Source organism: Haliotis asinina, chromosome 13, assembly GCF_037392515.1.
Source record: "Haliotis asinina isolate JCU_RB_2024 chromosome 13, JCU_Hal_asi_v2, whole genome shotgun sequence".
Lineage (NCBI taxonomy): Eukaryota > Metazoa > Mollusca > Gastropoda > Lepetellida > Haliotidae > Haliotis > Haliotis asinina.
Window position 1 is genome coordinate 14,954,211 of NC_090292.1, and position 72,089 is coordinate 15,026,299.

A 72,089-nucleotide genomic window follows, 5' to 3' on the forward strand; every position below is an offset into this window, starting at 1 on the left:
GTAAACTTTCCTCATTATGTTCTGCTAATGGTCAAGTCCCATATCGTGGATAACTAGTATAAGGGTCGCATTATAAAAGTTACCATTACCAGTCAGGTAAATTATTGTTTCTCTGTGTAAACTTTCCTCGTTATGTTCTGCTAATGGTCAAGTCCCATATCGTGGATAACTAGTATAAGGGTCGCATTATAAAAGTTACCATTACCAGTCAGGTAAATTATTGTTTCTCTGGGTAAACTTTCCTCGTTATGTTCTGCTAATGGTCAAGTCCCATATCGTGGATAACTAGTATAAGGGTCGCATTATAAAAGTTACCATTACCAGTCAGGTAAATTATTGTTTCTCTGTGTAAACTTTCCTCATTATGTTCTGCTAATGGTCAAGTCCCATATCGTGGATAACTAGTATAAGGGTCGCATTATAAAAGTTACCATTACCAGTCAGGTAAATTATTGTTTCTCTGTGTAAACTTTCCTCGTTATGTTCTGCTAATGGTCAAGTCCCATATCGTGGATAACTAGTATAAGGGTCGCGTTATAAAAGTTACCATTACCAGTCAGGTAAATTATTGTTTCTCTGTGTAAACTTTCCTCGTTATGTTCTGCTAATGGTCAAGTCCCATATCGTGGATAACTAGTATAAGGGTCGCGTTATAAAAGTTACCATTACCAGTGAGTTATGAAGTTATGAAGGTAGGCATTATTTTGCCATAAATTGGTATTTAAAAACTGTAAACAATAATGCCGGAGTTTAATTTCTTTTCAGTTGCATTGTTCCGACAAGTAAAGAACGTATAAAAACCTTCCATAGTCATGTAAAACAAACTACAAACAACAGTGTACGAGAACATGACAACTGATTGTAAATGTATACCAGTGTTTAATTCTTCTCAGTTACACTACTTCTCCGAGTAGCACAAACATTAATGAACGCATAAAAGCCTTCCATATTCATATTAAACAATGCACTATAAACAACAGTGTACGAGAACGCGACAACTCATTGCAAACGTGTTAAAAACAAATTGTGAGACATGGCAGTGTAGACAGATAGATACCATACAGATGTATTCATGCATCACGGCATGTGCATGTGCGGGAAATCTGGGAGTAATTCTTGATTCTACAATGTAAATCTCAGACAGGGTCATTTATGTATTGCCCATTGTTTTTCTTTTTTCAAAATAACAAAACGCGTCACTACTCAACACAAACGGCTCTGTGTTAAGCTAAGCGGAGTTACGCCCCTTTCTTTGTGCTTCTCTGTCGTCTTTGAGAACTTAGGTGAAAACTCGCTTTCTGCCACCTATTCAAGATCTTTTTCCCTTCGAATACCAAAGCTTTGTTTCGCAGTGTGAGTGAATGAGTGAGTGATTTATTTGTTGAACATGAGGTCTGTCTACAGTATTACTTATATCTTTTATGCGATGCAGGTGAGTGAGTATGGTTTTACACAGCTTTTAGCAATAGTCCAGCAATATCACGGCAGGGGACACCAGAGATGGACTTCACACATTGTACCCATGTGGGGAATCGAACCCGGGTCTTGTGCACCACGAGCAAACGCTTTAACCATTTGGCTACCCTACCGCCCCAATTCAAGCGATGCCCTGTGGCCAGTGAGTAACCTTTTATCTACACCAAGGAGTAACCATTTCACGATCCCCTGCAATTAAATCTAGCTTTTGACAAACCAGCCGTTAATGAGTGTCCACTCATTAAGGGTTCTATCTTCTGTACGGTTTGTATTTCTCCATAGCAACCTGTGTCAGTTAGTGACCTAGAACCTATATCACAGCATAATGCTATGGGTAACACAATCTAGCTTCGACAAACCAGTGGTTGATAGTGTCAGCGAGTAAGTGACTTGTTCACTTCTTGACATGCTCATCTATATTTGGTCAGCTTTATGTTTTATCTATGATATCCCGAAGTTAATAAGTGGCCTCTAATCTCCCCAAAACTGCACTTGTATTCGTCATTAAATCTAGCTTCGACAAACCAGTGGTTGATAGAGTAAGCGAGTGAGTAAGAATTTGACTTTAGTAAGGTTTATGTGTCATCTGTGATGCCCTGGCCTTTTTTAGGTTTTTCTATTAATGGCGTAGTCCTCTAATCGCGGGAAGATGGTATATAATTGCCGCAATACCTAAGTCTGTGAGTTATGAAGTAAGGTATCATTTCAACATAAATGAATACTTGCAGCCGTTTTTATTTAGTGTAATATGTAAATAGGATATTAGTTTATTTTCAATTGCAATAGTTCGCTTTACACACATGCAGTATTTAAAAAGATTATATTCACATATCAGTGTAAACGCATCAAGCATTTAGTTCCATATTCAGGTGTAAGCATAACAGTGACAACAGATAGGTAGATAGATAGATAGATAGATAGATAGATAGATAGATAGATAGATAGATAGATAGATAGATAGATTTGAAGAATCATTTATAAAGTCTGTCTGACCAGTATGTGCAGGTTGTTCAGGACAATATGCGCAAAGCATTTCATTGGTGTGTGAATCATACATTCGACAGCGATGAGTGTAATGTGTGGGGTAATGGGTTAAGCTGTCGTCCATGAAGACCGTCCGCTGTCCGTCAGATTTCACTGTTACTTCTCCAGAAATAACTGTATATAAACATGGCATATGTTGTCAAACTCTGTGCACTGCATTATTCAAACCTGAATCCACATATCAATGTAAGGAGCTATAAGATATTCATTGACACAGATGAAGAGTGCGGATAAACGAGATGCAAAATATTCCCGAAGCACACCTCCTGTCAGGTTACAGCTGAGTAATTATAATCAAGTAGTTTTTGTACCACTGGTTGAACCACTGGAACAAATGCGTAAACAGCCGGTAAATTGGCTGTCACCACTGTGTCTGGACCTTGTATATACATAACATAGTAATAACATCACATTCAGTAAGTGGCCTTCTATCAACATCAAGGAGTAACAATATCATCATCTTCTGCAATAAAATCTTGCTTTCACAAACCTGTTGTTGATAGCGTGAAAGATATGTCAGTTATTAAGGGTTTTATCTTCATTTAGGTTGATGTTCATTCATGATACCCCGTGTCAGTAAGTGGACTTGTACTTTTATCAAAGTGTAATAATTTAGGTAATGCAATCTAGTTTCACCAAGTCAGTGGCTGATAGGGTGAGTTAGTGACTTGTTCACTTATTACAGATTCTATATTTAGTAATGTTTATGTGTTTTCCTTGATGTGTTTTTGGCAGTATGTGGCCTTGTATCTCCCTCAAACTGCACTAACATCGGTAATTAAATCTGCATTTGACAAACCAGTGGTTGATAGTGTGAGTCAGTGAATAGTTCCTTTAATAAGAGGTTTGCCTTAGATTTATGTCTAAGCGATGCTATTAGATGATAGGCTGAGAGTCTAATACCATCGAACACCAGAATGCAGACACAGTTCAGTGACTTCTGGTAGAAGAGCTAGATGCATTCGCCATGTAAAGAATTGTTCACTGAAACCTCTTTTAAATGTGAATTAACAGTCATTTTTATCCAGATTTTCTATTCTATCCTTGAAGAGTGCATACTTAAGTAGAACCCATGTCTGCCTCTTCCCTCAGAAGATACAATAGCAATTAGTACTATACTTTCAGTAAACCATAACGACTTTCCAAAACATGTAAATGCGGTTTCAGCTTAACTATTTAATGATCACAGCATCTCATGTCAATGCTAATACAGTTTGTGTGGAAACTGTCCACATGGTTGAGCTGCTTCGTTATTGTTGAGAGAAGCGTTGATAAAATGTGTTCAAAGCATCCTTAATTGTCGCCATGCAGACTCGGAAATGAGCGGAAACACAACAAGCCATTTCCCGCTGTGTTCGAAATTCGCGTGGTTAATGAAAATACTGAACTACAAATCAGTGTCTGATAGTGTGATTGAGTTTGTATAATTTAGTGGCTGATATTGTGACAGACCGTCCACAAATCAGTCGTTAATAGAATGAGCCACTACAAACCAGTGGTTGATTGTATGAGTGAGCTCGACAAAGCAGTGTTTGATAGTGTGACTGAGCTTGTATAATCTAGTGACTGATAGTGTGACAGGCCTCCCACAAATCAGTTGATAGAACGAGTGAGCTTTTACAAACCAGTGGTTGATAGTGTGAGTGAGCTTGTATAAACCAGTGGTTGATAGTGACTGAGATACGTTAAACAGTGGTTGATGCAATGACTGAACTTTACCAAACCATACTATGTTGATAGGCAACGGATAATCCAACCACAAAGACCCTTAGTATTATCATTCTGAAAACATGGACATATTCTTGAATGTGAAATATATACATTTCATATTATTATGTTATTTCGACTGGTACTGGCTGACAAGTCCTATCTGTGTGAGTGTAACGTTGAAACAAGTTGTTGTACAGTGATTGTTAGATTGTAAACATGTATTAATGGAAGAGGTAAATAAACCTCGTAGCGCACTGGCTTGGAAGGCTGAATGGCCGGTTTGCTACCAGTGACGTCACACACTGTTGCACATTATATACATGTACATTGTATTGTGGCCACTGGATACTTTCTCCCTCTCTCTGTCTGTCTGTCTCTCTCTCTCTGTGTGTGTTGTTCCTCACTTTTGATACAATACAAAACTAAAAATAGGATTTAATTTCCTGAAAATGTAGACTTAATGAGAACTTAAAACTTGCAAACGTTAAACTGACGTGATTTGTATAACATATAAAGGAAGAATTGGCTTGTCGTAAGACTCGACTAACAGGATCAGGTGGTCAGCTTCGCTGACCTGGTTGACGCATGTCACGTCCCAGTTGCGAAGATCGATGCTCATACTGTCGATCACTGGATTGTCCGGTCCAGACTCGATTATTTACAGACCACCGCCATATAACTGGAATATTGCTGAGTGCGGCGTAAAACGAAACTGACTCACTCACTTGAAACCTTGTAACAGCTAATTTAGTAAAATTGTGTTGCATGATCTATACCATGGGCTAGGACCATGCATAGATCATATTGATCGTAATAATCCTATATTAAAACACTTCCAGAAATTAATATCAGACGTCTCCAAAAACATCTGCAGTGCCTGAATTGAAAGGGAAGGTTATCAAAACAACTAGTCTGAAACAATATTTAAAATATTTCGTTGAGACTTTTAAGTACTAGTAAACGTTTTCTTTTCTTATTAAACGATTTCAGTATCATGTAATGATAGATCACCCTCCATGAATCTGTAGTCATGATGATCTGTAAGCTTATGTACAGTGAAGGTCTCATAGTGAATCCTGAACACTGCCTTCCTAAAATGTATTCTCGAATTCATGTTGTTATACCAAGTACTCCTGTAAGTTCAAGGTGACACATGTACATATGCCGGGTTACCGGTTTAGCAGTGGTCCTCATCCAGTCCGTCTCCTTGTCATATATGAGTAGTTTATGAATGTGATTATCTTGACCGACAACTGAAAATGCTTTACGTTAGTTGACCTATGTCTGTGACTGACAAAACATCTAAACCGTCTAGCTTGGCCAGGAACTTTCAGTCATTATAAACCTAAAGGGTGTTTCTCACTATGTGTTAGACATGGCTTCTTTTCCAGGTATAACCGCATTTGTGGCTTTTGTTTGCTCCCAGATTGCACTTTTTGAAAGCAAGGCCTAGAATGCACAGGTCTGTAAATTTCCTGGATTTACATTTTCCTAACGTATTATCAACATCATTTAAATGCAGGTGATATGTGAATATTTGAAAGCAATTGAAAAATATAGTCAAAGACGATCTTTAATGGATACACGTTTTCCTAGCAGTGTCCGCATCTTTGAGGTGAGAAAGCAGACGCTCTACTTCGAAGCCACCAGGCCGACAAGGATGCCGGGGTTGAATTATCTATTTAGTCAGACCTACTGTCGTTGATTTTACTAGCCCTTCAGTTACTTCGAGATTTTCGATTTTGGTTTCATTTTCCCGAAGAAAGTCAATGTTCAAATCGCCGGCAACGATAGTGTACATATTTTGACCAACGGCTTTACCAATAGTATCTTCGATGAGCTTCCAATATGCCGCACCGTTGTCTGCGCGATAGATTCAACCGACAAGATCAGGACAGGTTTTACATTTAATCGTCACCCACACCGCCTTAAGCTCGTCATATGTTTAACGTATAGATTACATTTGACATAGATGGCGACACCACCACCACGACTCGGTCTGTCTTTCCGCATTGCAAGGTGATAACCTGGCATTTCTACATCAGTATTACAGATATCGGCATGTAACCAGGTTTCTGTCAAGCATATAATATCATATAAGCGAAATTCAGCGTCAATTCAATCAATTTTGTCTTTCAAGGTTCGTACGTTTAAATGTATAATTTTGAGATCACGGAAATGACGCGGTCCTGGGTTAGGATGACCATCTCCACAACACAGACGGATAAGAGCAATTAATATAGAACGTGATGATAATAGAGGCAAAGGATCTTACATCTGTATACGTATTTCATACGATCAGCCAGTGATCTGGAGTGTAACCTCAAAGCAAAGGAACCCACTGCCTGTCTGCATTGTTCAATATCAATCAATCAAGAATCAGATTACACAAGAGTAGGGAGACAGTGGGTTCCAATAGGTAATAGGTTGGAGGTAGACACACACAAACTGAACTTGTGTAGCTGATACACAACCTGGAGTTTCTTGTAGACTGATAAGTACATGTTGTATGTTCATTTGGTACATTGAGGAATGATTTTATACAAAACACAAACAACGAGAAAAGCAAGACAAACAGGGGCAGCGTAGGTCAGCGTCATGACCTACAACCACTCAATAAAGGGGGAAAACAAATCGTAAAATACACCGTGTTCTGTGGGAGGAAGAATTAATGTTATTAGAACAAATTAACATCCACACGCATTCATAACACACGTACACGCACATGCACTGGGTGACAATCACAGGGTGCAACTTGTAGGAGGACATACTATACGACACATATTAGAGTCCACATTCATCCATACAGGCACGAAGTACAATTTGTCCTTGGGGGAGGGAAGTGGGGTGGGGATACTAAGTGGTATTAACACAAGTTAGCATCCACATACATTCGTACCACTCGTACACACACCTGCACAAAGCAACAATCACAAAGTACAACTTTGTTTCACAGGAGGAAATACTTAATGGCAATAGCACAAACTAATATTCACATTCGTTCATTCAGGTACAAAGTACGATTTGGTCTAAGGGGGGAATACTAAGTGGCATCCACTAGCATTCATATCACCCGTGCACGCACTTGCACCTAAAATACAACTGGGAGGAACTACTTGATGGCAAAAGCACAGTTTAGGATCAACGTGTGCGCGTACTGATACTACGTACGTATGCACAGGTACACACAAAGTACATGCATAGTTTCAACTTGACCCTGAAAAAGCTGCATTTTTTCTGCAGTATCTAACATGTCAGAAGCTTACACGTAGTACATGCATAGTTTCAACTTGACCCTGAAAAAGCTGCATTTTTTCTGCAGTATCTAACATGTCAGAAGCTTCTCGTTGGTGTGAATGTGTATGGATGAGTATGAGTTTTTTTTCTTTTTCTTTATTTTTTTCATTTTCTTTTCAGGGGAAGAATTGCTAACCGGACCAATACTCACTGAGCAGTCAGTGCTAACTGCCGTCAGACTGTTGTAGCTTTGCAGTCTTTCTCTCGTCGTTTTTAAACTGGCAAAATGCAAAATGGATTATAACAAGCCCCTACAGAAAGATTATGACTTAGGTATATAGTTTCCGTCATAATGTTTCTGTGTGGGGTTTCTGATAAATGACCCACGAAACTCTCTGTCGGCACAGTTCGAACATGACGTCAATGTTTCTCAGACGATATTGTTTCATTCGAACAGAAGCCATCATGCCCATCATTTGTTAAACAGTGTGTTACTGTACACAGCCTTTTTATCTTGTAAATCATTCTCAGAGATATCATCGAATTGTAGCTATTATTCTATAGTCAGTGTGTTACTGTACACGGCCTTTTTATCTTGTAAATCATTCTCAGAGACATCATCGAATTGAAGCTATTATTCTATAGTCAGTGTGTTACTGTACACAGCCTTTTTATCTTGTAAATCATTCTCAGAGACATCATAGAATTGTAGCTATTATTCTATAGTCAGTGTGTTACTGTACACAGCCTTTTTATCTTGTAAATCATTCTCAGAGATATCATCGAATTGAAGCTATTAGTCTATAGTCAGTGTGTTACTGTACACAACCTTTTTATCTTGTAAATCATTCTCAGAGATATCATCGAATTGTAGCTATTATTCTATAGTCAGTGTGTTACTGTACACAGCCTTTTTATCTTGTAAATCATTCTCAGAGACATCATAGAATTGTAGCTATTATTCTGTAGTCAGTGTGTTACTGTACACAGCCTTTTTATCTTGTAAATCATTCTCAGAGATATCATCGAATTGAAGCTATTAGTCTATAGTCAGTGTGTTACTGTACACAACCTTTTTCTCTTGTAAACCATTCTCAGAGATATCATCGAATTGTAGCTAATATTCTATAGTCAGTGTGTTACTGTACACAGCCTTTTTATCTTGTAAATCATTCTCAGAGACATCATAGAATTGTAGCTATTATTCTATAGTCAGTGTGTTACTGTACACAACCTTTTTCTCTTGTAAATCATTCTCAGAGATATCATCGAATTGTAGCTATTATTCTATAGTCAGTGTGTTACGAGGGCGTATTTTCTGTAAACTGTATGAATAATTAAGTTAAAACTGTTACAGTAGAATCCGTGACATCCGGACTCTGTGCAATGCGGTTTTCTCCAAAATCTGGACACCTCTCTGAGTCACGGCAAAATTGTTCTAAATTTATCATTAATGCTTGCTTTATATTGCGGACTCTCTCCATTACGGATTATGGACTAAACCAGCAGTCCCGACAATCAACTCGCTCTGACATTAATGCTGTGAAATCCGGAGGTAACCGACTGAAATAACAGTCCATTGTATAAACATCTCCTTGTGTTCAAATAACAGTCCATTGTATAAACATCTCCTTTACTTGTGTTCAAATAACAGTCCATTGTATAAACATCTCCCTTACTTGTGTTCACTTCGTAGTCAGGGTGTGGCTGACTGGATTAACAGTCTGTTGAATAATATTTTAAACATCTTCATTACCTCTGTTCACAATTGCTTATTTCACATTCACTGCATAGTTATGGCAGGCCAACCAGCGAAACGAAGGCGGACTGATTTGTCACTTGACGAAGTGAAACTATTAATTATTGTTCTTTATATTCATTGTAAATAGTATATTATGACAACTATGTACCTCTGACAACATTTTATGTCATTGGTACCACAATGTTGTAATTGGTTTTACTATTAAGAACATGTAATATAATACATAACCATATTTTCTTAAGTTTATTGTATGCCTCATGTACATCACACATATGGGGCGGTGGGGTAGCCAAGTGGTTAAAGCGTTCGCTCCTCACGCCGAAGACCCGGGTTCGATTCCCCACATGGGTACAATCTGTGAGGCCCATTTTCTGGTGTCCCCCGCCGTGATATCCCTGGAATATTGCTAAAAGCGGCGTAAAACCAAACTCACTCACTCACATTACACATATATTTAGTTATCACCCTTGATAAAACCATTTGCGTAATCTTAATAATGATTTTGTGTCTCTTTGACTGAGATAATCAAATGTATATGAACGATGAACCATGTTTTTGAGATAGAACATTGATTTTTATGATATTGTCTTATTGTTATCGTATTGTGCTACAGTATTATTGTGTTTTCATCAAATTATCCTCTATCTCTCTACTACACCCCCGATTTGGGTGTCTTTGAATATATTTTAGGGCTGTTAATATGGCGTTTGCTTCAGCTGTGAAAATGGAGCTGTTATCCGGTCATCTAGAAGATATTGTTCTGGATCCAAAGACAGCGGCACAAGCCACTGCGCCACCGTCCTTGTACCCATCTGTAAACAAGTATATAAAAATGCTATATTTAGGTTTTAATTGATTATATTCTTGTTTATATTGTAATTCATTGTTTCATTTTTTTGAATGATGTTAATGTTAGGTCAGCCTGTGACCTAACCAACTGCCAGGGAGGAGAAGAAAGAAGACGGGAAGGAGATATACATTCCAGCTCAATGCCGGCAGAAGAAATAAATTTTACTATCAGAAATGTATACAGAAGGCTACACCTCAAAATTACTACCCAAGATTAGGACATCCCCCCCACCCCCACCCACCCACCCACCCACATCATTATCCTCGGAGACTTTAACACTGTGGGGCACTAGAGACTACACAGATATAAATGGAACCCGCCTTACCGACTGCCTGAACAACCAATACCTAAACACACTCAACGATACCCAACCTACACGATACCCCCTCTCAAACCTACAGTCACCCACAGCTATCGTCTCAAAAATCACTGCACCCAAACTTACACATGCTTGTACATGGGAGGTCCACAATGATACCTGGGGCAGCGAACACTGCCCCATCAAACTCATCATAAATCACACATCACCACACCCAACCCATCCACCAACACCACACCCCCACACTTACAGAAACCAGATGCAACTTTAAAAAGGCAGACTGGCACAAATTTAACACACTACGCAATCAAATCAACACCACCACCATCCAGGACCCTTTTCGATTCAATCCGCCACAAAAAACAGTCCCCTGGCGGAACACCGAAATAATCAATGCCAGAAAGGCAAGAAAAGAGGCCCGTTGTGAATCAAAGAGGGACCGTTTCAAATTACCTTTAGCTAAAAACCTAAGAAATCAAACCAAAGCATTAATCGCGGCAGCAAAACTTAATCACTGGAAAAAAATTCTGCTCCACCCTCAGGCTCTCAAAACAAAGCTCTAGGCTCAAATAAATTTAAAGCCATAAAGGTTATATAAAAAAACAAAAAAAAAAACATTTCACCCAACTTTCCGGACTTAGCCACAAACAAAGCTAAGGCAAACAAGTTTGCTGCCCACTTTTCGGCCATTAGAACTCCCCTTAAACACAATCATCAACATACACGAATTAACATCAGCACTTAAAAACAAACAAACAACAACAACAACAAAAACCCAGCCTCAGCCCCTGGTCCAGATACACTCACATACACATAATCAGCACATCACCCTTACCCTCTTCAACAAAATCTGGACCTCAGGCTCTATCCCAGACACTTGGAAACCCCATCTCTCTCACCTCTACAAAACGTTACAAACTACCATTAATAACAGACTCAAACATCTAATTCTACACAAAAACCTTATTAAAAAGGACCAGAACGACTTCACTCCGAATCGACAATGATTAGGCCACATTTTACATTTGGAACAAGACGTCAAGGTAGCCCATGCAGAAAAACAATACACCGTGGCCATTGTTATTGGTTTGGCACAACAGCCTACTACAAAAACTCCAAAAACATGCCATTCACTCCTTCCATAACAACAGACACATAATGCTGGACGTCCTCCTCCTCAGTCAAACACGTTACCATCAAATGCCCCCCCCCCCCCCCCCCCCCCCCGTAAGTGGGGGTTCCTCATAAATGTCACAAAAAACCCATGGGCATTCTCTTCAAAACTCCCTTCATGCAAAATTAAATTGAATGCAAAAAAGAAAACAAATTTCTAGGCGTAACTTTTGACCAGCACCTAACATGGACACCCCACATTCAAAATCTGGTCAACTCCTGTCCACAAGATCTCAATTTAATGCCCTCAGCGGCATAAACTGGGGTGCCGACAAACACACATTAATCAACAGATACAAAAAATCTTATACTGTCGAGGCTGGACTACGCCGCTCTGGTCCTCCACTCGCAACTTAATTCCATCCAGTTTCAAGCCCTCAAAGTAGCCCTTGGTGCGAGGAATGACACCTTCCTTAACACTCCTTCTACTAGCAGGCACCACTTCAGTCACACAAAGAGTAAATCAAACTTGACTCACTTACTGGACTGAGGCCCAACACAATTCACTATTCAAACACATCACATAAAAATATGACAAAATAAAGAAATTTACTATAAAAAAATCAAATGTAACCCACATTAAGCCCTCTACCTCGCCCACCTCCACAGTCTGCTACACTCACAACAACTAAACAATATACATCACACGCCTCCCATTACAAGCTACATTCACGGCAAATCACCAACCACTGACACCACCCTCCACTTCACCCTCCAACACTTACCCCAAAACCAATGATTGGGAAAGAGAATTTTGACAATGCGCCATTTTCAGGATTATTAGCCATTTCCTAAATTTTGAGTGGGCCACTGCCCTTGTATCAATAGTAAACTTCCTAATTTTAATGGGCCATTTTTCATTCTAATGTGCAAAATGGCCCATGGCCCCTGCCTTTCCCAATCCCTGAAAAAAACACTACTAAACCACCTATAGCAAACATCTCACTCAACTACATCAACTCAAACTACCCACCCACACCCAAATATACATCGACACCTCCATTAATCCAAACCAACTCACAGGCATAGGCATACATGTACAGCAAACACCCATTATTACAACCAACCTCCATTACACCAACCACACCTACATAAACGCTGCAGAACTAACAGCAATCCTCACTGGACTCCACCTAATTCCCTCCCTTCCCCAATCTAACTTCCCCATCCTCTCCGACTCACTCAGTTCCATCAAACAAATACACAACATGCACTCCAAATCACGTCCAGATCTCATCCATAACAGTCATTCAAACAGAGTCACTCAAAGTCTAAATAAAAACATTACATTCCTGTGGATCCCCAGCCTCACAAACATACCTGGTAACGATAAAGCAGACACAGCAGCCAAAGCTTGCAACAACACATATATCACCCAACACTAACTTCCACACATCCGAAACAGAAATCAAACAACTCATTAAATCCAACATTCAACATGTAAACTTTCAACATCACATCAACACCAATAAGTCCACATGAGTCAGTCTATAATAGAATCACCAATCACTAAAATCCCCACATACTCCAGCATTAAACACATTGACTCGGCCATTAACAGACTCATTACAGGCATCACAAACTTAAAGCACACCCTATACATACAAAACAGACACACAGACGACCTATGCCCACACTGCAATACACAAGATGACATTAACCACATACTCGCTCAATGTACAGCTCAACAAACAAACATATTGCAGCTACGTAACAGCATCTCACCCAAATACAATAACGACATTCTCCTTAATCCCACAACCCAATACCCCCGCTCCCGCCCCCCACCCCCACCCACCACACACACATACATTTTTTAAGCAATATCCGTATTCCTACAAAATTAAAACATCCTACACAAGATATAACTAGTTCAGAAATGAGCCCAGGCCGCTCCACAACCGCCATCTTGTACCTCGCAGGCAGCTAGCGTCAATCACCCATACTCAATACAACCGTTAAAAAAAACCCTAATTCTCTGCCACTCAACCGCCCCCAGTTATCCGCACACCACACACTACCTTCCCAATCCCAGCACCGTTAATATATGAATATCCTCCCCTTATTTAACGTAGGCAGCTTAACTGTCCTATATATCTAGGCCCACCGCCTTTATCCATTATCTAACTTATTGATGAGTCATCGAGGTCAAAACAGAAAGATCTCGCTGAGAAACACAAGATAAGCAAACAGAGTGTATCAGATATTCTGAAGCGAAAACACCATTACCGTGAGCTTTTCGAGAACCCAATTTTTAGTCTGTTTACAACTACTAGTTCGAACTATTCCACATTGATGATTTTTGTTATATTTATTATTAATGTATCGTTATTTCTGTAAATGTTTCAGGATAAATTATCGACCAATAAACACTACACTGGCAATACCTCACAATTCAAACAATTTCAATTAAAAAAATAAAGATAATCAGAAAATCTCCATGTGTGCTCTTTACCCAATAGACTGGTTCTCAGAAAAAAATAGTTCAACATGTATCTTTTGAAAAAGTGTATTGCGATATACCCTATACCAGTAGTGCCGGGCAGTGATTGTGTAGTCCTTGTGAACACAAGGTCCAAAGTCCACAGCCTAGATTTTCGAAGCCCTCTTAGCGCTAAGATATAAAGTCCCCAGCACTAAGATATATAGTCGTGAGAGCCACACATGAACTTTAAATTACGACTATCCCAGCACTAAGATATATAGTCGCAAGAGCCACACGTGAACTTTAAATTACGACTATCCCACCACTAAGATATATAATCGTAAGAGCCACACACGACCTTTAAATTACGACTATCCCAGCACTAAGACAAAGTCGTGAGAGCCACACATGAACTTTAAATTACGACTATCCCAGCGCTAGGAGAGCTTCGAAGATCTAGGCCCTGGTATTGGCGTCAACGCCTGTGTAGTTCGCTTGAAGGCTATGATGGTATGTCTAAGTTCTGAAGAATCAAGAGACGAGAATAGTGGTGACAAACCTGATCAAATTGTACAGGAACTATGCTTGTTGTGGAATGAATATTGCTCTATAGACGAAAACATCTGAAGACAGCTGAGATGAGGTGAAAAGGGATTTGACTTAACTTTACATGTAAGAACATTTCGCTCATATGACAGTGAGGGAAACAGTTTCTAAATGTGCTAGCCACTCGGTCTAGCCATGCCTACCCGTTACTAGCCCCAAATTATTCACTAGCCGAAAATTTGAATACAGAAACTAAATTAAACTAAACATTACAAAAAGAGATGTGAATAAGATATTGCCGGCATGACACGGGCTTCATCATTAAGCTACTAGTGTGATGAACATATATGATAGACTATAATCCTAGAAAGTGATGTAACAGTGTGTAACACCTTATCAAGTCGGAGAGAGTGATGTAGTAAAAATGACCCCATGAAAATTCACCAGCCATTTGGGACAAAGACTGTGAAGCTGTACTGGTCCGACTGGATTTCTAATTGCCACGGGCTAGCTGGCAAGTAGCTAGCTGCATGAGTGCATATGTGGCTGCTTGTACTCGCCCAGACTTAAGTGCAAGCCAACTGAGATACCATGCCACAGTGAATACACCACTCAGACACGTTATACTGACTCCGAGCTGACCAGTCCTTCTTGTACCCATCAATGCCGAACGCCAGGCAGGGACCAACAAGTACCATACATTAAACGTGTTTTGGTAGGACGTGGGCGTGGATCGTACCATCGACCTTCCGCTCTCCGACCGGCGCTCTAACCACTAAACCGTGGAGGCGATCTATATTTAAAGGGTGATACCAACAAATACACGCAAGTCTGTCACAACAGATAATCAATTTATGTCGTTGTATTTTTAAAATATGAGGAAATGAAATTCTTGTTTGTTTTGTGTTTAACGCCAAATTCAGCCACACTTTAGTTGTATGCCCGAGTTATATACGTAAATAAACGAGCCTGGCACAGACAATTCTGTGTTCAACAGCATGAGCATCGATCTACGTAACTGGGATACCATCTCTCAACCAAGCCAGCAGGCCTGATCACCCGATCCTGCTAGTCGCTAAGACTTCCATATTTCAACTTAAGACTGACGGTCAGTGGTGGAGCAACGATCGCTTTGAGGAGTGGGACCCTGGAAGCTATTTTAACTTCACTTCGTAAATTCGTGATGTGTGAAAAATGCTTGCCATCAGATTTTCCAAGAACCCCCTGACAAATCAGTTTTGTACGTAAAAGTTGCTTTTCAGCTTTAACAAGCCCAATCTTACTATTGTCGATACGATATCAAAGACAACAGAACCGTTTTGTTATTCTATGTTTGTCAAACATGATAGATTGACTTCAGTTTCACATAAAAGTCGAATTTCTGCCACGACTATTTTCCAAGATGTTATTACTGCCGCTATGTAAATACGATACAAATGTATATAAAACTATTTAATTTTCTTCAGTCAGATAGCAGTGATTTAGAATAATTTGGATATGCAAACTTCGTACAGCAGTTCCAGTTCATTTTGATACTCTGAAATTGCTACTTCATGACGTGATTTCCAAAAAGTAATATCCGTAGCATCGAACTCAGAACAAAATACACTAATCACTGAGTCAGATTTGCTTGTTTGGTTATTAAAGCCACACTCGTCTATATTCCAGCTATGGCAGCGGTCTGTGGCCTGGAACAGACAATCCAGTGATCAATAACATCAGAACTGATTTACGTTACTGGGACACGATGACATGTGTCAAGCAAGTCGGCGGACATGATCACTCGATCCCGTTAGTCGCCTTTTACACAAGCATGGGTTGCTGAAGACAGATTCTAAACCGGATCTTCACGGGTTCACGTACTGTATAAGAGCCACAACTGTCACCTGTTTCAAGTCTGCAAGGTACCTGCAGATATCGACGACGGCGGACAATAGAGAAGTACAAACGCCGATGTGAACTTTCGACAGATTGGATAGTGTTTACAAAGGCCTGTCATGAAACCGCCATAAAGTCATTCATGTGTTTTAGAATGCAATACCAAATGGTCCTTGTCAGCAATACCAAGTGTAGAGATGCTACCAAAGGAAATATACTTGATGTGAAAACGAACAATGTGCTGGTAAGGCTGCGCTTGTTTTGATATGCAAACACAGAAAAATCACGTTTTTACGTTTTCACACTGTGTAACATTTTCTCAAATTGTCAGACATTCACCGACTTACGAAATTGACAATGTTTCTGTCCACCGTCACGATGCAATGACAGCGGAATCACCGGCCTTTCTAATTTCTCTATGCTGCAATAAACACACAGTCTCTGATTACTTTACGTTACGTCTTTATGTACAAACTACCCCTGAATCAAAGCATGATTCCTCAATAAATCCTGGGTGCCGGTGGCAGAGTGTTTGTCATTTTATATAAGTCTGTCATGGGTAGCGATGTTGTATGTCAACATTGTTGTATATATAGTGGTAAAATTTGAGGCAACATCTGATTGAACGTGATGTAAATGAAACCATTCAAATGAATAACAATTTTCAGTGGCCTACATATTCGTCTCACCGGTTCAGAAAATATTAAGCACGTGCATGTTTTGCTCGTGCTTGCAGGTGAAATGGATGCATGTACATATTTACCAATACATTGTTTCAAGAGTAGTGCTGTGTGAGTTGACTATTCAGTAAAATGGCCCACAAAATGGCAGAATGAGAGGTGACATGTCTTTGCGACTGATTACAAGACAGCGTCAGCGAAACACCGCAGGACAGGTGAAGTCAAGGTTGTTGCTGGTCAAGGTGGATTCAAAGAGACCGATTTGATGGATGATAGACGGCTGCTACGATCCGGCTTTGATTCCCCACGTGGGTACAATGTGTGAAACCCATTTCTGGTGTCCCCCGCCAGGGTGTTGCTGGAATATTGCTAAAAGCGGCGTAAATCTAAACTTACTCACTCACTCACACTATCAAATGCACATGTATAACGTAAAGTACACTTCGACGTCTCTGTTTGATTGCCACCGAGACGATTTAAAGGCTTATCACATGTTTATGGGTGGGATTTCAGCATAATCATTGGCATGACACTGATCACTATTTGGCTGTTTTCAAAACAAAGTTTTTCAAAGTTCGACCCGTGAAGGTCCCGGGGTAGAATAGGCATTTAGCAACCCATGCTTGCCATAAAAGGTGACTATGCTTGTCGTAAGAGGCGAGTAACGGGGTCGGGTGGTCAGGCTCCATGACTTTGCTGACACATGTCATCGGTTCCCAATTGTGCAGATCGATGGTCATGTTGTTGATCACTGGATTGTCTGGTCCAGTCTCGATTATTTACAGACTGCCATCATATAGCTGAAATATTGCTGAGTGCAAAACGAAACTCACTCATTCTCTCAAAATTGAGTTCAATGGATAAATACCCAATGAATATTTACATTTACATGCATACATACAGTAAACGATGGATGTCAAATTCGTCACATGTCAAAAGGGCGAGATTTAAGACGTACATAATTAATGCCAGTCATTTCAGCAATGATTGTATTTCACCTGAAACCAGTACGTTAGATTGAGAAGCAGAGATATATTTGTCCTTCTGGCATCGAGGAATAAATAAATAAAACTGAGATGTTTCGGGTGGTGATTGTTTTCAGTTTAATTTTGTATATTGTGAGTTTAGTCACTGCAGAATGGGTGCATGTATCACCGAACTGGTTAAATCCTGCAGTAATCATCTACAGATTTCCAGTCTCCCTTTGTTAAGTAACAATATTTGAGTAACACTGCTTGTGTTGTGTGGCAGTGCGAGGCTATTGCTGGCTGAGAAGACTGCCGAGCACCTCTGTATGTCTGTGACGTCACCAGCAGTGTGACGTCACTGTCAATGTACAAATGGCGCCAAGTCAGTTGGGTGAACCTCGGCTCAGTCTGAGGTCACAGAGTGCAGCGACATGTAAACAAACGGTTTTTTGTTGTCTGTTTTATGATTCGCGATATTCTAAGAACAGAATTATTAAAATTAACACAGAATTACGTTAAGACGGGCGACATTTATGTACAATCACTCACCGATTATGTTTACACTCACTTTACAATTTTCCTACCTGATCATGCGAGGTTCCAAACACAAAACATGACAAAATGTCTGACAATTCATTCAACAACTTTTATTTACATTCACAAAGAAAAAGGGGAAATCACCTGAATCGTGACCTACGACTACGTGAACGGCACACACCACACCGCGTCAGTAACGACATGTGCTCCGTCCACACCGACACTGACTCAGTGTGCACCACGTGACACCAGGAGATCCAACACTCGCTGATGTCTCCTGTCTCTCGCGTAGTCGGCCGCTGTCTTCCCGTAGTTGTTCCTGGCGTTGATGTCCACCACGTTCATGGACAGTATCAGCTTCACCGTCTCCAGGTCCCCACCAATACAGGCCCAGTGAAGGACGTTGTCACCGTCCCTGTCCACCAGTGACACATCAGCCCCTCTACCCACCAGGAACTCCACCACGTCCCTGCGTCCCCTCCGTGCTGCCCGCATCACCGGTGTCCTGCTGTACCTTCCTCTATAGTTGATGTCCACGTCACCCTGGGCCAGGATCCGCTTCACTGTCTCCAGGTCACCGCGACTGCTGGCGTAGTAGAGGTCGCGGCTTGCTGCTGGTGATGGAGTCGCTGTAACACAAAGTAAACTATGTACACCAGACATCTTTGTCACACGTCTACAATGTTTACATCATGATGATACGTGACTCGTACATTGCTACGTCATTTAAACAATTCCATCATGGCTGACAACAACCAACATGACGGGAATGTCAACATGTGGTTTCTGGAATTAACGACGGAGTGTTTAATACATAATAATAACTTTCTGTTAGAGTCAGATGTTGTAGCATTATTTTGTGACTTGAGAGTGTTGATGTTTGTTGAACTTTACAAGGTGATAAAGCCAGAACAACTGTTGCTGCTGGGTTTTCCAACCTACCGTGTGTGTCAGAGTCTTGTGTCGTCACTGGCGATGGTGGAACCGTCTTGCTGGGTGTCAGATTCTCACTCGCGTCAGTCGTGGAGGCTGAAACAGGGAACATGATGTTCAGAAGAAGATACATAGCACATAAGCATTTCTACTGGTGGCCTGTTTTCGCCTTTCCTGATATGGTTTGCCTTTCAATATTAAGTATGTTTAAATTCTAAATACATATCTTATGGGAAAAAGTATTAATCACATATCGTTCTACTTGACTGAGATAATTCTTACGAGCAAGAAAAATTTATACGTCCTAATATTATTTTTTACAGTTCTGTGATTGACAACGTCGATCGGTACCGGGGTGAGATCCATCCCTCAAGTCAATATCACCACGGGCATATACATCAGTGTGGTAAATACAGGGAGAAATAACAACTGCACTTCCTGCCTGCTGGGTTTTCCCACCTACCCTGTAGGTCTTGTGTCGTTACTGGCGCTGGTGGAAACGTGTTGCTTGGGCTCCGGTCAGCCGCAGCTGAAACACGGAATATTTTCATCAGAAAACTATACATGTACAAAAAATAGTTATATGATAACTGGCCTCAGGTTCTGCTTTCCATAAATGTTTTTGCCTTTCAGTATTATGTAAGGATGAAGTCCAAATATATCTGTTATAACAGATGGTTTAGTTTGATAGATATTTCATTTCCTCAATATATTTTCACAGCTTGATTTAGTAAATTTAATAAGCTGTCCATTGCGTATTGACTGTTTGGTAACAGTTGAGATCCTCTTTGTTGAAACGTTTGAATTGTCTTTTTTTTTTTTTAAAAAAAAAAAATATAAACACGAACGGTGTAAAGAAAACAGTCAGTTCACCCTCATGGCTATGGTAGGTTAGGGATGCACATTCTACAGGGATTTCATATATAAGCATATGTTATTTTCACATTGTTGTTAATAGATAAACACACAATTACATCAGCACTTTTAATTCCTCTTTTTGGAACGACTACCGTTTTAGTTTGAATTCAGTAACCATGGCTGGAATATTTAAAAAATGCCTTTCCTTGATGTCCTAACCCTACCCTCTCTGTTTATTTTATTTTAGACAACTCCGTAAAGTCTAAAGTGAAGCACATTAACACTAGTGTTTATCAAACAGTGTGAAGGACAACAGGGCAACTTGACTCGGTGTTTGTGCAACACAGTTGTAATTTGTGTCAGGTAAACTCTGTGAAACTCTCACAAAATAAGAGAATATCGAGTTACAGTGGCAGACAGAGCAATTCTCATTCTCAAACAACTGCTAACCGAGGCGGGCACTGCAGTTGACACAACCGTACTTGTCGATGGAAGCAATGTGCTCTGATAAACGACAAGGGTGCAAACACATGTCAGTGTGTGGTGGTAAAGATCGAAATGTCTGTTGTCCGACATTCTTTGTCTGTTTCAATATTAGAAATAACGAAAATACAGCATAATTTCCCTTCCATAATCTACATTCCATTGAAGTTTTGATAAAATGTTGCAGAAATGCACAAGGATATATTTGGCCGTGTGCTACAGCGGGGATGTATTTCAATGTAATGCAGCAGCCCCGAGTGAAAAACACAATGCATTCGAAATGAAATATTGGGTTGGGCAGATTTAGGATAATCTCATGAAGTCTCCTGTGTGGAGGTAAATGCAAGCAGGTCAAGGATAACGGTAAGAAAGAGTACATAATTTGATTAAATATAACAATTAGGTGAAACGCTGCGTTGTTATATTCCCCAGACCGTCCATCGTCCCCGCCGGTGACAGGCTAAACACAGGTCTGGGTGTAAACATTGTGTGAAGCAAACACTTGGCTCCTACAACACTCATGCTTCTTTACAGCAGTCATACAATATACATTTCATCGAATTCCATAAATCAGTTTAAAATAAAAAACTGAGAACTTACCCACCAATAACGTACGTCCTAACACGAGAGACACATCTCACTGCTAGTTGAGAAATGCTTTGACTGGCGACGCCACGAAGCACAGCTGCCAGCTATGACGTCATTGTGACGTGTTATATTTGGAGCACGACAACGTTTGGCGCTCGACCACTTGGACTGATCACCATCTCTATATGGAAATATTTCCAATCGTCCCATGTTTGCTCTCTAGTTTTGTTTTCGTTTTATGATACAGTTTATTAGCATATCGGATACTTCCCTAAATAGGTGTAATTCACCGACTGTTTGTATCGCTTCATTCCTAATTTATTTGTTTAAAAAATATAATCACTTTCAAAATAGGTCATAAGTGGATATTAGTAGAGCTGAAAGACTTGTAAATAGCTACGATCACTCTGTCAAACAAGGACATTGGGGTACTTGAATTGAGCTTATACCCCTAAGTATAACCTTGAAAGACTTTTCTGAGCCTGTTGCTTTCAGTATAGACGCTTATCCACAACTCAGTTTAGGTGTGAAACAGAGATACTTAGCTATAGTGCATGGTGGTTATAATGTATGTTGTGCAAAGTGTAGACGGACATTCCCCAGCTCAGTCTAGCCCCCTGGATGCCACATTCCCCAGCTCGGTCTAGCCCCCTGGATGCCACAGGGACATATATGTCCTTCCACTTCAACCCTCACGTATATTTCATTGTCAACTGCTACAAATTCATCAATGAATGGGCGAACTTTTTGTAGCGAGGGTTATCTAAGAAAGAATACAAGGAAAATCAAACAAACGAAATCGGGAGCTTGTGTCGGGTGAATGTAATTATCGAACTGTCAAGAAACGAAAATGGGTTGGGCTCCTTATCTGCTTGAAATTCGAAAGTCAGATAATTACTTTCTGACAATAACTCTCCTTTTGAAATGAAATAAGCGACGGTCCAATTTCTCGCTTCTGGTCTGGTTACCGAATCAATGTGCGCTGCGACAACTTGCTACATGTACAGACAGAACCACGTTTACGCGTTGCCCTGGCCACCTTCACTGAACAAAAAACCTTACCGTTTTCGACGAAAAGCCATTAACTGACACATGTTTTGCTTTGACTTTTACTTGAGAAAAGCATCGTTTGCTTAATTTCCAAGTGCAGTGCGAATTGACACGATATAAATAAAGACTGAAAACGCCATGAAAAATCGGTTATATTGTCTCGGTATTTCCTACAACAGAACCCGAGGGAGTGCTAGTTCAACTTAGTGCAAGTCCAAGCATCTATGAAAATTCTTTGTATATGTTATCAACCCTTCAGTTATTTCCAAGGGTAATTCTTTAAACATTGCCGCATTAAAATCTTGAAAATAGTTCCCATTCTACTACCGATCTCATTGTAAGCAAAAATCGGGGATACAACTCCAAGCAACTAGAACTGAATCGATCCCTGGAAAGTCTTCATCGTCAATTTGTGATTATTACACATCCCTGACAATTGGTGAAATTCCGTATAGAATGTAACCGTTAGTTATAAATCTACAAATTACTTTTTGAGCAGCAGTTCCGCATTTGCTTTTAAATTCTGACACTACTGTATATTTTCATATATAAATTACTTAAGCAAATGCCATACAGCTATTATCCAAGCAATGAGCCAGTTGTATCCGAAACACCACTCATCATAGTTTAACACCACTTAAAGCTATTGATATAAAAAGTCATTTACAGAGAATTGTCTCTATGAACAACATGTAATTCTGACCACCCAAGCGGATCTGTATGATAGAATTACATTACACGTGTGTTTCTTGTTTTGGTGACATTAAGTTGACAAATATTTCCCATGACAGACCACATATTATCTAAATTTGTATACTTTGTATTCTGATTTTTATTCAACAGTTCTTAAAAAATCTTTAGGTTTTGAGTTTAATACCAGAAAAGTGGTTTAATGTCAAATATACGTTTGAGGTGACATAGATTCGAATTTAACCCCACAATTCTTCTATGAAGATTAATAATTTTATTAGAAAGTTAAAAGATAATATGTACAATGATTGAATAAAGTCATGCATGTGTAATGTAATATTAAAGTACAAATACACCAGCATACAATATCTCAGAATTACAACATTTTGCAGTGCAGATATCATGTAAAGTGCGAAAGGATATTGACTTTATTAATATATTTGTGTTAGAACATCAAAACCTCAATGTATTGCAACAAGACATGAAGAGCTAGATTTAAAAAAATAAAATGAGCTTTGTCAAGACTATTATAATAATCTGCTCATTGTGAAGACAAGATATATATGTAGAAACTGCAGTAAAATGTAAAGTATTCGATGCTGACAACACGTAACAGTACCATTTATATTGTAAATTGAAATTCATTACCAATATGAATATATGCATTGTTTAGTTGTGTAATGAAACACTTTTTTCAGAAAGTGCCCTTGAATGTGTACTTAACCTACCGGTGGTTTTACTTCTTCTGAGTCTGAAATAGTATGTTAAATAAACTAATATTTTAATGCTATTTTCTTCTATTGAAACTTAGTAAACTCAATATATTTTACTTTATAACCGTAATTCAAGAATAATAATTTTAATAATTAAAACGCGGTCATTTTAGAATTTTGCTGTGTTTTTATGCATTATTTATCCGTACAGTGATTATATATTTCATGCATCACAAACCGTTACAGGCGTAAAAGGTTGATTTTAGTTATGCCCATGTTTATCGCATTTGAAAATTGGCTACATATAGGTGATGATTGACATAATTCGTCTGTTGCTGTTATTTTACAACTACTTGACCATAGTTTCTCACTTCTCTCTGTACCTGCTAAATATTTGTGTTGTCAAAAATCTCTATCCCATCCTGTACAACCCATGAAATTTACATAACAAGACTTTCAGCGTTCCACATTTCAGGCACATCAGCTCCCCGCCGCAGTGATTTACATGAATGCAGCCATATCGACCGTAATACTAAAGCGAATTGAGTACATATACAATGAAAATACACTGCACTTTTAGATGTGATACTGAGATGTCTAGTGCCAGACGGAAATTACCGATTGCAAAACGTCAACAAAACGACAAACATAACTTGAAAATGATCAGCTGATTCCACCGCCTCGCCTCGAACTACCTTTTCGCCATTCTTTCTCGCAATGTAAGCAGTCACGACTATCCCAGGTGTATCATAGAATCATGGAATACACTTGATATATCATCGTGAGAGGGAAAAGATATACGTTCAATGCACAAGCGTGAACGTTACCAGTGAAGGTGAAAGCTGCAATGGTCAACTTTCTCTAAATGTAATAACAGGGAGATTTTATAGTTGCAGATTATCCCTGGTAATAGTAACACGTACGGCATACGACATGCGCTGTCAGTCTAAGGTTGGACCGTCCGGATCAGCGCACCTAGCAGATTAGTGAAGGGAAGATAAATTCTAAAACATCCCCCATTCCCCTTACGGTTTAGAATTAAACTACCGCTGGTCTTTGTCACCAATACCAACTCTCTCGATAAAATGAAACGAAAGCTAATTGATTTGAAAACGAACGCTGTGCTCGAAAGACTGCGCTTGTTTCAAATGTAAACAATGAAAAATTCCAATTTTACACTGCATGGCATGTTCTGAAGTTTTACGACATCCAGACGTCTATTCATTGCTTGTCATGGCTCAGAACCCTTAGAATATGTATGGACAGAGCATAGTAGCAAGACATAGGAAATTAAAAATGCAATGATTTGATAACTCAAACGAATTGCACGATGCCATTTAGAAAGTGGTCAAATGTAACGTATGTCATATTTGGAATTACACTTTCTTAGTAAAGTAGAAATTCTAGTACGACATCCGAGTCGCGGTAGCTGAGAGGGCTAGGCGGCTGACTTTGTGTGCTGGCGATTAGGTGCTCGACTCTAAGGGTGCGCTATGCGCATGCATCTGCGACGTATAAAACGATCAAGAAAGTAATGACTTGTTTTCTTTATATTTCCAAAGGGTCTCTAAATGTCTTATGTCGTTATACTGAGTCCAGGATTAAATTTCTCCTCCACGAACGGTGGCAATATAACCAATATATAGTACATTGATGTTCAGATACAGTAGCCATAAGCCGCCCGCCTATTCAAAATACCAGGGTGTTAGTCAGTGGCCTGTTACTTTCATGTCATGACTATTGTGTACCGAAAATAAATGAAAGTGAACCATGGGTTTCTATCTGTGCACAGCGTTTGTCATGGCATCACCCATTAGTAATAACCTGGTGATTTATTTCATCAGATTCCCGATAATTATACCTTTACAATCAGGCTCTTTATTAGTGAAGTAATTTAAAGACCTAATTTGCAGTCTTGCACTGCCTGACTCCCCAGGGCAACATCCCACTCTTGCAGAAGGTGTGGTGTCAATCATTTAAGGGTAATCCTGAACCAAGTTCTGCCAGGGCAAGTGTTAGCATTCACGGACAAGAAAAGGCATAATCTGGTGTAGGGTTTCATTCAGCATGAAGTTCAGATTTCTGCCATACTGAGATTGCTTTTAGTTGTCAGGTCATAATATCTCAAACATAAACGTGCTGTGTTTAACTGCTCGGGGCTGTGCTGGACAGGTTTGACCTGAAGGTTCTGACCTGACAACACAGGTCTTCTTGTCAAGTGGGGATTGGGCGATTGTATTCGAGGCAAGTTAAGATATTCAGAATAGGGGTAAAACTTTGGTCGTCTAATTTGATGTCCAGTCGTAATGCTTAACGTAAATAATTAACTACTGCAATACATATGAAATTTTAGACTTGATGGACCCCGGTAAACAAATGTGTGTCGAATTCTTAGCAAGAGAGATGGCTTCCTTCACTCAGCACTCGGTTAACTCAAGAACTCAATATTACAGTGATGTGGATCAGCTCACACACGATTAAAATGGTTCATTGTGTTAATGAATGAAAAATTACCTTTGCAAGAAAAAAAATAAATCACAAATATCTCTAGTATATTATTCCTAGTGTGCTTGCTACGACTCAAAATAACTTCAAACGTATTTATAAATACGAATATATATTTACGAAATTCTTTTCATATTGCTTTTGATATTTGCACCTTTGAAAACAATGTAGTTGGAGATAGTGTGTCATTTTGCATTTATAGGTTAGGGATTCTCTGACCAGATTTGGTGCATTGTTTGAGTGAAATTTCAAAATTGAAATTCCATAATCTTTTCAAACTAATACTGAATACTTTTATATCATTGATTTATGAGATAACTTAAGTTTGCCATCTGATGTAAATAGTGCTATCCTTATCATATCAAGATTGAACGAACTCTGAATGAAGAAATGTGGATTGTGTTAGGCCCACAGAAAAGGTTGCGAAGAGTTTTTGATATAAAGAATATATGGGTATACAATGGTGGATTGCCAACCCAAAATAGTGTATGAATTTGTTGAACTGGATTCTTTTCCTCTAGCATATTCTACACTTTGCAAATTGATATTTATTCTTTTTATTCGACACTTTATTGTTATCAAGAGTGCAATATGACAAGTTCCTGACTTTTTTTAATCAATGCATTTCTACGTTTCCAGCATCAAGGAGGGCAGTGTTGGAAAAACTGAAGAAGACAGCCAGGACCAACTCATTTTGACATACAAAAGGTATGTATAACCTGAACCGTCCAGTACATAATGTACATACAACATAACCAAATAATGTAAATCCTAGGAATCAGTAAAAATGCATGACACAGTCACTAGTCTTGTAACCTCCAACTGGAAACATGTTTCACTTATTTGATGGGTTTGGATGAACAAGATGGATCGCGTAAGAAGGTGTAGGGAAAGCAGAGACGGCTTGCACGCAAAGAAAGTTCAGAGTAAGTAAACGTATTCTAGTCATTTTACATCTTGCAGAGATTAAAAATTTAAAGGAAACCTTTAAAATATCAAGTTAATTTGGATTCTTTCTATGTACATTCAAGGAATTTCAAAATGAACAAAATGTTTGAAAAGTGCAATTTATCCTTTGAAATATACAGCTTAAAAAGTTTTAAATATCATATATTATGCTGCAGTGTATGCTTGTGACCCCATATTCATAGCTTGTCTGCCTGAATGACTCCACATTATTGGTTAAGAAAACATGTCTTTTCACAATAACGGATAAATCGTAGTTCTATACACATAATGTGTATTGTAAGTAACATTCAGAAAATAAATTATGGCTTTCAAAGGAGAATTTCATCATGCCTCTGCACTCTATCATATACCAATAAGCTGTTCTACGATTGCAACTTTGGTCACTTTTGATGTCAAATGATCAGTTTATACTTTTTGAGCTCTCCGCTTTTTGGACATGGGGTTCAGTGTATTTCACCTCAAGCAATGTTTGACAGTTTTCTTCTTTTCTCTAGCCATGGAGATCGCTGACGAATGCTTGTTTGTACTGATAGTTTGTTTTCTAAATTTCAGAAGCTGAATAGCAGGAAGACTGTGAAACGATTGACTGGCCGGAGGAGAAAAACCACTCTTGGGGAAAGAGCTAACATTTTTCAAACTAGGAAGCCAAGTGATATCGGCTGATCTACATTGATGTGTTTAAGAAAAATATTCCATACTTACTGCTAATTATTCCCTTGCTTTTGTTTCATTTACTAATTTGAATATTCCGAATATTATTTGTTTACAAACAAGGGCCGACACGAGCAAGTTTCAGTTCATGGAAACTGGGTATTAAACCAACTGGATCCCACTTGGAGAAGTGGGTAATGAAACGAACTGGAAACCATCCTGAAATGGTGCAGTTTCAGTTGCATGGAAACCACAATGAAACTATAGGAAACTCCCTGGAAACCAACTGGAAATGGTGGTTTCCATGACGTTTCTTCTCGGTTTCAGTGTTCGGGAAACCAGCTTATTTTTGCTGTGACTGTCTTCAGCTGTCTGTCGATTGACCGTGTGCTCAAAGACATCTGTCGTTGGTCACGTGACCACCAGCAGTTAGGCCTGAGATGAAGGTAAAAATACCGTTCTTTGTAGGGCTTATATACACTGGGTCTTGACTGCTAACTCACATAAATATGTCTTGCAAGCTCTTGGTTGGCTTTACCTTCTAGTCCAACTAGCCTTTTAAACTCTCATGTACACTGGGTCATGCCTGCTATCACAACGTTAATATGCCTTGTAAGCTCTCATGTACACTGGGTCATGCCTGCGAACTCCACGTTAATGTGCCTTGTAAGCTCTCATGTACACTGGGTCATGCCTGCGAACTCCACGTTAATGTGCCTTGTTAGCTCTCATGTACACTGGGTCATGCCTGCGAACTCCACGTTAATGTGCCTTGTTAGCTCTCATGTACACTGGGTCATGCCTGCGAACTCCACGTTAATGTGCCTTGTTAGCTCTCATGTACACTGGGTCATGCATGCGAACTCCACGTTAATGTGCCTTGTTAGCTCTCATGTACACTGGGTCATGCCTGCGAACTCCACGTTAATGTGCTTTGTTAGCTCTCATGTACACTGGGTCATGCCTGCGAACTCCACGTTAATGTGCCTTGTAAGCTCTCATGTACACTGGGTCATGCCTGCGAACTCCACGTTAATGTGCCTTGTTAGCTCTCATGTACACTGGGTCATGCCTGCGAACTCCACGTTAATGTGCCTTGTTAGCTCTCATGTACACTGGGTCATGCCTGCGAACTCCACATTAATGTGCCTTGTAAGCTCTCATGTACACTGGGTCATGCCTGCGAACTCCACGTTAATGTACCTTGTTAGCTCTCATGTACACTGGGTCATGCCTGCGAACTCCACGTTAATGTGCCTTGTTAGCTCTCATGTACACTGGGTCATGCCTGCGAACTCCACGTTAATATGCATTGTAAGCTCTCATGTACACTGGGTCATGCCTGCGAACTCCACATTAATGTGCCTTGTAAGCTCTCATGTACATCATGCCTGCGAACTCCACGTTAATATGTTTTGTAAACCCTATGTACACTGGGTCATGCGTGCTAACTCAACGTAAGCCTTGTAAGCCTTTATATAAATTGGATCATAACTGCTAACTGCACGTTAATATGCCTTGTAAGCCCTAGTTTGGCTAACGTTTACATGTCTTGGAAACCCTAGGTTGAATGCTAATCCAACGTTTATATGCATTGTAAGCCCTAGGTTATCAAATGAAACTCATTTATTCATGCCCAAACTCCACGCTGACGTGTAAATTAAACATTTTGCTGCCATGCCAAACCTAATCCTACGTTGCCCCGTCATGTGAACCCTAGGCTGCCAAACAAATTAATGTTATTCTTATATATTCCTGATATATAAACCTCTGCTAAAAGTCTCACCTTCTGTCGTTCCATGATACGTTATGGTTGAAAGCTCCTTGATCTCTTTCCACATCGCCAAAAAACTGGTATTCAGCGTCCTGAAGTTCTGTGTGAGGCCAGCGAGTGTCTGGTTCGTGTCAAACTGATCACTAATGCTCTGATTCAGTTGAATATTTAAACTCTGAATATCTGTGGATACGTTTCTCCGCATTTCCTGCAAGCCATCCCGGTATGATTTTATTTCTCTCTCCGTCACCACACAACTGGTATTCAGCGTAATGAAGTCCTGTGTGAGGCCAGCGAGTGTCTGGTTCGTGTCAAACTGATCACTAATGCTCTGATTCAGTTGAATATTTAAACTCCGAATATCTGTGGATACGTTTCTCCGCAATTCCAGCAATCCCTCTCGGTATGATTTTATTTCTCTCTCCGTCACCACACAACTGGTTTTCAGCGTAATGAAGTCCTGTGTGAGGCCAGCGAGTGTCTGGTTCGTATGAAATTGGTCACTAATGCTCTGATTCAGTTGAATGTTTAAACTCCGAATGTCTGTGGATACGTTTCTCCGCATTTCCTGCAAGCCCTCTCGGTATGATTTTATTTCTCTCTCCGTCACCACACAACTGGTTTTCAGCGTAATGAAGTCCTGTGTGAGGCCAGCGAGTGTCTGGTTCGTATGAAATTGGTCACTAATGCTCTGATTCAGTTGAATGTTTAAACTCCGAATGTCTGTGGATACGTTTCTCCGCATTTCCTGCAAGCCCTCTCGGTATGATTTTATTTCTCTCTCCGTCACCACACAACTGGTTTTCAGCGTAATGAAGTCCTGTGTGAGGCCAGCGAGTGTCTGGTTCGTGTCAAACTGATCACTAATGCTCTGATTCAGTTGAATATTTAAACTCTGAATATCTGTGGATACGTTTCTCCGCATTTCCTGCAAGCCCTCTCGGTATGATTTTATTTCTCTCTCCGTCACCACACAACTGGTTTTCAGCGTAATGAAGTCCTGTGTGAGGCCAGCGAGTGTCTGGTTCGTATGAAATTGGTCACTAATGCTCTGATTCAGTTGAATGTTTAAACTCCGAATGTCTGTGGATACGTTTCTCCGCATTTCCTGCAAGCCCTCTCGGTATGATTTTATTTCTCTCTCCGTCACCACACAACTGGATTTCAGCGTAATGAAGTCCTGTGTGAGGCCAGCGAGTGTCTGGTTCGTATGAAATTGGTCACTAATGCTCTGATTCAGTTGAATGTTTAAACTCTGAATATCTGTGGATACGTTTCTCCGCATTTCCTGCAAGCCATCCCGGTATGATTTTATTTCTCTCTCCGTCACCACACAACTGGTATTCAGCGTAATGAAGTCCTGTGTGAGGCCAGCGAGTGTCTGGTTCGTGTCAAACTGATCACTAATGCTCTGATTCAGTTGAATATTTAAACTCCGAATATCTGTGGATACGTTTCTCCGCAATTCCAGCAATCCCTCTCGGTATGATTTTATTTCTCTCTCCGTCACCACACAACTGGTTTTCAGCGTAATGAAGTCCTGTGTGAGGCCAGCGAGTGTCTGGTTCGTATGAAATTGGTCACTAATGCTCTGATTCAGTTGAATGTTTAAACTCCGAATGTCTGTGGATACGTTTCTCCGCATTTCCTGCAAGCCCTCTCGGTATGATTTTATTTCTCTCTCCGTCACCACACAACTGGTTTTCAGCGTAATGAAGTCCTGTGTGAGGCCAGCGAGTGTCTGGTTCGTATGAAATTGGTCACTAATGCTCTGATTCAGTTGAATGTTTAAACTCCGAATGTCTGTGGATACGTTTCTCCGCATTTCCTGCAAGCCCTCTCGGTATGATTTTATTTCTCTCTCCGTCACCACACAACTGGTTTTCAGCGTAATGAAGTCCTGTGTGAGGCCAGCGAGTGTCTGGTTCGTGTCAAACTGATCACTAATGCTCTGATTCAGTTGAATATTTAAACTCTGAATATCTGTGGATACGTTTCTCCGCATTTCCTGCAAGCCCTCTCGGTATGATTTTATTTCTCTCTCCGTCACCACACAACTGGTTTTCAGCGTAATGAAGTCCTGTGTGAGGCCAGCGAGTGTCTGGTTCGTATGAAATTGGTCACTAATGCTCTGATTCAGTTGAATGTTTAAACTCCGAATGTCTGTGGATACGTTTCTCCGCATTTCCTGCAAGCCCTCTCGGTATGATTTTATTTCTCTCTCCGTCACCACACAACTGGTTTTCAGCGTAATGAAGTCCTGTGTGAGGCCAGCGAGTGTCTGGTTCGTATGAAATTGGTCACTAATGCTCTGATTCAGTTGAATGTTTAAACTCCGAATGTCTGTGGATACGTTTCTCCGCATTTCCTGCAAGCCCTCTCGGTATGATTTTATTTCTCTCTCCGTCACCACACAACTGGTTTTCAGCGTAATGAAGTCCTGTGTGAGGCCAGCGAGTGTCTGGTTCGTATGAAATTGGTCACTAATGCTCTGATTCAGCTGAATGTTTAAACTCCGAATGTCTGTGGATACGTTTCTCCGCATTTCCTGCAAGCCCTCTCGGTATGATTTTATTTCTCTCTCCGTCACCACACAACTGGTTTTCAGCGTAATGAAGTCCTGTGTGAGGCCAGCGAGTGTCTGGTTCGTGTCAAACTGATCACTAATGCTCTGATTCAGTTGAATATTTAAACTCTGAATATCTGTGGATACGTTTCTCCGCATTTCCTGCAAGCCCTCTCGGTATGATTTTATTTCTCTCTCCGTCACCACACAACTGGTTTTCAGCGTAATGAAGTCCTGTGTGAGGCCAGCGAGTGTCTGGTTCGTATGAAATTGGTCACTAATGCTCTGATTCAGTTGAATGTTTAAACTCCGAATGTCTGTGGATACGTTTCTCCGCATTTCCTGCAAGCCCTCTCGGTATGATTTTATTTCTCTCTCCGTCACCACACAACTGGTTTTCAGCGTAATGAAGTCCTGTGTGAGGCCAGCGAGTGTCTGGTTCGTATGAAATTGGTCACTAATGCTCTGATTCAGTTGAATGTTTAAACTCCGAATGTCTGTGGATACGTTTCTCCGCATTTCCTGCAAGCCCTCTCGGTATGATTTTATTTCTCTCTCCGTCACCACACAACTGGTTTTCAGCGTAATGAAGTCCTGTGTGAGGCCAGCGAGTGTCTGGTTCGTATGAAATTGGTCACTAATGCTCTGATTCAGTTGAATGTTTAAACTCCGAATGTCTGTGGATACGTTTCTCCGCATTTCCTGCAAGCCCTCTCGGTATGATTTTATTTCTCTCTCCGTCACCACACAACTGGTATTCAGCGTCCTGAAGTCCTGTGTGAGGCCAGCAAGTGTCTGGTTTGTCTCAAGCACGTCATCAATGGTCTCGTTCACCTGCATCTGTAGAGCCTGGATGTCTTCGGTCAACTCGCTACGTTCTTTTCTTACACTTTTTCTGTAGGTGTCTCTTTCCCGCTCAACATGCCTTAAGTCTCGTGTTATTGCTCGAAGTCGTGTCTTTATGTATTGCACGTTGTCCTTTAAGCTGTGAACTTCCACGAGAACTTTTCCGTTAGTCTGATGCCCAATATCATCTTCCGTTAGGATGTTTGTAATGGCTTGTTTGACGAGAGGTTCTATCAGTGAAGGAAGGAATGTTGAAATCAGTTCTTCTTTCAGTGACTCCTTCCAAACATGAAACTTGTTCATCAGTCTAGTCTCAGTTTTCGTACTTGAAAATTTCCAAATGCTAAGGTCTTGTTCAACCACCCCCACACGTGTAGTCAGAATTTCCAAACTCTCACCAGCATGTACGTCTCCCATACCGCACAATACAAAACTCAGGAATAAAACTGTTGATAGCTCCATTGTTAAAACAGACCAAAACGCAGCTACGAAGGCAACTGCCTCGCCGCTGGGTAAACGGCTTTTATATAGCTCGACTGAAGTGTCTGGAACAACGCCAGCTCGGGGAACCACACGCTACACCAGTGGTGTGTGTAAACCTTGCACCCAACTAGATGGAAATGCTGAGCTGCACATCCAAACTTGAATGCCACGGTCATGAAGCGGAAGAGAACCTCAAATATGGCGACTCTAACGTTTATGATAAGTCACAGGACACCCAGATTGTATCACCTATTGCAGCACGGCTCCCTTGGGAGCTGCATTCGCCGCCTTACACGCGCATCCTGCACGTCATTGGATAGCGGGACCCTTGCGCGTCACGTAGAATGTTTCCGTTTCTTTTTTGGCAAATTTATAGCCCAGCAATTAAGGTTTCCGTGATTTTAGGCCTTCTGAATTTCTTCCACAGGAGTCTCGGTGGAAGACTTTTCTTCCACCCAGCCTCCGGTGGAAGTCGCTCGCGCCATTGTATTTTGGAAGCCTTTTACTTTGTGATATCTATGCATGTTATACATGGTTGGAAACCCGATCCAACGCTCTCTCCAAAAATGCAAACGTGATTCTAATGGTGCCCCTGGTAACCAGTCCAGATTGAATCTCCGACATGATGGTTTGTGTAATTTTGTTGAACTTCAATTCTTCTATATCACAGTAGTCATCATGCCACCATAGTCCGGTCATGATCTAATGGCAACCACTCTTACGATTCACCTTAGAAAATGCATTTCTATACTGCGTTTGAAAGCCAGTTAAAGCGTGTGTCAGACAGTGTATAAAACGCACACGTTGCGCATTTAGTGGTGGAGCTACATGGGTTTTCATGTGCGAAATGCAACAAATACCGCAGGTGATATAGATTGGCGGAATTTACATAAATCTGTTCACCGGCTATACCGGCGTCGTTAATATTTACAACTACAAAGCATTTGCAAGGGGATTCATGTGGGATTCTGGAAATGTGCAACATGCTGGTGTGCAACATTAGACATTCGCTCTACACAGGAATCAATATACGTGACAGAGCTAAAGTTGCAACGAACTGGAATAAAGCCATAGAAGCAACGCCTGTGGTCTTAATATATAAACTTTTACGGTGGTGGAAAGCCCTTGAAAGTGCGGTTCTGCCAAGGTGTAATGTGCATTCGAGTCGCGTCTGAGAGTCAAGCAATGCGCGCCATTATGTAAATGCATTTGCGCCAATGGCGGGTAAACGATCCACCATCCAAAATTTAATGTTTAACATGCATCTGAAAGCCCTTGAAAGTGCGGCTCTGCCAAATTATAACGGGCGTTCGAGCAACATGAGATAATCAGGCAATGCGCGTCATTACGTAACTGTTCTTGTGCGACTGGTAGGTAAAAACGGAGATCTGGCGCGTACCTTCCGCCAGCTATTATTTCATTATCCTTCATCCAAAATGAAAGATTTAAAATGCATCGGAAAGCCCTTGAAAGTGCGGTTGTGCCAAGGTGTGACGTATATTCGTGTCACCTCAGACAGTCAAGCCATGCGCGTCATTATGCAACTGCTGATGGCGGTTAAAGTCGGGGGTCTGGCGCACGTCTCCCGTCAGTGTTACGGCACCTATAATTTCACGATCAATCATCCAACATTTAATGTTTCAAACGCACCTGAAAGCCCTTGAAAGTGCGTCTATGCCAGGTTATAATATGCATTCAAGGAACGTCTTTTAATCAAGGAATGCGCGGCATTATGTAACTGTACTTGTGCGTGTGGCTGGTAGAATTGGGGATCTGGCGCGCATCTTTCCTCAGCTGTTACTTCAGCATCAGAAACCAATGGTGTAAAAGGGGTCGGTAATACCTTGACAATGTGGATGTGCCAAGGTATACTGTGCATTCGAATAAACGTTCCCTTATGTAACGACGCGCATCAAACAGACAAGATGGCGCCATGCTCTGACAACTGTAACTTATCACAAAGGCCGCCTCTGTCTGGCCACTTAGTTACTGAGTTGCGTTCGCAACTCCTTATCATCATTATTTTCATAACTTCTTTCAGATCTGTCCGCATGGACTGATTGTATATACGTATAGGAGAAAAAACGCCTCCGAAGTTTTGGTAGAGAATGTAAACCTGAGGGGTAGGGAAATCCCGAGGGGCGTAGCCCCGAGGGATTTCCCGACCCCCGAAGGTTTACATTCTCTACCAAAACTGAGGAGAAGTTTTTTCTCTTGCTTATAAACCGTCATTTTAAATATTGCGTTATAAGGAATTAGGACCTCACTATACCGCGAACATTCGGAATGACAGCAATGTCGCAACTCTAATGCACAAGTTAGAAAACGCACGGGATTTTCACGCAGTGCACGTGTTTTTTGTGAGTGAGTCAGTTATATACCACGTGGTTACTTGAATCCGCTCATTGCTAACCATGGCAAACCAGAGCGAAGACGAAATGTTTTTAACACAGTCGCAGTTTAAGAAAGATGATGACAATGCTGCTGCTGCTGCTGATGATGATGATGATGATGATGATGATGATGATTTTCTGTTCCGTTTCGCGGCACCTTTGACTGAGGAAGATATTGAAAGGAAATTATCTCGATGTGTTCCAAGAACGACAAGGTACAAAAATGATTGGGCGAAAGGAGTATTCAGGCGATGGCAAGAAGAGCGTCGGACGAGGTCAATGGATGCAAACATCGCGCTGTCGTCGTCCGTCTTGACTGAAGACTTGCTGGATATGACTGCTAAAGATATAAATACAGCCCTAAAGTATTTCCTATTCGAGGCGAGGAAAGTGGACGGGACTTGCTACCCAGCTGTTACTGTGTATGGGCTATTCACGGCAATAGCGTCACACTTGAAAGCTAACAAATCTCCTTACAATCTGATGGAAGGCGAAGAGTTCCAGGACAGCAGACAGGCACTGGACGCATGCATGCGTGAGAGGTCCACAGCTGGTCTTGGAGCAGACGTGAGAAAACCTACAGAGGTGATAACTCGAGACGAGGAGAACACTCTGTGGGAGAAGGGGGCTCTTGGAGAAGGCACGCCGCAAAAACTCCTGGACACAGTCCTCTACTTAACTGGTGAGTTGCATTTTGCATTTGATTTCCCTGTCGAAAAGTCGGATATTAGCAATTTTGGCATTTACAATCAAACCTTCACATCGAAAATAAATGTGATTAACTGGAACAAAATGCCCGACTTCACTTTGAGGCAAACCAAACCAAACAAAGTTTGGATGGATATTTTGAATCCCGTGTTAAGACCAAAATAGATAAACATTATATAATTGTGTACGGAATTTTATTTTCCAGGACTTAACTTCGCCTTGAGAGGTGGAAAGGAACATCGGAGTTTAAGACTACACCAACAACCTCAGATTACAGGCCCACATACAGACCAGAACGGCCGCAGGTACCTGCAGTATGTGGAAGACGTCTCTAAGACAAATGCCGGGGGAGTGAAAGACAGGAAACTGCAGAAGAAAAAGGTGCGAGCGTATGAAAATACCAAGAACCCGGAACGATGTTATGTGCGCCTTTTCATGAAGTACAAGTCACTTTGGTATGTATTAGATGTTTTCTGATACATTTCTGATACATGTTATACATTCTTTAGATATACCACTCATTTAATCACATCATGCGGGTGACTTGACCCATACTGCATGTAAATTGTCTTATAATTTTACTCCCTGATGATGATTGCACGCATTGGTTTAGGGGCATATAAATGACAAATGCAAACATTTCATACTTAATTGATTCTATGTCAACACAATTTAACTTTCCAGCCTACCATCTTCAACTCGAGCAAATGCGTTTTACTTCACCCCGATGAAGAAACCTAAGGATGGAAAATGGTACCTAGAGTCGCCCATGGGCCACAACACAATCCAGACAACGGTGAAGAGAATATGTGCTGAAGCCGGAATTGAAGGAAGGAAAACGAACCACTCGCTCAGATGCACTGCTGCTACCCGTCTCTACGAGGCAAACATAAGCGAGCAACAGATTTGTGAACAAACTGGTATGTAACTCAATGAATATCTGCAAAACACGAATGAAACTTGAAGTGACTGGGCCAAATTGCAATTTGGCGATTTTAAATGCTAGAACTTGTGATGTCAACATGTGTTATGGTTAACATGCCAAGATCCGGGTTCGAATCCCAATGATGGCCCCAAGCAAAGCGATTACAATATCATATAAATTGCTTTTCAAACGGTTATGTACAATTTGAAATGACTTATCAAGATGAATTCTTTTATTGTAGGTCACAAAAGCGAGGCAGTGAGGGTTTACAAGAGAACCAGTGATCAACAACAAGCAATGGCGTCAGATGTTCTCTCATGTTCAGCTCCAAAGAAAACTCAGACGTCTGCGACAGTGTCGGTTCCTACTTCAGAGGGAGATTCCGGTACAACACAAACTGTCGCTCACGGAAGTGTTACAATGACGTTCAATTTCAATTAAAACACTGTTGTCAGAGTTTTTGTTTTTCCTTTCCTGTGAATGCAGATTTCGGTGGCTGATCGCTCCAAACCGGTACTTTCGGGACGAGGGTTTACTCCTAGTAAAACCTGGGAATAGGTTTTACTTAAATCTAGTTAAACCTATTCCCAGGTTTTACATTGGGAGTAAAACCTCTTACCGGGTATTGGTGCAAGTAGAAAGGATAATGACCATTAAAGGCAGTGATCAGAATTAGGTTTATAATACGAGTACACGTTCTTCTCTACCTTCCTGTAAACTTAATTACTACGTGATTAGCTGCATATCACTCGTCTGTGTTCACATCTTCGTACCCTGGAGATGCTATTTATCAGCAATTGTAATTTCGTCACCTGCCTTGCTCTCTTATGGTTATAATCACTCAGCTTGGGTCACTTCCTTTTGACATGCCGCTACTTTGTGATTTTAAACCTCGTCGCCCCACTGACTTCAACTTTGCGTATAAAATTCCTTTGGCATGTGCAATTCACACCTTTTGGCATGCTCTTGCCCCTCCAAATGGACATCACGCATGGAATGGAGATGGACAATTTCCAGTTTCCTCCTCCCCCGTAGAAACATCCGGCTTGGCCACGTGAACTTCATCTAAACCATCCCATTGGTTGTCTGACCGCGACATGGTAATATAAGGGAATGCATGTCACTGCAATTTCATCATCACAGACCAAGTGTCTTAGTGGATCACTACCAGTCAGCGCTGGCAATCACCATTGGCAAGTGAACTTTACTTTTATTTCTTCTCGTTTGTTCTTAATTTCTGCATTTTTCAGTCATTTACGTTGCTCACTTTATCAAACTGATACTCAACATTACTAGGTTTATTCCCTAAATAGACATATCGTATAAGCAGTTTATTTCTTAATTTGTTCAAGACTGTGACATCCAGACCAATCATTCCCAGAAAGTAAGTGTCCCAGCACTATCATCAAGTATGCCTTCCACAAACATTTCGGTCGTTTGTCAAAAGTGTAAAACATATTACAAAGGCATCGCGCATTTAAAGCAATGTTATCCTGGTAGCTCTACTCCTGGTCTACACGCCATACACGCCCAAAATCGCCGCCGTAGCGAGTCCTATACTGCTACACAGCTGGTGTCAATGTCGGCTCTACTGGCATTTTGTGGCACATACAGTGTCAACAAAAATCAAATCCCTGATTACATCAGGGTACTTAAACACTTTGGCCACACAATTCAAGGAGAGGACGCATCTGCAGCCTCTCCTTCAACTAGTAATCCAATGCCGAGTACCAGTGCTGGTTTAACTGGGTCTACCAGAAGTGGTACTCGGTATAATTACAAACAAAACACAGTCAGGGCTAATCTTACAAACACTGGCTTATACGATAGGTTCCCTGAAAGTGAGCCGACACTTTCAGGGTTTTATCAATATTTAACCAATATTCTTAAAAAAGCAGGGCGTAATGCTGGTGACACGTGTCGCCGCGTTTCTAAGTTTTTCTATTATATCCAAAAACATGTTTTCCCAAATAGTAATATGGCTTGTATCAACTTTGATATATTTGAGCATGTAGATGAAATTCATTATTTTAACACGGTCCTTTCACAAAATGGGGTATCTGCAGGTGGCATTAAAAATTACATGTCAGCTGTCAAATCCTTTCTCAGCTACTGCCAAACGTACGTTCAAATGTCCCCAAGGGTTTTCGATAATTTGCGTAGGTTTACAAGTGCTACGCATTGTTCATATACAGGTGTCTCTAGCCAGTATAAACGCGAAGAGGTCCGTAAATCTGTTACAGAATTCAGAGATGAAACCAAACAACCGCCGCCCATTTCCGTTGTTCAAAAGGGGTACACCGATCCTGCAACCAGACAAGAGGTGAGGGACATCCTGGACCGGGCCAAGGCAGATCAACTTCCATCTGAGGACGATCAGCGCCTGGTGATGCGGTACTTGTCTTGTGGGATAATTCAACTTGGACATGCCCAAAGACCTTCAGTGCCGTCGTGTATGAAGTTGGCAGATTTCAATAAGGCACGGTGTGTTGCCGGGAGGTACCAACTTTCTTTCATGGACCACAAGACGTCCATGAGCTTCCTGGTCACCCTAAGCTTGTCCAAAGAGGATTACGACATGTTCAGGGATTACCGTCAATATGTACGTGGTGACATGCCTGAAGATGCTCTACCGGACAAATCGCCTTTCTTCAGGAGAGTGGACGGCACTGAAGTGGGGAATATGTGTCTCGAGTTGGCCCGCTATCAGAGGACAAGAGGTTTCCTTAAACCCAACTTCGAAAACGAACGGAGGACATTTACGGCCACGGATGTTCGGAAAGCTTTGGAGACTGAAGTGGCAAGGCAGCATCCCGATGATGCTGCAAAACGTAAGATGGCCAGTGACTATCTTGCACATGGCCAAAAGACTGTCAGTAGGTACTACGCTAAGAAGACTCCCTTACAGGCTGCTAGTGAGTGTGCTTTTGTGCAAGATGTTATCCAACAAGCAGCGGGTACATCAAACGCTGAGGAATCTGCATCGGCGTCAGTTCCAACAGATTCCTCCAGCCAGCTCCAGCCCCAGACCCAACCCCTTGAAGGTAGGGGGAAGGGAAAAGGGAAAAGCAAAGGAAAAGGCAAGCTCATAAAGCCCAAAAGGTGAGAAACAAGTAGATGAAAGTGAAAGTAGACCGGAAAGTTGATAAAGCCAAACCCGTAGGATAGAAGTAGTAGGTTATAGCCTGTAATTCCATAACCTTATGTCAGTTTCGACCCATTAGGTTTATACAGCAGTAGTAAAGGGGTTCGCTGTTCGAACTTGCTGTTGTGGGAATGGTGCAGGAAAAGCTACATGACACTAGACCAGAGAGTAGATCAAACCAAAACCGTAGGATAGAAGTAGTAGGTTATAGCCTGTAATTCCATAACCTAATGTCAGTTTCGACCCATTAGGTTTATACAGCAGTAGTAAAGGGGTTCGCTGTTCGAACTTGCTGTTGTGGGAATGGTGCAGGAGAAGAAAAATGGCACTCTTAAATGAGCAACCTCCACGTGGTGAGTGCTGGTTAACACAAATAGCTCATAATGTATTTGGTTCAGTTATACAATTCTTTATGTATCTAATGTGTTATGTCTTTTTCAGATATATTTTTCTATATCCATTCAAATTTCAAATGCAATGCAATGTTTCGTCCATGTGGTTTCGCAAAAGTCTATTTCATGATATATTTGGTTCAAACATACAATTCTTTATATATCTAACATACTATATCTTTTTCAGCTATATTTTCTTTCTACCAAAGATGCTAGGCATGTCCGTAGGTGATGCCGCTTGTCCGTTCCGTCGCAACGGCGCCGGTAGCGGAAGTAGACTTTCGTTCTAATTTCGTTATCCCTCATTGGATTTCTAATATCTATGATTCATTTGAAAGGTCTCTTCATGGGGTTTCTGGCGATGCATAACATGCACGTCTGCAATGCTGTGCACAGCTGCAACCGTCTGCATATAGTGCCGCTTTTCTATCCGGCTTGACTTCCGCCGCCGACTCATGTCGACCCCACCAATAACCCCTTATAATATCTCTCTCCTTTCGAAGATCGCTATCATCTACAGTGCATGTGAAAGCCCATGCAAATGGGCTTCAAGACGATGTAAGACAAGCCCATGTGCACTGGCATGGCAAGCTACATACGTCTGCGTGTCATGCCGCGTGTCCCGTGCGTCGCCAACACCATCAGTGCGTTATTTCTTGGTTAATCATGTGTACATGTCTGATGCGACTTTCAGTATCTTATATTCATTAGAAAGAGCATTTCAATTCGCTTCTGGTGGTGTATGGCATGTGCATGTGCGACGTTGAGCAAAGATGCTAGGCATGTCCGTAGGTAATGCCGCTTGTCCGTTCCGTCGCAACGGCGCCGGTAGCGGAAGTAGACTTTCGTTCTAATTTCGTTATCCCTCATTGGATTTCTAATATCTATGATTCATTTGAAAGGTCTCTTCATGGGGTTTCTGGCGATGCATAACATGCACGTCTGCAATGCTGTGCACAGCTGCAACCGTCTGCATATAGTGCCGCTTTTCTATCCGGCTTGACTTCCGCCGCCGACTCATGTCGACCCCACCAATAACCCCTTATAATATCTCTCTCCTTTCGAAGATCGCTATCATCTACAGTGCATGTGAAAGCCCATGCAAATGGGCTTCAAGACGATGTAAGACAAGCCCATGTGCACTGGCATGGCAAGCTACATACGTCTGCGTGTCATGCCGCGTGTCCCGTGCGTCGCCAACACCATCAGTGCGTTATTTCTTGGTTAATCATGTGTACATGTCTGATGCGACTTTCAGTATCTTATATTCATTAGAAAGAGCATTTCAATTCGCTTCTGGTGGTGTATGGCATGTGCATGTGCGACGTTGAGCAAAGATGCTAGGCATGTCCGTAGGTAATGCAGCTTGTCCGTTCCGTCGCAACGGCGCCGGTAGCGGAAGTAGACTTTCGTTCTAATTTCGTTATCCCTCATTGGATTTCTAATATCTATGATTCATTTGAAAGGTCTCTTCATGGGGTTTCTGGCGATGCATAACATGCACGTCTGCAATGCTGTGCACAGCTGCAACCGTCTGCATATAGTGCCGCTTTTCTATCCGGCTTGACTTCCGCCGCCGACTCATGTCGACCCCACCAATAACCCCTTATAATATCTCTCTCCTTTCGAAGATCGCTATCATCTACAGTGCATGTGAAAGCCCATGCAAATGGGCTTCAAGACGATGTAAGACAAGCCCATGTGCACTGGCATGGCAAGCTACATACGTCTGCGTGTCATGCCGCGTGTCCCGTGCGTCGCCAACACCATCAGTGCGTTATTTCTTGGTTAATCATGTGTACATGTCTGATGCGACTTTCAGTATCTTATATTCATTAGAAAGAGCATTTCAATTCGCTTCTGGTGGTGTATGGCATGTGCATGTGCGACGTTGAGCAAAGATGCTAGGCATGTCCGTAGGTAATGCCGCTTGTCCGTTCCGTCGCAACGGCGCCGGTAGCGGAAGTAGACTTTCGTTCTAATTTCGTTATCCCTCGTTGGATTTCTAATATCTATGATTCATTTGAAAGGTCTCTTCATGGGGTTTCTGGCGATGCATAACATGCACGTCTGCAATGCTGTGCACAGCTGCAACCGTCTGCATATAGTGCCGCTTTTCTATCCGGCTTGACTTCCGCCGCCGACTCATGTCGACCCCACCAATAACCCCTTATAATATCTCTCTCCTTTCGAAGATCCCTAACATCTATAGTGCATGTGAAAGCCCATGCAAATGGGCTTCAAGACGATGTACGACAAGCCCATGTGCACTGGCATGGCAAGCTACATACGCCTGCGTGTCATGCCGCGTGTCCCGTGCGTCGCCAACACCATCAGTGCGTTATTTCTTGGTTAATCATGTGTACATGTCTGATGCGACGTTCAGTATCTTATATTCATTAGAAAGAGCATTTCAATTCGCTTCTGGTGGTGTATGGCATGTGCATGTGCGACGTTGAGCAAAGATGCTAGGCATGTCCGTAGGTAATGCCGCTTGTCCGTTCCGTCGCAACGGCGCCGGTAGCGGAAGTAGACTTTCGTTCTAATTTCGTTATCCCTCATTGGATTTCTAATATCTATGATTCATTTGAAAGGTCTCTTCATGGGGTTTCTGGCGATGCATAACATGCACGTCTGCAATGCCGTGCACAGCTGCAACCGTCTGCATATAGTGCCGCTTTTCTATCCGGCTTGACTTCCGCCGCCGACTCATGTCGACCCCACCAATAACCCCTTATAATATCTCTCTCCTTTCGAAGATCGCTAACATCTATAGTGCATGTGAAAGCCCATGCAAATGGGCTTCAAGACGATGTACGACATGCCCATGTGCACTGGCACGTCAAGCTACATACGCCTGCGTGTCATGCCGCGTGTCCCGTGCGTCGCCAACACCATCAGTGCGTTATTTCTTGGTTAATCATGTGTACATGTCTGATGCGACTTTCAGTATCTTATATTCATTAGAAAGAGCATTTCAATTCGCTTCTGGTGGTGTATGGCATGTGCATGTGCGACGTTGAGCAAAGATGCTAGGCATGTCCGTAGGTAATGCCGCTTGTCCGTTCCGTCGCAGCGGCGCCGGTAGCGGAAGTAGACTTTCGTTCTAATTTCGTTATCCCTCATTGGATTTCTAATATCTATGATTCATTTGAAAGGTCTCTTCATGGGGTTTCTGGCGATGTATGACATGCACGTCTGCAATGTTGTGTATAGCTGTCCAGATTTGATGCCGCATGTTAGTTCCGTCGCAAAGGCGCCGGTAGCGGAAGTAGACTTTCGTTCTAATTTCGTTATCCCTCATTGGATTTCTTATATCTATGATTCATTTGAAAGGTCTTTCCATGGGGTTTCTAGCGATGTATAACATGCACGTCTGCAATGTTGTGTATAGCTGTCCGTATGTAATGCCGCATGTTAGTTCCGTCCCAACGGCGTCGTTAGCGGAAGTAGGCTTTCGTCCTAATTTCGTTATCCCTCATTGGATTTCTTATATCTATGATTCATTTGAAAGGCCTTTCCATGGGGTTTCTAGCGATGTATAACATGCACGTCTGCAATGTTGTGTATAGCTGTCCAGATTTGATGCCGCATGTTAGTTCCGTCGCAACGGCGCCGTTAGCGGAAGTAGACTTTCGTTCTAATTTCGTTATCCCTCATTGGATTTCTTATGTCTATGATTCATTTGAAAGGTCTTTCCATGGGGTTTCTAGCGATGTATAACATGCACGTCTGCAATGTTGTGTATAGCTGTCCGCATGTACTGCCGCATGCTATTTCCGTGTCAACGGATCGGTAATCGGAAGTTAATTTCGTTGATAATTTTTATATCGTTTTCTCGTTCCTAAATGTCCATAATGCGTATGAATGCCCTTTCAAATCTGCTTCTAACGACGTATCACATGTACATATACAATGGTTTTTGGAGAGGCTACACACGTCCGTATATACCGCCGCTTTTCGCGTCTACGGCCTTTCAATGGCGCATTTGCTCTCGTGTTGCCTTATTGCGTCTTTTTTGCTTCTAACTGCAGCACTCTAGTCTGTAGCATACATTTTTTGGTATCATTAGAAAGCTCTTCTGGTGACGGCAACAATGGTGTAAGCAGATTTCATCTATTCTGAAAATTGTAAAGTATATTGCACAATTTGTTCGAAAAAATAGTCGTTTTTTACTGTACTTTTTAAAAAAATACTATGTAACTTCTTTTCTAAAAGTCAGATGTCAAATTGGATGGTATTGCCAGAAAGCCCATTTAATGGCGGAGGTACATGCAAAATTTCGTTGCTCTATCTTTTCAAATAAAGTAAATCTAAACTTTTTAAAATGTGTACTATCGTCAGGTGAAAGTTTAACTATCCAACGTATTTACGTACTTTTCTACACAAGGGGAACCCGAGCCAGCTTGGCCACTGCTCGGAAAATGCCTACGTTCCCCGGGCACGAACGTAGACGGGACGGGAACGGAACGGCGATGCGGAAATTGCGACGCTGCCCTCTACGTCTGCCCACGGAGGTTGGAAAGTATCAAGGTTGTGCATAGGGGGATAATTCCGACCTCCACCATGATCAAGCACTTGGTTGACGTGGTGGTTAGCGTGAGCAACGGCGCGCGACGTTGTTCATACTATTCATCATTCGTTCTGCCGAAGACGCTCGATCCATAAGCGGCCATGGTGTAGCAAAACGGAAAACTTGACAGGGGGCTCAATGGCGAGTTTGCGAGAAGCAGAACGATATGCTGGTGTTGCATAGCAGGCGAGGGGACGATCCCGAGAGGAGAGTCGATGATGGTGAAACGGTAGCTGGCGCAGGCAAACCCGTTCGAGTCTTGATTTGCCCGTGAGCAAGTGTAGACTCTGCTGACTTTTGCCTACAGATGGGTGATAGTGTCGGAAGCAGATCGACATGCTGGTGTTGCATAGCAGGCGAGGGTCGATCCCGAGAGGAGTGCCGATGATGGTAAAACGGTAGCTGGCGCAGGCAGACCAGTTCGAGTCTTGACAGGAGACTCTAGGTCGATTTGGTGGTAATTGTTCATGATTTGCCGTGTCAAATCTTTGCGATTCCCTAAGGTGTGGCATATGGGAAATGAGCGGTTTATTGCTGTAGTGTCTACAGCTACGTGAGACATCTACTTGATGGGTAGATGCGACGGCATGACATGCCAGACGGACATTGACGTTTTGTTATGCATGTTGATGTAAAGCGTAGTGTGTGTTGTTCACGTGTAGCAGCTCAACTGCCAACAGTACTTGAAGAACCACGACCTCCTTCCTACGTCGACTCAAGTGTGCCTTCACAGCAATCAGACTTTGGAATGAAAGTTGTATCCTTCCAGGTTTCATGATTTGTATGATACATTTGTGTTAACATATTTGAGGTATCTGTCCATTATGTACGGCAATTGTATGGGTATTCAATAATTCGTGAGCTATGGTTATCATGGTGCATGCTAAATTAAAAGAACAACCTAACGCTGTTCCCTTCTAATCCAAACCATTAACCTCCAATCAAAGTAACATAAAATTAAAACGGAAAGTCCACGTCCTTCTCTCTACACCAAATCACTAACCCATTCCGAATTAACCTAAATGACATAACCTTAAAGCTAAAATCATCAATACCGACAATGTTAAAACTAATCCGCTAACCCAAACCTAAATGACATAAATTTAAAGCTAAAACCATGAATACCGCGGTGCGTATAACTGAATAATAAACACTGACAATGACAGAACGTAAAACTGGAGATAAACGCCAAACTAAAAGGACAAAAGTAACACCGCCTAAACCACTTAACCCCAAACCAAAAACATTAAATTAACGTGAAAAAATTACCAAGAGAGAGAGAAGGTGACTACGAAACTCAAACATTACCAACTCAAACCAAAAACACCTAACACCACTAATAAAAAACTAAAAGCGCGAAATAAACAAAGTAGGTGGAAAAGGGTAGATGATGTAACCCTTGACCCAAGTGAAATGGTATACTTGCATCAAGGTCTACAAAGTCAGTCGTTCGGCCGAGGCATTGATAATATGTTACCGGGTGAAGGTGCCATATTTTCAATGCCTACAAACTGGCCCGGAAAAATTGTCTTTAATTCCAGCTGGTGTGATGCTTAGTACCGGGTTTCCATGTTTGCCGATAGTTTGATGTTGCATGGAAATGTAGCCTTGGTATTGTCTTTAGTTCCAGCTGGTGTGATCCGTACTCCCGATAGTTTGATGCTGCATGGAAGTTGTTTGATGTTGTATGGAAATGTAGCCTTGGCATTGTCTTTAATTCCAGCTGGTGTGATGCTTAATGCCGGGTTTCCATGTTTGCCGATAGTTTGATGTTGCATGGAAATGTAGCCTTGGTATTGTCTTTAGTTCCAGCTGGTGTGATGCTTAATGCCGGGTTTCCATGTTTGCCGATAGTTTGATGTTGCATGGAAATGTAGCCTTGGTATTGTCTTTAATTCCAGCTGGTGTGATGCTTAATGCCGGGTTTCCATGTTTGCCGATAGTTTGATGTTGCATGGAAATGTAGCCTTGGTATTGTCTTTAGTTCCAGCTGGTGTGATCCGTACTCCCGATAGTTTGATGCTGCATGGAAGTTGTTTGATGTTGTATGGAAATGTAGCCTTGGCATTGTCTTTAATTCCAGCTGGTGTGATGCTTAATGCCGGGTTTCCATGTTTGCCGATAGTTTGATGTTGCATGGAAATGTAGCCTTGGTATTGTCTTTAGTTCCAGCTGGTGTGATCCGTACTCCCGATAGTTTGATGCTGCATGGAAGTTGTTTGATGTTGTATGGAAATGTAGCCTTGGCATTGTCTTTAATTCCAGCTGGTGTGATGCTTAATGCCGGGTTTCCATGTTTGCCGATAGTTTGATGTTGCATGGAAATGTAGCCTTGGTATTGTCTTTAGTTCCAGCTGGTGTGATCCGTACTCCCGATAGTTTGATGCTGCATGGAAGTTGTTTGATGCTGTATGGAAATGTAGCCTTGGTATTGTCTTTAATTCCAGCTGGAGAGAAAGCGAAGACACTGCCTTTGTGATTCTTAGCGTTACTACAGGTCACCCTCACACAAGACAAACACAATCACATCACATCACTACATTGTCTGGAATTGTGCCGTGACTGGTGTCATGTTTGCAGAAGCACTTGTCGGGGTGGGACACACAAGCTTGGCTCTGATGCTTTGATGGTAATGCCTAATCCGTGAGTTTCTGAGTGAGAAGCCAATCAAAGTGGCGGCAATTACGACTGAAAACACCAATCATTGACTCGTTGTTTTATCCCATAACTGAACGAGATGAGTGAGTCGTGTCAGGCTTAAGCTAACAACAGGTCTTAATCCATGAACGATTGATCCCGTGAGTTCAATGCAGAGCTCAGTACAAACACGTATCAATGACCCAGGCTATATATACTTAGCAGTCAGATACGAGCATCACGGCACTTGTGCTGATATTATTTGACACAACTCATTGTCAGAAATCGTTTTTGAAGACTAACTTCATTCAAGTCATGGCCTGCGCACTTTTTGAAGCTCCTGTTTCAAAGCCACTGCACTTTGCCATCCTGGGGCATAGTTTCGTGCGGCGACTTGTTCAAGTCTGTCCCCCTCCACATGGCATCCTCACTACCGTGCGTGGGATCGGAGGGGCGACCGTCGCTCGGATGAAAGCTGAGGTGGATGCCCTTGATGCAGCTTTTCAGGGCATTGTGTTCTTTCAAGTGGGAGAGAACGACGTGTCGGCCTCTACTGATCCTCGGGACCTGGTCGAAGACCTGCTGGATCTTCTGGACTACCTTCGGTGGAAACGGCCAGGCTCCAGGGCGGTGATAGGGAGTCTGTTTCCGAGGGTAAAACCAAGGAACATGACGGTCTCTGCCTACAAGCGGAAGGTGGAGGAGGCGAACCGGCGCTTGAAGAAGATGTTGCGACGCCGTCTGGATGCCACCCTTTGGGAACACAGCCAGCACATGAGGATGGGACCTGCGCTGCTAGCCAAGGACGGCGTACACCTGACACCAAAAGCTAATGGGCAGTTCTGGCTTTCAATTCGTAAGTGTATGTGTAGGTATGTTTAATCACTCACTCACTCACTCACTCACTCACTCACTCACTCACTCACTCACTCACTCACTCACTCACTCACTCACTCACTCACTCACTCACTCACTCACTCACTCACTCACTCACTCACTCACTCACTCACTCACTCACTCACTCACTCACTCGCGTGATATCAAATAAGCTGTTTTGCATCCCGCCGCACGCACAGGCTTTGGCTTTGGGTGGCTTTAAGGGTGGGAAAACATAACGGCAGCCACACGTGTCGCACATGACGCGAAAGTCAAGACACAGGGCTTCCGACCCATGTCGAAGACAAAACCCTGGGGTCGATGTACGAAACATGACAAGTACCTACAGCGTGAAAAAATTGCCATAAATCGGGATAAATCGGGCTTAAAAGCGCCCCGGCGTCGAACCCGGTAAAGATTTGTCACTTCTGATGTTACCACCAGATAGCCCTGGGGACCAGCTTCACGTCGATGTGAAACCTGTCAATAGGATGTGAATATTCAACGTTCGAGTGACGTTTAAAAGATGCTCTCCGAGTAAGGCTTTTGTCTTGGTAAAATTACAGGTCTATAACAGATGGGAAAATGGGCGTGGACGCCCAACCAGGCACCCCATGTCGACCCCGTGATAACCCCAGGTGCTTCATGCACGTGGCGGAATTTTCATGTATGATATGTGTGCAGTATGTCTCTTTCTCCCGGGATGGGACAATTAGTGAACGCAGGATGCATAGATCAAACCCTGGTGATATCAAATCTGAGCTGTTTTGGCCTCCGTTACGCGCACGGGGCTTAGCTTTGGGTGGCTTTAAGGGTGGGAAAACATGACTGCACCCGCATGTGTCGCACATGACGTGAAAGCCAAGACACAGGGCTTCCGATCCAGAGTCAAATCAAAACCCTGGGGTCGATGTACGAAACATGACAAGTACCCGCAGCGTGAAAAGCTGCCAAAAATCGAGTTACATCGGACTTTAAAGCGTCCCGACGTCGAACCTGTCGACGGCAGGTCATTTCTGATGACACCGCCAGATAGCCCTGGAAACCAGCTTTACGTCGATGTGCAACATAGGAATGGGCCGTGCATGGTCAGCGCCCAGGCGGCCGTTAAGTGACGGCACCCTACGTCTCTTGCTCCCTGATATAGGCCACTTGCTATTTTACAACTGATAATACTTGTGATTTTACAGTATATAACATGTATCTCTGATTCCAGGATACATGTTGCGTGTCATATTACAGTGTCTAGTGACAATATGGCGGAAATATTGCCGATGTGACGTTAAATACTAAATCACGCACTCACTATTACAGTGTCTCTGTTGTGTATCATGTTATAGAACACATATTAAGTGAAAACGCCACGCCTGAAATACCGTGATTTTAAACTTGGTTTTGTGTGTCTTAGGGATTTACTGCATAGTTACAGCACTATATGTTTATGCAACATATGTTTATAACGGTGGCACAGATTGCTGACAAACGACGTTCTGGAATGCCTTGAGCATGCTTACTGGAATGGCGAACATGGACTTTGATCATCGATATGCAACAACATCTCTGAAGATATGAGCAAAGAAATACACGCAGCAGGGCGAGTGTCGACGTGTGAATACATCAAGATAGCCACGCGGAGAGAAGTGTTCACCAGTGGTTGACGGAACACAACATCTGGCACCTGCATCCAGGGATACGTCCAATGTTGTGTCCACGTTACCTCCAGACATGTCTGGCTAGGTGAAAACAGTACCTCACGTTCAGTAGACGAGACTGGGCCGGTACACTCTTCACAGTCTGTTCCACATTAACAGTTCAGGTCACTGTACCCTGACCAGTTCTTGGGCCTCTAGTACTTAAGATTCATTCTGTGTTGGTACACTATTCACAGACTATCTGAACAGCTCAGGCCATTGTCGAGGGGTCCTAAAACACAGACGAGTTCTTGGGCCATTGACATTTCAGATTCATATAAATCTCCTCAGACAGCAGATCCTGCCTCTCATTAGTTATTTATGAGGAATGTTTGCTTGCAGATAAATTGGGCAATGACATATCATAACTGGATATTAAGCTTATTGACAGCACCATGAATATGGATCCGCTCACAGAACAAAACATGGAAACCACACAGGGCTTGTAGAATTTGATTTAAGCCAAAACGTAAACATTTGGGGACACCAGGTGATGAATCACAGTGGGGACACCAGGTGATGAAACACGGTGGAGACACCAGGTGATGACTCACAGTGGGGACACCAGATGATGACTCACAGTGGGGACACCAGATGATGACTCACGGTGGAGACACCAGGTGATGAAACACGGTGGAGACACCAGGTGATGACTCACAGTGGGGACACCAGATGATGACTCACAGTGGGGACACCAGGTGATGAAACACGGTGGAGACACCAGGTGATGACTCACAGTGAATACAGCAGACCATGAATCACAGTTATGACACCAGGTCATGAATCACAGTGACGACAGCAGGTGATGAATCACAGTGAAGACAACAGGCCATCAATCTCAGTTATGTAAGCAGGTGATGAATTACAATTATGACAAGAGGTGATGAATCACAGTGATAACAACAGGTGATGAATCACAGTTATGACACCAGGTCTTACGTACTTTGTAACACTAACATACTATAAGCAGATACTATCACTCATTTCTTTATCACTGCATTGCTTACGTGCTTTTTAACACTAACATACTGTCAACAGATACAATCACTCATTTCCTTATCGATGCATTACTAATCTACTTTGTAAAAGTAACATACTGTAAACAGATACAATCACTCATTTCTTATCACTGCATTACTAACTTTGTAACACTAACATACTGTAAACATATACAATCACTCATTTCTTTATCACTGCATTACTAATTTACTTTGTAACAGTAACATACTGTAAACAGATAGAATCACTCACTTCTTTATCACTGCATTACTAACTTACTTTGTAACAGTAACACACTGTAAACAAATACAATCACTCATTTCTTTATCACTGCATTACTAACTTACTTTGTAACATTAACATACTATAAACAGATACAATCACTCACTTCTTTATCACTGCATTACTAACTTACTTTGTAACATTAACATACTGTAAACATATACAATCACTCATTTCTTATCACTGCATTACTAACTTTGTAACACTAACATACTGTAAACAGATACAATCACTTGCTTCTTTATCACTGCATTACTAACTTACTTTGTAACACTAACATACTGTAAACATATACAATCACTCACTTCTTTATCACTGCATTACTAATTTACTTTGTAACACTAACATACTGTAAACAGATACAATCACTTGCTTCTTTATCACTGCATTACTAACTTACTTTGTAACACTAACATACTGCAAACATATACAATCACTCACTTCTTTATCACTGCATTACTAATTTACTTTGTAACACTAACATACTGTAAACAGATACAATCACTTGCTTCTTTATCACTGCATTACTAACTTACTTTGTAACACTAACATACTGTAAACATATACAATCACTCACTTCTTTATCACTGCATTACTAATTTACTTTGTAACACTAACATACTGTATTCAGATACAATCACTTGCTTCTTTATCACTGCATTACTAACTTACTTTGTAACACTAACATACTGTAAACAGATACAATCACTTGCTTCTTTATCACTGCATTACTAACTTACTTTGTAACACTAACATACTGTAAACAGATACAATCACTCACTTCTTTATCACTGCATTACTAACTTACTTTGTAACAGTAACACACTGTAAACAAATACAATCACTCATTTCTTTATCACTGCATTACTAACTTACTTTGTAACACTAACATACTATAAACAGATACGATCACTCACTTCTTTATCACTGCATTACTAACGTACTGATTTGCTTAAACATGAAATTACTCACTTCTTTAAAGCTGCATTACGGATTTATTTCAAACAGAATTACTTATTTACTTACAACAAAGTATTACTTACTCTTTTTTCGCGCTGCACAATTCAGTTGAAATACAACATAACTCACTCACCCAGTGTTCACTTACTAATATCCATGCAATACTGAACAAAGATAGTTAACCAAGTTAAAACAGTACCACCCTCTCACTTCCCCAGCGCTGCACTTCTCTCTTAATAAAAACTCATTCACTTCTTCAGTGCTTCATTGCTCACTTACTTAAAAAACTGCGTTATACCAGAACCGATATTTTACACTTAATGCTGCTTTACTCAATTGTGTTCATCTAAACATACATTACACTTTTAGACCACAATATCACCCCATCACTTCACTCAGTAACATGGCTTAACAGCAGTCCACATTCCTAAACAAGCCATTACTCATTTCTTTAACACTTGATTACAATGTTACTTCAACCCTTTGCCATTCACACATTAAAAGCACAATATTAATTTCTTGATACAACACCACCTACTTCCAATGCTCAACAGTCCTCACTGACTTCGGATTTTACGTTTTTGTCCAGAGAATTCAGGTAGGAAAGGAAAACACCACAAAGCCTCAAAGCCTGTACTGTAGTCTTTAGATTAGCAGCAGAAACTACACCGTGCCAAGGTACATGTTGTAAGAACATGTTATTTTGCATTCGCGCTGTTTTTACAATCTGTTTTAACAATCAGATGCACCAAGCTGCACGTTCTAACATATTTGTGTTGGCAAATTGCGGTTTTCTCTCACCTTGAGCTTCGACCTTGACAGTCCGAACTGTATCAGGCATCTTTATGCGTTGTAGAATTTTCTCACTTAGCCATGATTCTCATTTCCTGGGATCGAATTCGAAACTGACACTTATTTAGATGCACGGCTGTAGCATGAGTTATGTGATTAGAGTTTAGCGCTACCTGTGACTGACATGTCGTCCTGATTCACAATACTTGAAGGTGGCATGTCAGTGTTCAGGTTGACATGTAAACTGTTTAAGAATAGTAGAAGTTGCTGTGTCAGTCTTGAGATTGAAAAGATGTGTTTAGCACTAAGACTGACATGCAGGTCTTGACATAGAAACGAAGACTTACTAACATGTCAGTCTTGATGTTGAAACTTAACTAAAATTGACTGACATGTCTAAACTGTCTAAGTGGATAATAAAAACAGTTCAGAGATAAACTGAACCAGTTCTGAGACGTCAGGTAAATTGAATAACTGTCTAATAAGAGTTCTGAGACGTCAGGTACACTATCTAACTTTATAAAATTCATAGTTCTTAGATGTAAGGTAAACTGTGCGAATGTCTAATAATAACTGTTTTGAGACGTCAAGTAAACTGTCTAACTGTCTAATGATAACAGTTCTGCGATGTCAAGTAAACTGTCTGTCTAATGATAACAGTTCTGAGACGTCAGGTAAACTGTCTAACTGTTTAATGATAACAGTTCTGAGACGTCAGGTAAACTGTCTAACTGTCTAATAATAACTGTTTTGAGACGTCAAGTAAACTGCCTAACTATCTAATGATAACAGTTCTGAGACGTCAGGTAAACTGTCTGTGTAATGCTAACAGTTCTTAGATTCAAGCAAACTAACCGTCTAATGATAACAGTCAGTGTAAATAGTAAGTTATTTGTCTATCCTGATGAGGGGCGGTTCGATAAAGTGTTCGCTCTTCGCGCCGACGACCCAGGTTCGATTCCCCACTGAGGTATAATGTGTGAAATCCATTTCCGGTGTCCCACGCCGTGATACTGCCGATCTTCCATGTGACTAAATGTCTACGAAGACGATACCTCAGCCTTCACCTTTAATGGTTGTCAAGACGACCAGTGAGTTCCAAAACTGGTCGGCTTGGAGTCAGTATGCTGTGTCTGAGTCGGGTATTCGTGTTTAACTGAATGTATGCAATGTTCAGCTGGTATCAAATAAACTGAATGTATGCACTATGTAGATGGTATCAAGTTAAATGAGTGTATGCAGTTAGCAGGTTCACTGAATTTAAAATCCACGTGGTTAACGTATTGGTCGTTGCGTACTAATCTTGTACGTCACACGAGTGTGCTATCTCATTGACCTGTGTCGTATGCAACGTTTCCACCAGTGATGTTAAATGACTGCTGAAACTGCATAAGAAAAGGGGTGCTACGGAGTAGTTTACTGTAGGAAGCGATGACAACTGACACGCATCGTGACGTCGTTTACCAAGGCAGCAGACGTAGTGACGTCATGCAAAAGTGTAGAACTGTACAACATTCTTCCGCAACGTTTTTGTTTCTGAAACCGGTTTCGGTTTGAAGCATAAAGATAACAAATATGCTATTTTATCATTTTAATGCTTGTAAAACATAGGTAATAAATAAGATAACACATTCGTCTCATTACGTGCGAATTATAAGAAACTCGTGACCCTCGTATGTAATGAGACCTCGTGTAGTATTCCCTGTGTATGCAATGTGTAGCTGGTATCAACTTAAATGAATGCATGCAACATGTATGTAGTATCAGTAACAAAAATTAGCTGAATGTATGCAATGTGTAGCTGGTATTAGCTGAATGAAGGCAATGTGTAGCTGGTACCAGCTTAACTGAACATAGGCAGCGTGTAGCTGGTACCAGCTCTGCTAAAATTATACATTATGTACTGGGTGTCAAAGTAACTGAATGTGTGCAATATGTATTAAGCATCAATAATACCACTTACCTGAATGTACTCAATATAGAGCTTGTAACGGTTTAACTGAATGTATGAAATATGTGGCACATATCAATGAATGTATGGATGAATGGAATCTGTAGTTGGTTTCAGCTTACATAAATATATGTAATACATAGTGCTATTAACTTCACTGATATCAGCGTAAATGAATGCATTAAATGTGTAGCTCGTATCAGCTTCAATACATGTATGCGATATGCAGCTCATATCAGCTTCAATACATGTATGCGGTATGCAGCTCATATCAACTTGAATAATACATGTATGCGATATGTAGCTGATATCAACTTCAATACATGTATGTGATATGCAGCTCATATCAACTTCAATACATGTATGCAATATGCAGCTCGTATTAACTTCAATACATGTATGCGATATGCAGCTCATATCAACTTCAATACATGTATGCGATATGCAGCTCGTATTAACTTCAATACATGTATGCGATATGCAGCTCATATCTACTTCAATACATGTATGCGATATGCAGCTCGTATCAACTTCAATACATGTATGCGATATGCAGATCATATCAACTTCAATACATGTATGCGATATGCAGATCATATCAACTTCAATACATGTATGCGATATGCAGCTCGTATCAACTTCAATACATGTATGTGATATGCAGCTCGTATCAACTTCAATACATGTATGCGATATACAGCTCATATCAACTTCAATAGATGTATGCGATATGCAGATCATATCTACTTCAATGCACGTGTGTGATATACAGCTCATATCAACTTCAATACATGTGTGCGATATGCAGCTCATATCAACTTGAATACATGTATGCGATATGCAGCTCATCAACTTCAATATATGTATGCGATATGCAGCTTTTATCAACTTCAATACATGTATGCGATATGCAGCTCATATCAACTTCAATACATGTATGCGATATGCAGCTCATATCTACTTCAATACATGTATGCGATTTGCAGCTCGTATCAACTTCAATGCATGTATGCGATATGCAGCTCATATCAACTTCAATACATGTATGCGATATGCAGCTCATATCAACTTCAATACATGTATGCGATATGCAGCTCGTATTAACTTCAATACATGTATGCGATATGCAGCTCATATCTACTTCAATACATGTATGCGATATGCAGCTCGTAATGTATAGAAAATGTAGCTAGTTGTGCATTAACTGAATGCTGACAGCATGCAGCTAGTATCAGCTCAACTGGATGTATGCATTGTGTAGCTGGTATCAAGTAAAGTGAATATGTCCAAAATGTAGCCCGTTTGAAGTAAACTGAATGTGTACAATATGCAGCTGGTATAAAAATTGAATGTATGCAATATGTAGCTGGTATCAAGTAAGCTGAATGTCTCCAGAATATAACTGTTGTCAAATAAACTGAATGCAGGCAATATGTAGCCGCAATTAAGTAGACCAAATATGTAGATATGTAGGTGGTGTCAAATAAACTGAATGTATGCATTGTGTAGCTTGTACCAACATAACTGAATTTATGCAATATGCAGCTTGTGTCAGCTTAACTCAATGTATCCAATATATAGCTTGTGTCAGCTTAACTAAATGCATGCAGTATGGATATCCATTACCTTAACTGAATGTTTGCAATCTGTAGCAACATGCAGCTGGTACTAACTGAGCTGAATCTATGCAATATATAGTTTTATTAACTTTACTGTATTGCTGCTGAAGAAGTAATGTTTGTGTTTGAAACTGAGGGAATAGTGACACCTCATCCTGTTTCAGTGGACGTGAAGAAACCGGAGGAGGTTGAGCAGATTCCTTTTAATGACATATTCTACAACAACGTGATCGGCCTACAGTGTTTATTTAATATGTTTTATATTGAAGTTCATAATAAACTTACACCAATGCTTCAAGGTGGTATGGCTAGTCGGGTCCGCTTGGTCAGTTTTGGTGCGGAGCATGTTCGATCACAGCTCATCTCTACTAAAGGGTGTAGTTGGAATGTTGTACACCACGGCGTAAAGAAACTAGTGAGTGAGTTTAGTTTTACACCAGTTTTAGCGACATTGGAGCAATATCATGAAGGACCTCAAACATGGTACCCCTTGTGGGGAATCAAACTGGGTCCCTCGGTGTGATGAGCAATCGCTTTAACCACTGGGCTACCCAACAGTAACTGACTCACTGGTCGCCGTATCATCAGTCTTAACCCCCTGGGTAACAGATGCATCCTTGTCCTACCTGTATCAGCCCTCACTTCTAGTGTCCAATATGCTGCAACCAAAAACTATGATAACACCTTAAATATTCGGTGAGGTTGAGTGAAAAGAAAAATTTGTTGAGGTTGAGTGAAATAAAACATTCGTTGAGGTTGAGTGAAATGAAACATTTGTTGAGGTTGAGTGAAATGAAGCATTCAGTCAGGTTGAGTGAAATGAAACATTCAGTGAGGTTAAGACAAATGAAGCATTCAGTGAAGTTGAGTAAAATGAAGCAGTGTCAAAAAACAACGAAAACCAAGGGTGCTGAAAGACAAAAGCATCATTTTTAAACTTCCAAACATAACAAACCAGTGACCGAATTTCCGTGCAGAGTGACGCCTTAACCGACACAAAGTCGCTGAACGACGATGGTAATTATTTCTGGCTTCTTCTCTTACATGAAAATGACTAAAACATATAACTATACACAGACTTACAACATGGGCAACGATATGAGATAAAATACCCGAATTCCAAGCCGACTTTAGAAAACAGTATTCTACAACTGATCACATTTTCAACATAAACGCAATAGTTCAGAAATGCTTATCAAGAAAAAGGAAAAAAGTATATGTTGCTTTCGTAGATTTTAAGAAAGCGTTCGATTCTGTCTCGCGATACTTTGGTACTGTCTTCAAAACTCTGGATTAAAGGGTACAATGTTAAAGGCGATGAAAAGTATATATGCATCTGTTAAAGCGTGTTTAAGATGCAACGATAATGTTCACACAGACTATTTTGACTGCACGGTCGGTCTAAGACAAGGGTGTATTTTAAGTCCACTTCATTTTTCCTTCTTTATTGGTGAATTGTGCACGGATATTGTAGAGAATGGTAAATTTGGTGTACAGCTGTTTCCTGACTTTTTAGAGATATTGCTATTACTTTTTGCAGATTATGTCATTCTCATATCCGTCGTTGTCTCAGGACTACAGAAAGAACTGAATATTTTAGAATCATATTCTGATAAATGGGGACTTGAAGTTGTTTTTTAGAAGAGGTGGGCGATTGTCAGCTGGTAAAAAATGGTATTATAAGGACTCCGTTATTGATGTTGTGAATTCATATAGATATCTTGGTATTGTATTTTCATCCACATTTAAAATGAATAAATGAACAAACGATCTAGCACTGAGATTGATGTGGTTGATCCGAACAATATTACTTTATGGAGCGGAGATATGGGGGGTTAGCCGCATTGAAAACATAGAAAAAATTCATGTCCTCGCATGTAAGAGATATTTAAATGTAGGATTACAAACGCCTAACGTTATAATATATGGTGAATGCGGACGATATCCTTTATACATAAAAGCCTTATGTCGAGTTATTAAATATTGGTTAAAACTTACAGAAATGCACCCTGGTAGAATACAAAAAAAATCATATGACATGTTATTGTATTTAGATAACACTGGGCAAAATAATTATGCTTCTCATATTCGTAATATACTTTGTTTCACATGGATCTGGCTTTGTATGGTTGGCACAAGGTGTAGGTAATAAAGTCGATTTCCTTAGATGTTTTAAAGATGTATGTATAAATATGTTTTACCAATCCTGGCATTGTACTCTTCACAGCAGTTCACGCTACGATTTGTATAGAGAGTGAAAAGTCTGCTGGTTACTGAGAAATATCTAAGTGTTATACATGAATTTAAATATCGTAATGTTCTTATTAAATTCCGAGCAGGCTTATTACGATTGAAACAAAATGAAGGAAGATGGCTAAATATTGATGTATCTTTACGCACATGTCCTCTTTGTAAACTCGGTATAGAGGATGAATCCATTTTCTTTTAGTATGCAAGTATTATTCTGAAGAAAGACTACGTTATTTTCCACATGTCTATAACCGAATTCCAAATTCTCATAATTATGCAGCAAAATCCTGTTTACCCTTGTCAGCGACGCCGCGATCTTGTAATAAAACGCAAAACGGTGTTCTGAAGTGATGTCATACGTCAACATTATTGCACATAGCCAGGCACCTCCTTCCCCGCCCCCTACCGTACAGTAAAGTTACGTGCGGTGCCCAGCTTGATAACAGTGTTTCATTTAGTGTGTATACCCCCTTGTGATACAAACAAATGACGCGATTTCGAACTATGACCGTTTGTTAAACATGTATTATTAAGTTGACTGAGGTTTAAATGGTCAGCTGGAAAGACAAATTATGAGGATTTACCACCTTATTTTCACTTTATTCGATTTACACTTTTGTTCACGTGAAATCCATCGGTACGTTTTTACTGCAAACATAAAAGAGTTTGAAAGAACAAAGTTTGTGGTCCATGACAGTATTTCACTGTCGGCCTTTAGTCCAGGTCTGCTTATCTCACACAATACAAACACTTAAATACAGTATTAAGTGGAATGATATGTTTTTGTACACCATATATGTCATTTGTTCAATGTTTCAATCTACTTTATTGACATGCTGACACTCCATTGACAAACCCATCAGTTGCTATAACTCAAAATCTGTGCTTTATATATTGATACACATTCAGTGATAAACTACAAGACAAGTTGAGTATGTATAGGTGACAGTGACCCAGGGTATAAATAGCATAGAGACTGGCATTGCTCACATGGAATCTGCAATACTACTCAAGAGATAACGCGTGATCTGCCTGGAAAACGTCCAAGAAGTGCACCAAAAGAGCCAAGATGTAAACAAAGTTGTAGATTATCCGTTTTTATCAGCGCACTAGATAAATCATACAGTCAGCTCTCGTCCATCCGACTCTCAATAATCCAAGAATCACGTTAATCCAACCAGAAATAAGGGATCCGTTTACAACAGTGATAATCACTCTCGTTAATCCGACATTCTCTCATTAAAACTCCGACATACCAATCAAGATATATTTCAAAATACATTGTGAAAACATAAGGTAATCTGACAATCAACACAGCCAGTGAGATAAACGGACTGTGGTAATTAACGTGTCCCTTATTGGTTGCTTGCGTCGGTGATGCATACTTTAGTACGAATGTGATCTCGTTAGCTATTACTTTGTTAAAACTCCCCCCTGTGCCACGAATACAGCTACAACACTTGGCACTTTCATACGACTTTATTTCCACAGATATGATGAGTTATGATCTGCAGCCGTGGTAATAAGTAGTGATGATGATGTGCAGTCATGGTTGTAAGTAGTGGTGATAATGATCTGCAGTCATGGAGTAAGTAGGGATGATGATCTGCAGTCATGGTAGAAAGTAGTGATGATGATGATCTGAAGTCATGGTAGAACGTAGTGATGATGGTGATCTGCAGTCATGGTAGTAAGTAGTGATGATGGTGATCTGCAGTCATGGTAGTAAGTAGTGATGATGGTGATCTGCAGTCATGGTAGAAAGTAGTGATGATGATGATCTGCAGTCATGGTAGAAAGTAGTGATGATGGTGATCTGCAGTCATGGTAGAAAGTAGTGATGATGGTGATCTGCAGTCATGGTAGTAAGTAGTGATGATGATCTGCAGTCATTTAGTAAGTATTGATGATGATCTGCAGTCATGGTAGTAAGTAGTGGTGTTGATGATCTGTAGTCATGGTAGTAAGTAGTGGTGATGATGATCTGCAGTCATGGTAGTAAGTAGTGGTGATGATGATCTGCAGTCATGGTAGTAAGTAGTGGTGATGATGATCTGCAGTCATGGAGTAAGTAGGGATGATGATCTGCAGTCATGTATAAGATAGTGATGATGATATATGCAGTCATGGTTGTAAGTAGGGATGATGATCTGCAGTCATGGTAGAAAGTAGTGATGGTGATGATCTGCAGTCATGGTTGTAAATAGTGATGATGATGATCTGCAGTCATGGAGTAAGTCGGGATGGTCTACAGTCATGGTAGTAAGTAATGGTGATAATGATCTGCAGTCATGGAGTAAGTAGGGATGATCATCTGCAGTCATGGTAGAAAGTAGGGATGATGATCTGCAGTAATGGTAGAAAGTAGGGATGATCTGCAGTCATGGTAGAAAGTAGGGATGATGATGATCTGCAGTCATGGTTGTAGGTAGTGGTGATGATGATCTACGGTCATGGAGTAAGTAGGGATGATCTACAATCATGGTAGAAAGTAGTGATGATGATGATCTGCAGTCATGGTAGAAGGTAGTGATGATGATCTGCAGTCATGGTAGAAAGTAGGGATGATGATGATCTGCAGTCATGGTAGTAAGTAGTGATGATGATGATCTGCAGTCATGGTAGAAAGTAGTGGTGATGATGATCCACGGTCATGGAGTAAGTAGGAATGATGATCTGCAGTCATGGTAGAAGGTAGTGATGATGATCTGCAGTCATGGTAGAAAGTAGTGATGATGATGATCTGCAGTCATGGTAGAAAGTAGTGATGATGATGATCTGCAGTCATGGTTGTAAGTAGTGATGATGATGATCTGCAGTCATGGTAGAAAGTAGTGATGATGATGATCCACGGTCATGGAGTAAGTAGGAATGATGATCTGCAGTCATGGTAGAAGGTAGTGATGGTGGTCTGCAGTCATGGTAGAAAGTAGTGATGATGATGATCTGCAGTAATGGTTGTAAGCAGTGATGATGATGAACAGTGATGGTGGTAAGTAGTGATGATGGAATGTGGATGTGAATGAGTGAGTGAGTGAGTGAGTGAACTGGCCTTTACACCGTGTTTAGCAATATTCAAACAAAGTCAGGGCAGGTGACACCACAGATCGACTTCACACATTGTACCCAGCTGGGAAATCAAATCCAGGTGGTCGACGTGACGAGGAAACGTTTGAAACCAAGGCTACAACATCACCCCTTGACATATGTAATAATGATTATTAGTGGTGACAGTATAATGTGGCTGTCATAACACCTAGTGATGATAACATGCATCATTCTGTGTGCCGTTGATGGTGTGATATAGTAACGTAGGTATGTGAGAATGATATGAAATGATGATGGCATTTTATGATGAAGGCGTGCAGTGCTGACTGCAAGTAGTGATTATATGCAATGATTACGGTATGTTCTGTGATAAAGGTTTGAAGTGATAATGGTATGTAGTGAGGACGGTATGTAGTTATGACGCTGTTTAGTGATGACTATATTTTAGTAATGGTGGTATTTAGTGGTGACTGCAAGTAGTGACTATATGCAGTGATTACGGTAGGTGGTGATAATGATATCTAGTGATGATTGTATGCAATACTGGTGGTGTATAGTGATAATGGTGTGTAATGATGATGGTATGTACTGATGTGGGAATGTAGTGATGATTCTATGAAATTATGATGGTATTTAGTGATGTTGGTATGCAGTGATGATGGTAAGTAGTAATGACAGTATGTGATAATTATATGATGGTATGTAGTGTTGCTAATATCTAGTGATGATGGTATACAGTGATGATAGAATATATTGACGATAGTAAGTAGTGATGATGGTATATAGACAACATTATATGTAGTGATGATTTTTTGTAGAGACGATGGTATGTAATCATCATAGTATGCTCATAATAATATGTAGATATGATAGTATGTTCTGATTGTATGTAATGATGTTGGAATGCAGTAATGAAAATATGCACTGTCATGATCGTATGTAGTGATGATTGTTTGTAGCGATTTTGGTGTATGGTGATGGTGGTATGTTGTGATAATAGCATACTCTGTGATGATGGTATGTAGTGGTCATGGTATTTAGTGATGGCTCTATGTAGAGTTGATGATGTGTAGTGCTTATACCCATATCACTTGTTGACTGTACATCGGAGGCTGAGAATATCAGGTCCACGAGTCAGACGCACAAGCGGGCATAGTAAAGGCAAAACAGGTTTTAGTTCTTCCTCAATTTCGCTCATCTCGACATCCAGATTAATACCGTAGATAGCCTCGGGACCTCATGATTGATTCAGGCTAGTAAGTGGTAGCATAATGGTCACCAAGTTCTGTAATTTGCATATTTGTTTTTGCAGCCTCAACGTTTTTAGTTGTAACACTAACACTAACTGTCTCCACTGACCATCCTCTTAACACTGACTATTTCAGTAGTAACCTTAGTCAATGCTCACACCAAGGCCCACTGGGTCATCAGTTGACAAAGAGTTGTAGAAACGTCATCATCAACATCTGCCTTAATGACGACAGTGGCTGACTTTACCCGAACTGGCTCATCATAAATAAGGGTATGATCAGACCATGCAGGAATAGCAGCAGGTGGCTGCTTCACAACAGAAACTTTCTTAGAAGTACCAACTAGAATGCGGCCGATTCGCTGCTTCCCAGAGATACCACTTTGAAGTCACCTTCACAGTCCAGCCATTGCCGAGGAAAACCCCACGAAAATGAATACAAGTAAAGTTTCAATACACAGGAGTGGAGAGACACGTGTAAACAAAAAAAATTGAAAACCATAAACAACAAAGTATGGTAGGATACTGTTCAGTTTGTGCACAAGCAAAACATGTCCGCACTTGACGACAATCCTCCCTCGTGATTTGTTGTTAGGAACCACACACTTTGGAATGGTTACCAAACCCTTTAAGATGACCATGGCTTTTACCACTCGCCCATCCACGCACATGCACAACACAACTGTACATCGGTTCTTCTCGTTCCCTGTATGTGCTGCAGCGCCTTGAGCATGCACTAGTGCGTGGATATGTGCGCTATATAAATATCCAATCTATCTAAGGACGTTTTTGCCAGTCATGTCCATAAAGCATGGCGTTTCGTCCATGCTGAAGATGACATTCCTGAACAATCCAAGAGTGAGTTGCTCACAACTGCGCGTTGGTCTTTTAGCCAATAACCAGGGTTTCTGGAAGTGCAAATAATTTGGGTATACACTCATCAGCTATGTTACTGAGTTCATCAGAGAAATCCTTTGTTGCATCTAGAACCTCTACACAGAATTGAGGTTTATGTCTGTTACAACATAAGAGCTGACTTTTTTTGCCAAGAAGAAAAGGTAATATCATTTGGCTTCACAGGCTCAATACTGATGGAAAATAACCGAGTGCACAGAGGTCAAAGTGGACTAACCAATCCAATTAATTGAATTGGTGTGAGTCTGTAATTGATAAATCAAGTGCTCAAGAACTTCCTATGGCAGGATGTAAATACGTCGTGGAACCGTCATTATATATTCATAAATCATTATCTAAACAGAACTCATCCAATAGTTTACCTATATGATTAGTAGTTCCACCACCCCATAGTGGGTTGTAGCCATTTACGCCACTTTTACGAAAAGTGCACTATGGCACTTTTAGAAATTTTGGTGAAAAGAGTGTATTCGATTGTACCTGTGAAATATAAATAAGGAAAATGCTGGAGCTATTAAAGTATCAGTTAAATGGATCACACTTGACAAGAATACAGGTAGGTTTTATCAGTCTGGCACCAGAATGCATGGATGACGTTGTTGTTCTTGTCAGAATGCCAAGACACTGGAATGGGGCGACAAGAATAGTAACGCTGCATGTAAAGATACATAAAGCAATGGGCCGACTATTACATTCAGCACTTTATCATTTCTGATTCATACATCCTTAAGACTTTCAAAGCTATATTCGACTGTTAAAATAAATAATACCACTAGTAGTGATCGCATATGTAGGTGATCTAGACAGCTTGCATTTCATTGTACATTGTACTATTGCCTTGTACACTATATACACTTTGTATTTCCGGAATGACAAGCTACAGTTAAAGTGTAGCATTCGGGAAAATGGAGCATGATAGTGTTAGATGAAGGATTTCAATGGCTCATTGTTGACCTTTCATTTCGGACAAGAAGATTCACAGAATTTTCGTATTTTGTCCAAATGTTGTAGATTTATCTGTCAAATTCAAATTATTCATTTCTTGGAGCTGCTGACGCGATCACTTCTTTATCACAGTCCTACGCACCGTACACAACAGTATTGAAAGCCTTATTGTTTCATTACCCACATACATGAAACACAGGGGTAACGCTCACTCTATGAAGGCCACATCAATGACTTATTCCAAACTCTGCATCACTTACTAACACTACTCAATCATTTCACTTCTTTATCGATGCATAACTTACCTGCTTTGTAACACTAACATACTGTAAACAGGTACAGTCACTCATTTCTTTATCGATGCATAACTTACCTGCTTTGTAACACTAACATACTGTAAACAGATACAGTCACTCATTTCTTTATCGGTGCATAACTTACCTGCTTTGTAACACTAACATACTGTAAACAGGTACACTCACTCATTTCTTTATCGATGCATTACTTACGTACTTTGCAACACTAAGATACTGATTTGCTTAAACAGGTTACATCACTCGCGTCTTTAACGCTGCATTACAGATTTACTTAAAACAGCATTACTTAATTACTTGCAACAAAGTATTACGTCCTCTCTTCTTTCGCGTTGCACTATTCAGTTGAAATACAACATTACACCCTTACCAAGTGTTCACTTACTAATGGCCATGCAATACTGAACAAAGATAGCTAACTTAGTTAAAACAGTACCACTCTTTGACTTCCCCAGCTCTGCTCACTCACTTACAACCCAACATAATTCTATTACCTGAAACTGTATTTTACACTTAATGCTGCTTTACTCAATTACTCTCACTTAAACATACATTACACTTTTAAACCACAATACCACCCTATCACTTCACTCAGTAACATTCCTTAGCAACACTCCACATTCCTAAACACGCCACTACTCAATTTTTAATGGTTGATTACTATGTTACTGAGATACTTGTTACTCACTTACGTAAATCACAATATTACGTCAACACAATAGTGAGTTGTTTGAAATATAAACCACGTCAAACTTAATGTCATTAATGTTTTCGCCTGGTTCTGATCAAGAATTGCCTGGCGTCACGTCACGGGGGTGGCCTTCAGCTATTTCGCCACTACGTCAAGAACATGTCATGACTTCTCCATGCATCACGTGTCAGAGGTTCGGTTGTTACCCTAGCAACGGTTTATTGTGTTTCACATGATCCAGACGGACCACAAAAAGCTGCTATAGCAAATGAAGATGTCACATTTCTTCCCCGAACGGTTTAGCCGATCTTCCATGTGACTAAATGTGTAAGAAGATGATCCGTCGGCCTTCACCTTGGTTGTCAAGACGACCAGTGAGTTCTACAAGTGGTCGGCTTGGAGTCAGTATGCTGTGTCTGAGTGGGGTATTCATGCTTAACTGAATGTATGCAATGTTCAGTTGGTATCAAATAAACTGAAAGTATGCACTATGTAGATGGTATCAAGTTAAATGAGTGTATGCAGTTAGCTGGTTAACTGAGTTCATAAGCCACTTGGTTAAACGTATCGGTAGTTGTATACTAATCTGGCATGTCGGACGAATGTCGTATCGCCTTGACCTGTGTCGTATCCAAAGTTTCCACCAGTGATGTTAAATGAGTGAACAAACTGCAAACCCAGAAACGGAGTACAACGGAGTAGTTTACTGTAGGAAGCTGATCGAGGCGATGACAACTGACACGCATCGTGACGTCGGTTACCAAGGCAGCAGACGTAGTGACGTCATGCAAAAGTGTAGAACTGTACAACATTCTTCCGCAACGTTTTTTTTCTGAAACCGGTTTCGGTTTGAAACATAAAGATAAAAAAATATGCTATTTTGTCACTTTGATGCACGTAAAACGTGGGTAATAAATAAAACACCACATTCGTCTTATACGAATTACACGTAAAACGTGGGTAATAAATAAAACACCACATTCGTCTTATACGAATTACACGTAAAACGTGGGTAATAAATAAAACACCACAATCGTCTTATACGAATTATATAGCTGTTGACCTTCGTATGTAATATGACCTCGTGTAGTATTCCCTATGTATGCAATGTGTAGCTGGAATCGACTGAATGAAGGCAATGTGTAGCTGGAATCGACTGAATGAAGGCAATGTGTAGCTGGAATCGACTGAATGAAGGCAATGTGTAGCTGGAATCGACTGAATGAAGGCAATGTGTAGCTGGAATCGACTGAATGAAGGCAATGTGTAGCTGGTATTAACTGAATGAAGGCAATGTGTAGCTGGAATCAACTGAATGAAGGCAATGTGTAGCTGGAATCAACTGAATGAAGGCAATGTGTAGCTGGAATCAACTGAATGAAGGCAATGTGTAGCTGGAAACAACTGAATGAAGGCAATGTGTAGCTGGCATCGACTGAATGAAGGCAATGTGTAGCTGGAATCAACTGAATGAAGGCAATGTGTAGCTGGAATCAACTGAATGAAGGCAATGTGTAGCTGGCATCGACTGAATGAGGGCAATGTGTAGCTGGAATCGACTGAATGAAGGCAATGTGTAGCTGGAATCAACTGAATGAAGGCAATGTGTAGCTGGAAACAACTGAATGAAGGCAATGTGTAGCTGGCATCGACTGAATGAAGGCAATGTGTAGCTGGAATCGACTGAATGAAGGCAATGTGTAGCTGGAATCGACTGAATGAAGGCAATGTGTAGCTGGAATCGACTGAATGAAGGCAATGTGTAGCTGGAATCGACTGAATGAAGGCAATGTGTAGCTGGAATCGACTGAATGAAGGCAATGTGTAGCTGGTATTAACTGAATGAAGGCAATGTGTAGCTGGAATCAACTGAATGAAGGCAATGTGTAGCTGGAATCAACTGAATGAAGGCAATGTGTAGCTGGAATCAACTGAATGAAGGCAATGTGTAGCTGGAAACAACTGAATGAAGGCAATGTGTAGCTGGCATCGACTGAATGAAGGCAATGTGTAGCTGGAATCAACTGAATGAAGGCAATGTGTAGCTGGAATCAACTGAATGAAGGCAATGTGTAGCTGGCATCGACTGAATGAGGGCAATGTGTAGCTGGAATCGACTGAATGAAGGCAATGTGTAGCTGGAATCAACTGAATGAAGGCAATGTGTAGCTGGAAACAACTGAATGAAGGCAATGTGTAGCTGGCATCGACTGAATGAAGGCAATGTGTAGCTGGAATCAACTGAATGAAGGCAATGTGTAGCTGGAATCAACTGAATGAAGGCAATGTGTAGCTGGTATCAACTGAATGAAGGCAATGTGTAGCTGGTATTAACTGAATGAAGGCAATGTGTAGCTGGAATCAACTGAATGAAGGCAATGTGTAGCTGGAATCAACTGAATGAAGGTAATGTGTAGCTGGAATCAACTGAATGAAGGCAATGTGTAGCTGGAAACAACTGAATGAAGGCAATGTGTAGCTGGCATCGACTGAATGAAGGCAATGTGTAGCTGGAATCAACTGAATGAAGGCAATGTGTAGCTGGAATCAACTGAATGAAGGCAATATGTAGCTGGCATCGACTGAATGAGGGCAATGTGTAGCTGGAATCGACTGAATGAAGGCAATGTGTAGCTGGAATCAACTGAATGAAGGCAATGTGTAGCTGGAAACAACTGAATGAAGGCAATGTGTAGCTGGCATCGACTGAATGAAGGCAATGTGTAGCTGGAATCAACTGAATGAAGGCAATGTGTAGCTGGAATCAACTGAATGAAGGCAATGTGTAGCTGGAATCAACTGAATGAAGGCAATGTGTAGCTGGCATCGACTGAATGAGGGCAATGTGTAGCTGGAATCGACTGAATGAAGGCAATGTGTAGCTGGAATCAACTGAATGAAGGCAATGTGTAGCTGGAAACAACTGAATGAAGGCAATGTGTAGCTGGCATCGACTGAATGAAGGCAATGTGTAGCTGGAATCAACTGAATGAAGGCAATGTGTAGCTGGAATCAACTGAATGAAGGCAATGTGTAGCTGGTATCAACTGAATGAAGGCAATGTGTAGCTGGTATCAACTGAATGAAGGCAATGTGTAGCTGGAATCAACTGAATGAAGGCAATGTGTAGCTGGAATCAACTGAATGAAGGCAATGTGTAGCTGGCATCGACTGAATGAGGGCAATGTGTAGCTGGAATCAACTGAATGAAGGCAATGTGTAGCTGGTATCAACTGAATGAAGGCAATGTGTAGCTGGTATCAACTGAATGAAGGCAATGTGTAGCTGGAATCAACTGAATGAAGGCAATGTGTAGCTGGAATCAACTGAATGAAGGCAATGTGTAGCTGGCATCGACTGAATGAGGGCAATGTGTAGCTGGAATCAACTGAATGAAGGCAATGTGTAGCTGGAATCAACTGAATGAAGGCAATGTGTAGCTGGAATCAACTGAATGAGGGCAATGTGTAGCTGGTATCAACTGAATGAAGGCAATGTGTAGCTGGAATCAACTGAATGAAGGCAATGTGTAGCTGGAATCAACTGAATGAAGGCAATGTGTAGCTGGTATCAACTGAATGAAGGCAATGTGTAGCTGGTATCAACTGAATGAAGGCAATGTGTAGCTGGAAGCAACTGAATGAAGGCAATGTGTAGCTGGAATCAACTGAATGAAGGCAATGTGTAGCTGGAAGCAACTGAATGAAGGCAATGTGCAGCTGGTATCGACTGAATGAAGGCAATGTGTAGCTGGAATCAACTGAATGAAGGCAACATGTATGTAGTATCAGTAACAAAACTTAACTGAATGAAGGCAATGTGTAGCTTGTAACAGCTTATTGAATGTATGCAACATGTAGCTTGTAACAGCTTAACTGAATGTATGTAATATGTAGCTTGTAACAGCTTAACTGAATGTATGAAATACTAGTATGTAGCTGATATCAATGAATGGATGAATGGAATCTGTAGCTGGTTTCAGCTTCCATGAATACGTGCAATATATAGCTGCTATTAACTTCACTGGTTGCATTAAATGTGTAGCTCGTATTAACTTCTATACATGTATGCGATATGCAGCTCGTATCAACCTAACTGAATGTATGGAATATGCAGCTGGTAACAACTTAACGGAATGTATGAAATGTGTGGCTGTAACAACTTATATGAATCTAACCAATATGTAGCTTGAATCAACTTACTGAATGTATGCAATAAGTCACTTGAATCAAGAAACTGAATGTATGGAATATGTGGCTAGTTGAATAAACTGAATGCCGACAGCATGCAGCTAGTATCAGCTCAACTGAATGTATGCACTATGTAGCTGGTACCAAGTAAACCGAATGTGTACAATATATAGCTGATATAAAAAATGAATGTATGCAATATGTAGCTCGTATCTCATAAACTGAATGTATGCAATATGCAGCGTGTATCAACTTGACTGAATGCATACAATATGTAGGTGGTATCAACTTAAATGAATGGATACAATATGTAGATGGTATCAACATGACAGTATGTATGCAGCATGCAGCTGGTACTAACTTAGCTGAATCTATGCAATATATAGTTTTATTAACTTTACTGTATTGCTGCTGAAGAAGTAATGTTTGTGTTTGAAATTGAGCAAATAGTGACGCCTCATCCTGTTTCAGTGGACGTGAAGAAACCGGAGGAGGTTGAGCAGATTCCTTTTAATGACATATTCTACAACAACGTGATCGGCCTACAGTGTCTATTTATTATATTTATATTGAGGTTCATAATAAACTTACACCAATGGTTCTAGGTGGGACGGCTAGTCGGGTCGGTGTGGTGAGTGTTGGTGCGGAGTATGCTCCATCATAGCTTATCTCTACTAAAGGGTGTAGTTGGCATGTTGTACACCACGGCGTAAAGGAACCAGTGAGTGAGTGCAATTAATTTTACACCAATCTTAGCATGATCGCAGCACTATCATAGAATATTTACTTCAAACATTGTACCCATGTGGGGAATCAAACAGGGGCCTTCG

At 40.9% G+C, this 72,089-nt stretch overlaps 3 protein-coding genes across 3 annotated transcripts; 1 reads left to right on the top strand and 2 right to left on the bottom strand.

The window, feature by feature from the left end:
- Positions 1-18,694: 18,694 nt before the first annotated feature.
- LOC137260432 (uncharacterized) lies at positions 18,695-32,281 on the bottom strand. Its single transcript, XM_067798093.1, has 4 exons — positions 29,832-32,281; positions 20,002-20,067; positions 19,548-19,634; positions 18,695-19,234 (listed from the first exon to the last, which is right to left on the bottom strand). Exons 1-4 carry the CDS (start codon positions 32,182-32,184, stop codon positions 18,834-18,836), a joined length of 2,907 nt encoding a protein of 968 aa, XP_067654194.1. The 5' UTR covers positions 32,185-32,281; the 3' UTR covers positions 18,695-18,833.
- LOC137259364 (interaptin-like) lies at positions 32,254-33,693 on the bottom strand (the record flags this gene model as incomplete). The annotated part of the gene is made up of 1 exon (XM_067797039.1): positions 32,254-33,693. A coding segment is annotated over exon 1 (1,440 nt), but the record flags the coding sequence as incomplete, so codon positions are not given.
- A 2,825-nt stretch (positions 33,694-36,518) lies between these two features.
- Positions 36,519-38,196, top strand: LOC137259791 (zinc finger MYM-type protein 4-like). The gene is made up of 4 exons (XM_067797403.1): positions 36,519-36,789; positions 37,021-37,270; positions 37,500-37,735; positions 37,982-38,196. The coding sequence occupies exons 1-4, from the start codon at positions 36,591-36,593 to the stop codon at positions 38,179-38,181; spliced, it is 885 nt and encodes a 294-aa protein (XP_067653504.1). The 5' UTR covers positions 36,519-36,590; the 3' UTR covers positions 38,182-38,196.
- Positions 38,197-72,089: the final 33,893 nt, after the last annotated feature.

Excerpts from the sequence above, each read along its gene's own strand:
- LOC137260432 (XM_067798093.1), bottom strand. The coding sequence starts at position 32,184 with ATGCGGAGAAACGTATCCACAGACATTCGGAGTTTAAACATTCAACTG. Across the intron at positions 20,068-29,831 it reads GTATCATGGAACGACAGAAG|CTGCGGCTGACCGGAGCCCA; the intron begins GTGAGACTTTTA and ends TCCGTGTTTCAG. Across the intron at positions 19,635-20,001 it reads AACGACACAAGACCTACAGG|CCTCCACGACTGACGCGAGT; the intron begins GTAGGTGGGAAA and ends TCCCTGTTTCAG.
- LOC137259791 (XM_067797403.1), top strand. The coding sequence starts at position 36,591 with ATGGAAGGCGAAGAGTTCCAGGACAGCAGACAGGCACTGGACGCATGC. Across the intron at positions 36,790-37,020 it reads CACAGTCCTCTACTTAACTG|GACTTAACTTCGCCTTGAGA; the intron begins GTGAGTTGCATT and ends TTTATTTTCCAG. Across the intron at positions 37,736-37,981 it reads ACAGATTTGTGAACAAACTG|GTCACAAAAGCGAGGCAGTG; the intron begins GTATGTAACTCA and ends CTTTTATTGTAG.